Genomic DNA, 72,089 nt, shown 5'->3' with positions numbered 1-72,089 from the left:
TCGAAGTATATTATCTACTCTGTTTAAATTTACTCTTTTACCTAAAAATCATAGTAAGCGAGTTTCAATAATCATGGTCAACATAACTTGACAGTGAAATAAACGTTGGCACGTGTTTAATTCTTGTCTCGCTCAAAGTACCACCTTGGCCAACCGAGACAAAATAAAAACACTAGTAGTACTCGAACATTTCTGTACATTATCGATAGGTGGCGGTGCGACTCTTGAAACTGGCAAATTACTTAAAGCAGTCAACAACTTGTCTGCTTTATTTAATTACGCTTTTAAGGTAAAAAAGTAAATTTAAACGGAGTAGATAATATATTTCGATCTAAACAATATATTTGATACAATGCGATTCTAATATTAGCCATTCTCTTTGAAATGTTTTATGGTTGTACAAAGGATTTTAACTCAGTAAAACCCTTAGGACGGGCAAGGTCTAGCATATTACTTCAGAGTCCATCACTTGTCGATAAATAAGTCCAGTTTATGACGTTTATGGGAATATAATTTCAGATCTTGCCCGTTATTTAATTTCACGACTTTTATGGCCTAGAGTAATATATGACGTGACGTTTTTGTTTAAAGGACCTTGCCAATTTTAACCGAATGGTTTTTGGGTGGATACTGATTATTTATTAGGGCTCGGCGTTCAGATAAGAAATTTTCCGTTCATTTCTTTTATATCCATATCCGAAAATTATCCGAATAATTTGTTGCATATCAAATCGCATAAATAAACAGTTAATCCCATTTTTTTATGATTTATTGAAATTTTGGTGGTTAATTTATTCGTTTCCCATTTATAGCAATGCGCATTATGTAATTGTTTGGTTTTGAAGCGTCATATGTTTCTGTAAGGTATGGGTTATTCGCGTTGGCAAAGCAGTAAGTTATCATGCTACGTTGCTAACACCACCACGAATTCCTTTTTCTATAAATCAATGCATATGAGGGTCTAAAAACAAATCCAATTTCACTTCTTTCATGTGTATCAGATTTTCCCATGAAAAGCCGGGACTTGTATAACCGCGTGTCCGGGGTCTAATCTGAAATCTTCTATACCCAAAACCTCTGAAGTTTTCAAAGACATCTGCCAACTGGAGAGAATCAGCCTTCACATAATATCAAGCAAATCTCCTGTTTACAATTCAAGAAAAGAAATAAGATTGTCAATCAGTGTTCAACGATATCTAGATACACGATATCTAGATATGGATCTAGCTACGTTTTTAGGTACTTTTTTTAGGTACAAGATACAATTGTGGGTAAAAGATACTAACTTTTTTCAGGCGAACACAGATAAATAAAAAACTCTTACACATACCTTTTTTCCGTATCTGTTTGCCAATAAAGTATCTTATGTATCTAAATTATTGCCCTTTGGTATATTTCTTTTTTTGAGGGGCTATATCTGTGACGTTCCTTATCTGTACCTTCCTTGTTTTGGTAGTTATATTTTAATACATCGATAAAAAGATATACCAGGTACAAAGAGTGAAAACGAACGTAATTATGTTTCTAGTTTGAATAAGCATTATCTGGGTTTCTTTCAGGCATCTCTTTGATGGGAATGTCTACCTCCCGGGCATTAAGAGCTTGCCAATGGACATCACACACACGTTTGTCTGGTAAAAACCACCCTGAGCCTAGTTACCTTCCCCCGAGGAAACGTTTCTGAGATAAACACTGAGCATTATTAACGTTTGTAGCGCAAGAGTCAGACTCAGAGGCGGACAGGTGCCTTTTTCGTGAAGTGGGTACTGTAGGCTTGCGGCCCCCCAAAAATAACTTTTCAAGCGGCCCCCAGTCGAACTAAAGGGTAATTTTGGTCAAGGCCACGTGAGATAACGCTCACCGGCCAACCGGCCCAATCCACCCCTGGTCAGACTTGAAAAGAAACACCTACTCTTAAAATGACGGACATCGTCATTTGCCGTGATAAATGTAATTTAATTAGTATTTCGCATAAATGTGTCGATACTATTAATACGGAAAGTATGGTGACCACCGCTGAGTTCAGTGTTTCTCCATCTTTCCGCTTATATAATAAAGGTAGACGACGAAGCGGTCGTCGATATGAAGGTCGGCGCTAGGGCATGGCGACCAAGGCGACCGCCTAGAGCGCCGCACTCAGCGGCCCTTATTGGGGGCCAGCATAAATCCGTCAAGGGGGGTGGCCGAAGTCAGGACCCGGAACCCTCCTGGTCTACGCCACTTGCCCGCACTTAGCGTTATGTTTTGGGATTCCGCACTTAGCTGGAGTTTTTGGTTCCCCCCGTACTGAGCGACATGTTTTGGGATTTAGCAGTTAGCGACACTTATTGGTTCCCCCCGTACTTAGCGACACTTATTGGTGAGCCCCCTCTTTTTCCCTTCAATTGCGTTGAGAGAAGGGGCCCCTTCTCACTACTTAGGGCCCCGCACTCTCTAATTCGGGGCCTGAGGGGGGAAGTTGGCCTTCACTTCACGCCAATTCTCACCCACTGGCTTTCTGAATCTACCTATCGGTCGATTTAACGTTTTGAGTTAGCTTTGTTGATATTCGGTCTATGCCTGCTCTTCTTTGAAATGTTCTGTTAAATTTCGTGTCGCTACTCACAGTACATAGGAATCGTTATGTATATCTAAACTGTACCTATTATCTAGATACAGATATTTTTACCTTTAGATAAAATCACTTTTTACTGGGTACTATATTTTAAGTTAAAAGGTGTTCGAGGAAATATCCGATAAGCCAATATAACTCTCGAATACGTATGAGAAGATAAACAGTATAGCACGTTTGGATAATTATAGCTGAACTAGATAAAAGTATCTTTCCACTAACAGTCAACAGATACGCTAGATACTTTAACCATAGGTACAAATGTCTTTTACCTAGTATATTTTATCTTTTACCTAGATACCAAATCGCTGAACACTGCATTGTCAATCTTTCTATATTCATTTTTATAACATACCGAGGTTCAAAAGATAGGTTAAGGAGGATGATTTAGAAGTTTGAACGACAACATCGGGAGTATTTAGTTGTTCCTTAAATTAAATTCTTTAAAATCAGTTACAAAATAATTTTTACACATTTTCGAAATATTTGCTAAACCCGGGTACATAACGATACTAAAAACATGTTTATTCAATACTAAAACGCGCCTTATGCATGGCTGTAAGAATTGTCCAAACATAAATAACTTTTCGACTCATCAGTTTTCTGAGCAATATTTGCAATTTTACAAGCTCGCTGAAAGTTCCCAACTACATTTTCTTGGTAATAGTTAAAATCGTCTTCAATTAAGGAATGACTAGACTGATTAGGAGCTAAAGATGTAGAGTTAAGAACGTTTTCCACTGAAATGACCCGATGAGTATCGAGAATTCGGTATGCTCTGGGACACGCTCCCAACAGAAAAACTGACGGACGCAGAGTTGGAACGTTTATTGATTGGCCGTGCAACTCGAGAAGGTGACGCTTTCAGAGATTCCTCTTGTCTGATGGCGAAACGCATTACCAAAAGTTATCACGGTCACTCATCAAACGAGACGAAAGGCATGAGACGTAATCCAAAATGCACCAATTGCCGAAAGTTTGGTCACATAGCAGAAGACTGTCGAGGGCAAAAAAGAGCTCCTAGAAAGATGAGCATTGACGAAAGTAATCGCACCAGCATTGGGGGTCGGATTGCAGCAAACGGTCTCGTTGCTTGCTCATCATCTGAAGCAGCATGGTACTTCGACTCGGGTGCTACACAGCATATCATGAACGACGCCACAAAGTTCCTAAATTTCCGCAAGTTCGCTACTCCAGCGACTCTTCAGATTGGAAACAAGACGCAGATGACAGCGGATTGTGAAGGAGACATAAGGATTCAGTTCCGGATAGCAAAGAAACTCTATCAAGAGGTAGTCCACAATGTCTGGCACATCCGTGACTTTGCCTGTAATGTTTTCTCGCTAAAAAGCGCAATGAAGAGAAACAAGAATCTGGAGTTCAAGGTCACAGCAAATTCTTGCGGTCTCTATGAAATTGTCGGAGGCAAAAGGAACCTTTGTGTACCTGGCAAGGTCGAGAGTCTGTATCGTCTGGATATCAAAGTCGAGCAGCCATCATGCTCCGCTCACATCGCAGCAGATCCGAGAAATGACCGGAAAGCAGATCTCCAAGTCTGGCATGAACGCATGGGTCATCAGGATAAACGGCATGTAGCAGCGACGTTACGGAGACTCGGATACGAAGTTTTAAACCAGACGTCTGACAGGCTCTGTGAATGGTGCATCTACGGCAAGATGACTAGGCACAGTTTCGGCACTCGTTTGGAGAAGGCTACGAAACCAGGTGAAAGGATCCATTCAGATCTCTGGGGACCATCACCGACACCGTCCATGAAGGGGAAGAAATACTACCTCCTATTCAAAGAAGAGTATTCCAGCGTTCGAGCCGTATTTTTCTTAACGAAGAAATCTGAAGTCGTCAACTGTTTCAAAGAATTCCTTGCCTTTAGCCGAACCCGAAATCACACAGTACAAGAGCTGGTCACGGACAATGGAACTGAATATGGGAATGGACTTCTCAAGAAGGTCTACATCACCGCAAGTCCATGCCATACACGCCCGAACAGAACGGGGTCGCTGAACGAGAAAATCGTATGATCATGGAGTGTGTAAGGGCCACGTTGCAATCCAGATCGGACTTACCACCGAAACTCTGGGCTGAAGCGGTGAACACGGCCGTCTATATCTTGAACCGAACAGCACCTACATGCATTGCTGGGAAGACGCCGTTCGAATTGTGGACAGGGAAGACAAACCCATCGATTCAGCATCTGCGTGTCTTTGGCACTGAGTGCTTTGCCCACATACTAAAAGAGAAGCGGAAGAAGCTGTCTCCGAAGGCGTATAAAGGTTTACTGGTTGGCCATGAAGACAATGCAGACGGATATCGAGTTTATGTTCCAGAGCAGAACGATGTCTGTCTGTCTGTGGGTGGGTGGGTCTGTCTGTCAGGCCTGGGAACGCGTTCGCATTTTCGGGGCGTACGCAGTTTCTCGAAATTTCTGCGTTCGCACTTTCTCGAAGGGTTGGCAAAACCACCGTGTGATGGTGAGCGTTAACGAATTTATTTGCGATTGGGTTTGGTTTGGATTGTCTTTTTTTCGTCAATGCTAACCGTCGCGACAGTTTTAATTCAGTTTGATTGGATATTTCGTTATTGAAATGTTTATGTGTAGGTTGTGAATGTTGAGTTCGTGTTGTGAATGTTGTGGGTGTGGAGTTTGCTGTGTTTGTGTTATGATTTTTCTGGATGTTGAGTCTGTTGTATTTGTACGGGCGTTTTCTCTAAAACTTCTTCTTAATGACTTTGCCACGGACCGAGTGCTGAGTGTTATGCAACCTCTCAACGTCCAATGGCAGGGTTTCCACCAATTGTACACGGTATTCGTCTTAGTATCAATTTGAGATTTATTGGCGCCGGCCGGGAATCGAACTCGGGTCTGCCTCGTGCAAGAGATTTACTCTAACCACTCAGCCACCAACGCTTGTTAAGTTACGGTGTTTTTCTAAAAAACAGCTTTGGCGAATGTCCTTTACAAAGTTATAACGTTAGGTACTATAATTTATTCTACATCATTTTAAATATTTGTAAATTATATTAATCTTATATTTAATTAAATATTTATAAATTATATTTATAAATTATATTAATCTTATATTTAATTAAATATTTATAAATTATATTTATAAATTATATTAATCTTATATTTAATTAAATATTTATAAATTATATTTATAAATTATATTAATCTTATATTTAATTAAATATTTATAAATTATATTTATAAATTATATTAATCTTATATTTAATTAAATATTTATAAATTATATTTATAAATTATATTAATCTTATATTTAATTAAATATTTATAAATAATATTTATAAATTATATTAATCTTATATTTAATTAAATATTTATAAATTATATTTATAAATTATATTAATCTTATATTTAATTAAATATTTATAAATTATATTAATCTTATATTTAATTAAATATTTATAAATTATATTTATAAATTATATTAATCTTATATTTAATTAAATATTTATAAATTATATTTATAAATTATATTAATCTTATATTTAATTAAATATTTATAAATTATATTTATAAATTATATTAATCTTATATTTAATTAAATATTTATAAATTATATTTATAAATTATATTAATCTTATATTTAATTAAATATTTATAAATTATATTAATCTTATATTTAATTAAATATTTATAAATTATATTAATCTTATATTTAATTAAATATTTATAAATTATATTAATCTTATATTTAATTAAATATTTATAAATTATATTTATAAATTATATTAATCTTATATTTAATTAAATATTTATAAATTATATTTATAAATTATATTAATCTTATATTTAATTAAATATTTATAAATTATATTTATAAATTATATTAATCTTATATTTAATTAAATATTTATAAATTATATTAATCTTATATTTAATTAAATATTTATAAATTATATTAATCTTATATTTAATTAAATATTTATAAATTATATTAATCTTATATTTAATTAAATATTTATAAATTATAATAATCTTATATTTAATTAAATATTTATAAATTATATTAATCTTATATTTAATTAAATATTTATAAATTATATTAATCTTATATTTAATTAAATATTTATAAATTATATTAATCTTATATTTAATTAAATATTTATAAATTATATTAATCTTATATTTAATTAAATATTTATAAATTATATTAATCTTATATTTAATTAAATATTTATAAATTATATTAATCTTATATTTAATTAAATATTTATAAATTATATTAATCTTATATTTAATTAAATACTTATAAATTATATTAATCTTATATTTAATTAAATATTTATAAATTATATTAATCTTATATTTAATTAAATATTTTAGTATTTTAATGTAAAATTTGATGGTGATCAGTAATTGAACTCGAGTTTATTGAACTTTGTTTGTTTATTCTTTGGTACGGTTTTTTGTTTTGTTTTAAATTTTTGTTAAATTCTTAACAAAATTTCGTTGAAACACAAAAAGTTGTTCATTGTTACCTTTTAATAACGCTTAGAAAAAGGATAATTATTCAAAACTCCCGCGGAAACTATATCAAAGTAATAATATAGCGCCACCGTGTGGAGAACTATCAATCAAACCGGGTAAAAAATATAATCTCTTCAATTTTTCGAACTTTAGTCAAATCTCGACGGGTCAAAACAAAACACACAATAAAAGTATATAAAGCCGTTGCTGTCAATATAGAAGAAATTGTCTTTCTTAGTTCTTGGCTGTCAGACGAACTACTACAGGACGGGGTCCTGGTGTCGGTCAAAAGTTATGAGGTAACTTTGCGGTTTTAATTAGTATGTTCGGTTTTCGGTTGGTCAAGAAAAGAGTTAAATTGTGTTTCGCGTTTGGAATGTGAGTGAATGGACTTAAGTGTATGAACAGTGCGTGTTTAAGACTGAAAGTGTTAAAGTAATTTTGAACTAACTCCTGTCAGCTGTAAGATAGAATTGATTGTTATTATTGTTTGAATTGGAATAACCTAATTATACCCTTGAAATTATCAACTCAACCTGTGAGGCTAATTAAGTAGTTGGAAGTAATTAGTAGCGAACAGCTCTCAACTGTTAATTAAGACAGTTTATAGTTAGGTAGTTTGAATTTAGTTAAAATTACTCAGTGTAATTTATGATATTTACTTATGTGTAAATGTTTTTGGTTTATTTTTCAATCACGATGAACTAAGACATATCTAGTCTTAGACACTTGAGTACCAGTTCTGTACAATTACGTAGAAGGGATATATATTGTTGGGTTATTGATGAAAGTTAAATCCAGAACGTTCCATAGACTGTTCTGAATAAAAATAAACATTTATAATTTTGCATAATTCTGGTTGCCATTTTATTTTCTAATCACTCGCCCACAACATTACAGTTCTGGCAATCCCGAATCAAATAAATTTTCAATATAACGGCGACGGGAAATTATTATCGTTAATTTATCGCGCGGCCTTAGGGAATATTCTTTTAACAAATTTTGATAATCTATCGTTTAATTAAAATCGGCCCGATTCCGTTAAAATTATAAACCAAAAAGTGAACGGTCGTTATAATACCCTCTGTAGATATTTATTTCATTAAAATTTGCTTCGTATTATATTCAACTGATAAACTTGTACTGTAAAAAGGGTTTAATTCAATTGTGCATTGTTATAGTACGTCTAAGTCACTGTTGTAAATACTTAACTTATGATATTCTGAATAAATTAAAATTGGTCGTTTCGTCTCAATTATTTTAATTATAATTAACTGGGATAACATTTTTAACAAATAACTGTAAATTGCGGAGATATAGCTTGAAGGGTTATCTCGAGAAATTAATACCACTAGGGACAATTCTTCCGAGGAGAAGTATATTTTGGCTTGGCAACTTGTAATTAATGTATTATGACTCGTAACTAGTTTCGTCAGTTTAGTGTAGTGTAGGCTTTGCTGTTATCATTGGTGTTTAAAAACTCCAATACTCTTCAATATTGCACTGAGGGATGACTATATTTATTTGGTATTCTTGATATTGTTTTGGAAAATGATTCCACAAAAATTTCGGTTTCGTTAAAATTTATTTGCGTAGAAACTTCATTTAGGGCATAACTAGATATTTTACTAGAAACCATTGACGCAGCCGCAACTGGTTTCATAGAAGAGTTTTGTGTTGCTACAAAATTACTTTGAGGTGAAACTTCAGCCTGAAAAGTGGTTTTAACAGTGTCTGATGATGTAACATCGAAACAATCTCCACATAACGGTTTGTAAGGCAAACTTAACAAAATCCTCGTCGTAGAGTTTTCACAAACTCAAGGTCAATAACTTTTTGGCTTATTATTATTTAAAACGTTTTCATTGAATTTACCCCAAGATCGTGTTTGGATGTGCATCAGCTGAATATTTAGTAATAAAAAATTCAATCGCTCCTTTTTATAGTTCTTTAAAAAGTCGTTCCCCTTCATCTAAACCGCGTCTCTTGTCTCCAACGTAGTCCAATTCACTAAAATAATACCATCATGAATAAATTAAAAATTTATTAAAATGCGTATTAACCTTTAATAGCTTCAGATTTATCCATAACGTTGACACAAAAATTTAACCCTCTTCAAATTTAATTCAAAAGTCCCCCCTATGCTAAACCTGTTACTGTTTTCGCCTGCCGTAGTTTTCAGTGGCGAATAAGCGGACCCAAAAATCTAAGAATTCTTATTATATTTGCGATATTGAACAGGCTACCATGGAAACGAAATCACGTGATCGCGAGGCACGAGCTAAGCTAGAGATTGTTAACGTTAGGAACGCGCGAGGAAATGCGCCCGTTTTCAAAATCCCCTTCACTAGTTTCCTTTTCCCATCAGTAAAGTTGATGACGCGTTTTTCGTCACGGAGTTGGAAGTGACATAATTTACGTCATATCGTTTGAACAAGATCAATAAACTTACAATTTTTAAACTAAATTTTATATTGTCAGATTTTCTTTTGGATATTTTCTTATTTATTTTAGGTTTACAGTTTACTTTAATGTAGTCGATCCCGGCTTTCAGGCCTTTGTACGTGTGGGAAAATTAAAAAATGGCTGGACCCTCACTATTGGATATTCTCAACTTACTGTAAATTTGACTTTTCATAGATATTTAATAATTAAAAGTGGCGATGGTGGTTTCGAGTAAGATTGAACAATTTAAATTAGATCATTTTCTCGCCATAACCAGACGACGGTAACGGCTGTAAAACGTTATGTCCGATTTATTGTTTCCATGCAGCATAATTATATTTCAACTAAGTGCAGCGGCCGGCCTCCATTCAGCTAGTTGTTTTAGAAACAATTAAATAGTAAATACAATTAGATAAAAATTGGAACAATAGGCCAGTCACTCCCTTTCCCCCCTTTCCCGACCCCATTAAAGTACTTTTTAAGGAGATTCCAATGGTGCAAAAATTATTCCCGGCAAAGCATTATTAAAAAAGGTATGGTTAATTAAACGAAAAGTGTAACGTAACCCCCCCCCCCCGTGGTTTCGCCCGTAGAACACTGTAGTCCTAGCTAAAAAAGGTCTTTTAATCGATTTTTATACCATCTAAGTATGACGGCGCCGCACGTTTGCTACGCACTCGTGCTGGGGGCGCATGGCGCCACCCCAACCCCATTCTTGCTATCAGGAAAAGATGGGCACTGGTTTTTCCTATCTATCTTTTTACATCTCAAAATCATTAAGATGGCGCCACTATCAATATCCCGATCAATTTTTTTTAAAACCCCACAACATTTAAATATCAATTTGAAATCAAAGATGAGTAACTTTTCTTTATCAATTTTCTTTCCTCTCAAAATTTTCCTTTAGCGCCACTTTCACTATTACGATCATTTTTACCTCTCCGAGGGGACTTTGTACCCTAGGAGGGGTTATACAACCACCGTGTCTGTCTGTCTGTGGGTCTGTCTGTCAGTCCTGCGAACGCGTTCGCATTTTCGGGGCAAATTGTAATCACTGCGTACCCAGTTTCTTAGAATCAGGGAACAGGTTTTCCAAAAGCGCCCTCTTTTTGTCATTGGGTGTAGTATAATTTTTTAATCGGCCGGGATTCGAATCCGAGCCCTCTTGCACGACAGATGACCGTTCTACCGCAGAACCACGGATACAGTTACGCTTCACTTGCCAACTAGTTTCTATCAATATCCCAAAAAGTGTAAATATCAAATGAAAATCAAAAATGAGTACTTTCTATCCAATAGATTTTTACCTTTCAAAAAATTTGAGTAAACGCCACTATCAAATTCCTATCAATTTTTATCTAATGGTTAAGTCTATACATCAAATCAAAATCAAATGAGTACTTTCAACCAGATCAATTTTGTTCCTTTCAAAAATCTTTAAAAGGTACCTCTATTAAATTCCAATCAATTTTTCACTAAAGTTACTTAAGTTTGTATATCAAATCAAAATCAAATAGGCACTTTTTTCTCCGAATACCTTAAATAGAGATGAAAAAGAATGTTAGCAATCAACTTTTTAACCGAGAGCCGAAGATTATATTAAATTCAAATCAATATTTTAACTTAGTTTTTCGAATCTATCAAAAATTAAGTTTCACCTAACCTTCAAAAATCAATCTCGTTTCAATTATTTTCGGTAGATGGCGACCTCTATCACTTTCAAATTTGGGTATGGAGGGCTAAGCATGGTAAAATTGCCCTCTCCTCAAATCCTTCGGAAAATGTGTCGTTTAGTTGTCTATATAGAATAAATAATGTTTGGAAAATATTAGTTTCCTATCTCAACGCTAGGGGGCGCAAACTCAAAAAACCCAGAATTTGGTTTTTTGAGGTTTTCTCCCCAACTAATTGACCGATTGCGCTAAAATAGTATTCATTCGATAGATAAAATTCAACTGCACCACTTTATGGGGAATTGTAATTTTTTAAAAAAAATTTACTTTTTATAAAAAAAACTATTTTAAAAAAATTTATTTATACTAAAATAAATTCGGCACCAACAAATAAAAAAATTATTTTAGGCGAGTCTTTACCATTCTATTGAAATCTGCTTTTGATTTTATTTTAAAAATATGGGGCTAACCCGAAAAAAAATAAAATAAAAATGTATAGCCTTAATGTTTGGAAATTTCTATTAAAGTCAATGAAAAAGTTTTATTTTAACGTTTTTCATCCGTTTTTCTACATAGCGCAATATAAGATCTGAGAATGAACGAATTTCACATCTTTAAAGTTTAAACTCCATCACTACGAATTTTTGTTTGCCAACGTAATAATTTTTCAGAAAATTAATTTGAAAAACTTTAGAAAGTTGTTTTCAATTTACAAAAATTTGTTAATGTATTAACGTAAACAACGTGGTGGTAATTTCGCATTGATTGTTGGTTTTAGCAAAGATAATTTAAACTCGTACCCTAGATTCGAAATCACTGTCTCTCGCGTTGCCGATAGCGTTTACCCACTTCCCGCTGGAACTCAGAAAAAAATAGCTCCATGGTTTGCGCCTTACCCGATTTTACTGAGGTCACGTGCCAGAAAAGTGTAAACGCTTCGTAACAAAACCGACAATGGGAAAGCTCTCAGTGTTCGAATCTAGGGTACGAGTTTAAATTATATTTGGTTTTAGGCTATTTACGCAGTACAGAATCTAATAACTAAGGTAGAAGATAATGTTTCGGTAAAGGCGAGAATACGACGAACTAAATTGAAAGTATTTTATCATTCTTTAGCGTTTGACAATTGATCATGTCATCTGCAGATAAATATAATTCCAAACGTAAAAGGGATGACCGGAAATGTGCCATGTGTCACCATGCTTTTAAACACATTTTAAATAAAAGAAGAAAACGTATTGAAGAACATTCTGAAATATTAAAAGCACGTATTTTAGGTATTGACACATTAAATATAGGCGACGTAATATGTAACCAATGCAAACTTAAATTGTTAAAAGTTCGCGGAAGCCCAAAAAAAGGGAAACACCCGAAGACCTGCCAACTAGTTCTCCCGCTACTAGTACATCTTTCAGTCAGAAAACTGATTCTTCTATAAACGATCCTACGGTCGATTATCAAGATATTGGAAATGACGGCGAACCAAAAGAGTTGCTAGAAATGCCCTTTTCTCGTGTAGCACACAATTATTGTTTTTTTTCTGTGGATTTAAATATAAAGATAATTTGGTACTAGTCTATTTGACAGCTAGGCTGCAAACATTTATAAGGCGGCGGCTATATATTCCTTATGGAAACAGATGTTGCAAAGAGCATTTACTTAAAGGGAGTATAACCTTTTCAGGAATTTGGGGCAATACATAATTCCCTCCCCTCATTTTTCTATTTACGTGTTATACGTAGTGGGATATACAGTGGTTTTTGAGGAATTATGCCACTAAAAATATCCCCGTTTTGGTAGTGCTTAAATTTATCATATCTACTAGAACGCCTTTCGTGAATTTAAAACCACGTACGTCATTATTAAGAAATTATATTTTAATACATATCCAAACTATAATGAAAATAATTAATTTATAGCTCGGATATTGTTGTTTATATGTTAATTAAGGGTGCATTTAAAAAAGAAACACTAAATATGAAACAATAAAGGTTTCAAGTGAGAAAACCTCTTTAGGGCGGGCACGCTTCCTCTAGCAGAAGAATTGGGTGTTTCTACTATCGTTCTAGACTAGCGCCATGAGCGAGAAAAGAGAGAAGCTACGGCGCACCCTACCAAACAAGGAGGGTTCTACTCCCTTTAAGAAGCGTTTTTATAATAACGAAATTGACAATCTAAATGTTTATTCCACTCGTAGTTTTATGGACGTAACGGAAATAGGTTAATTTTTTAAGCTGATGGCAGTTTCTGCTGACAAAACGTTGTTGGATCAAATGGGATACTTCAACATTTCCGGAGAACGCTTTTACGCGGCTATCTTGGGAACAACTAATAGAACTACGTGAAATGCTGGTCTCCATGAGAAATTCTGATCTTAGGACTGTCACCCAAGTGATAATATTTTTTTTAATTCAAATTGAAATGTGGAAGCTCAAATTATCTCGTCGCTTCTATACTAGGGCTTGATTATAAACAACAGGTCTCCGATATAAAAAATCGATTTTAAAATCATTTGAAAATGACGTTCTTTCGCAGCATTTCGGCTGTGACAATAATTCCAGAGTTGATCTAATATTGAACCACACTTCTACAATGACACAAAAGTTACACAACTTCGATAACAAATTGGTGCTTATTTGCGATGGCACATACATTCGTCATCAAAAAAGTTCAAATAATGAATAGCAGGGAAAATCATATTCGGGGCAAAAAAGGTGCCTTTATGTAAGCCGTTCACTGTATGCGCAACTGATGGGTACGTTGTCCTTACCTGGCCAAAAAAATGAAGCTAATATTTTTCAAGATATATTTCAGAACTCAAACTCGATGAAAAATATTATTCGAAAAAGAGATATTTTAATCTAGGATAGAGGGTTTCGCGATGTCGTACCTTATTTAAAAAATGCGGTTACGAGGTTCTGATGCCCCCGTTTAACTACGAAAGAATCCAACGATTCTAGATTCGTTACAAAATTAAGATGGGTCGTAGAGGCAGTGCACGGTATACTGAAACAAAAATATAGTTTGTTAGACCACAAACCTGATTACAAAAAGGTTCCAAAACTGAAATTTATTGCCGTATTGCCTCTTTTATTTATAACAAGTTTTGTAAACGACTGGATTCGGACCTCGAGATGGGTGACGAATTAGTAAGTTTCATGAAATCTCGCCGTGAAACTGATAACACTTTAGCTAATGAAGTAAGAGATAATCGTTGGATAAGAAGCACTGTACTTTTAAAAATATGTCATCAATGGATCTCCAAGATTTCCCAGAACTAAGGAAAAAAGATTTAATAATTATTTTCTCAGGAACCTACCAATTGAAACAAACCATTTCATATCTTGCAGAACTGCTGGACGAAAATAATTAAATAAAAGTATGTTTTCTTTAAGATCGCCACAATTTGATTAAAGTTTTGGTACGTTCTCGCCACAAAAACAGTAAATCATACAAATGCTTTATTAAATATGTACCGAATGCTATTGGATATGCCAGCATATTACGATACTGGTGCGAGTTCCCTAACGGAAACCGTACCGTCGGCTGCTGTTCGCACGTTGCTTCGGTTATTTACTATCTTTCAAATGGCAGATTTGAAAGTAAGATCTTAAAGCCAGCAGAAATATTGTCTGATCTTTATATTAATGATCAAATAGTGGTAAGCATTAACGAAGAGTCAGACGACGATGAATAAAACCTTGAGAATTCAATTATTTGTACAAGTCCCTTTTTTTAATTTATATTATAAAATAATTGTAAAATGTTCAAATGAAAATTATTTTTCAGATAATAAATAATTTAACGTTTCTATGTTTGCTAATTAAAAAGCACCACCATTTACACTTTTCAAACAAGCACTGCGTCAAAATTAGTAGGTTAAAAACTGATTTAAGTGAGGGTTAGCGAGCATTTTTTCCGCTATATTTTCTATCTACTATTTTAAATGGGCTGAAAAATTTCGAAGACATAGAAAAACGGATGAAAAAGTAAAAAAAAAATTTCCAAACATTAAGGCTATACATTTTTATTTTATTTTTTCGGGTTGGCCCCATATTTAAATAAAATCAAAAGCAGATTTCAATAGAATGGTAAAGACTCGCCTAAAATAATTTTTTTATTTGTTGGTGCCGAATTTCTTTTCAGTATAAATACATTTTTTTTAAATTGATTTCTTTATAAAAAGTAGAATTTAAAAAAAAAAATTATATATCCCCATAAAGTGGTGCAGTTGAATTTTATCTATCGAATGAATATTATTTTAGCGCAATCGGTCAATTATTTGGGGAGAAATCCTCAAAAAACCAAATTCTGTGTTTTTTTTTATTTGTGCCCCCTAGCGTTGAGATAGGAAACTAGTATTTTCCAAAAATTATTTATTCTATATAGGCAACTAAACGACACATTTTCCGAAAGATTTGAGGAGAGGGCAATTTTTACATGCTTAGCCCTCCATACCCTTTCACTTAACCTGTAAAAATGAATATCTATTAATAAAATGAATATCATTTCAATTTGTTTTTCCAATAGATGTCAACACGTGTCCTATCCCATTAAAATCAAATTTTACGGTATTCTGAAACCTTTCAAAATCAATTTTTCTTTGTATAGAATTTTTTGAGTTAAAAATCATATCAAAATTGATATAATTTTAAAGAACATTTCTTAAATCGATCAAAAAAGTATCAGATTCAAAAAAGATATGATAGTGCCCATCTTTGATCACGATGGGCCGTCTATAACGCGACCTAGAGGACAGTACCTAGCCAAACGCACCTAGTATCGTCCGGTCCTTGATTATGCCGATTAATGTTTTGGCGTCAATATCTCCTTAAGTAATAATTCCCGAAAATTAATCTAGATTAATTTTAACGGATCTTTGGTAAGATCCTGGATTTCATCCTGATAGAAGACTTTATTATTAAACGTATATTGCGTTAAATAACGCTAATAATCACTCTCCTCGTCGCCAGACTTAACATCTTCCGAACTTGCCGAACTACGCGAAGACCCGGTATCAGACACGGTTAGTGGAAAATTAATACGGTTAATGTTTTTTTCCTATCTGTATAGTGGCCCACCCTCATTTTAATCCTTTAGCAAAAGCTTTGTTTCGGGCACCGTCATTTTAATCCTTAGACCCGACGTCTACTACAGCAGCATATTTCGCGAATATTGTGGTCCTACTGGCTCCATTACCATTCCCAATAAATAAAGAAAGGCTGTTTTTCGACCGGGCAAAAAAGGCGCGCTCTCTTCGCCGCGGCTAGAATTCTACGCCCCGAACTGTTCAGTTCGTACATCTTTAAAATTAGTATATCTTTAAAATTAATTATTTGCGGCTAATAATTTTTGCACCATTAGTTTCCCCTTAATAAGTACGTTGGTAAGCTGGAACTAAAAAAGTGGAAACTATGTGGCGGGGCTACAAATAGCCCAAATTTACTAATCCATATGCAAAATGGCCAGTGGGAATATTTAAATAATGACAAACAGTTTTAGTACTTTTTTTCTAAAAAAAAAACACATCACATCCGAAAACTCTGCAGTAAGAGAAACTACAAACCGAAACGTAAAATCAAACTATGAAAATTAAATAATTCCATTCTATGACTGGCGAAAATTATAACGTGACTAAGCAGTATGGAAGACATGGTGCGTACGGAATTAGACAGGGGTGAGCAGACATTTTGAGCTCGTGACCGACGCGCAAACAACGAAAACTTAATTAGAGCGACCTTTAGCTAGAGAGATAAAAAGAGCGATTCCAAATTATGTATCTCTCGCTCGCACTGGCATCTAAGCTGGCAGTGAAAGCGAGGCGGCAAGATAGTCATTTAACGCGCTGGTTTATAGGCAAGAAAAAGCACCTACCGAGAGAGCCTTATATGAGCTGGCCGTGTAAGGGATACGGAGAAATTAGGCTTTTTAATCAGAAAATCGAGGAATAATGTTTCGTTGTTAATTAGATTTCTTAAAAAACCTTCCTTGGGTTATGTCGAAGCGAAATCCGAAGTTCGGTCGAAATCTGATTAGAATTAAAGCCGTGCATAGAGAACAAACAAATATTTAACACCCATAGATTTAATGTGTCTATTGTGACTAACTCGTCTAGAAGGCAAGGTCAATTGTTTTTTACCAAAATAATTCCGTGTAACCCTTTTATGGTAACTTTCATTAGCCCGGGGCTCGTAATCGATTTTGATCATTTCATGCAAATTGGCGAAATGGTTCACAGACCCTGGGATTCTTGCGTCCTGAATCTCTTTAACTTTTGCATACGTCAAAGCCCGAGCCCGTTACTGTTCCCAAGGTTTACCCCCATTTCGCCCAAAATAGTTCTCCCAATTCCAATTTCTCCCAATCCGATTTCTCCCAATTCCCATTTCTCCCAATCCCATTTCTCCCAATCCTATTTGTCCCAATCCCATTTGTTACAAAATAGTTATCCCAAATCCCATTTGTCCCAAAATAGTTATCCCAAATCCCATTTGTCCCAAAATAGTTATCCCAAATCCCATTTGTCCCAAAATAGTTATCCCAAATCCCATTTGTCCCAAAATAGTTATCCCAAATCCCATTTGTCCCAAAATAGTTATCCCAAATCCCATTTGTCCCAAAATAGTTATCCCAAATCCCATTTGTCCCAAAATAGTTATCCCAAATCCCATTTGTCCCAAAATAGTTATCCCAAATCCCATTTGTCCCAAAATTATCTCTGAACGAACTTTATTATGAACCTACCATAAAAATATATATTGCATGAAATAAGTCCAAGTAATTCTTTATATTACTACAATTAGGATATGCCTACTAACCTAACCTAACCTAACCTAACCTAACGCCAAGTCAATTCACATATTCACAAAACGGTAAACTTACTTTGTTTACCGATGAGATCTAAAACCGCGCAATTACCATATATTTGGAAAATAATGATTGGGAGAAAGGGGAATCCATATTTTTGGGAATATTGATCGTTGGAGAAATGGGAATCAGTTTTATTGGGAAACTTGTTCGTTGGGAAAAATGGGAATACATATTTTTGGGTTAAATGAACTCCGGTTCGGAGAAATGGAATTGGGACAAATGGGACACCATGTTTTTGGGAGAACTGATAACTTTGGGAGAAGGTAAAATTGGAATAAATGGGAACATACCGTTCCCAAACCCCAATAGAATTATGGTCCTGGTTTAATTTTTTTCTGAAGTAATATTAAGGTAAAAGTATTACAATCGTTACGATGGTAAATCGATAAGTAAATAAATAACGATAAAAATTATCAACCGGACATACACTCGAAAACATTGTTTGGCAAACACCAAAACCACGTGATAAAAATTGAGACTTAAAGGGCCTCAGAATCATTTGAAGAATTTGGCCCCAATTTCATCTAGTTCCCTTTTCCGTACCTCGGGGTAGCGGATGCGACCAATCAATTTTTGATATTTTTCAAGCTTTCTTACATAATTTATAAACGAGAACAAGCCACCAACGATCATTGAATTATGAATAAAGTAAAACAATGGTAATAGTTAAATTTATTAAGAAAAAAACGCAGTACTTACACTTATTGGGTTTGTGTGACTTGTGCAATTATAAACTAAAATAAAAAACAATAAAGTTAAGAATTGCATGGAAATTCTTAAAAATACTTCATTTAATAATTAAGAGAAATAATACAATTTGGAAGTACTGCAATTAAATTTTAGATAAACAATCAAATTTAAGGAATGTTATTTAATTTCAAAATAATTACATTGAATTTCAGAGTAATTACATTTAAATTTCAGAACATTAAAATTTAATTTCAGAATATTAAAATTTAATTTCAGAATATTAAAATTTAATTTCAGAATATTAAAATTTAATTTCTGAATATTAAAATTTAATTTCAAAATATTAAAATTTAATTTCAGAATATTAAAATTTAATTTCAGAATATTAAAATTTAATTTCAGAATATTAAATTTTAATGTCAGAATAAATGCATTTAAATTTCCGAATAAATGCATTTAAATTTTATGATAATTATATTTAAATTTTAAAATAATTTTATTTAAATTTAAAAATTATTTAAATTTTAAAATAATTTTATTTAAATTTTAAAATAATTTTATTTAAATTTAAAAATAATTTTATTTAAATTTAAAAATAATTTTATTTAAATTCAAAATAATTATATTTAAATTTAAAAATAATTTTATTTAAATTTCAGAATAATGACATTTCAATAATTTTTGGAAAATACGAAACTTTGACGAATGTGTTGACAATATTTCAAGGAAAATTGTAAAGAAGTGGTAACGTTTCTTCTCCAAATACAGGGTGTTACGGATATGAGTACCGGAACTTTCTATATGCATTCTATGGGTCTCTATGAGTAAAAAATGTCTAATAAACATGGGTCCTAAAGTGCTTCGTTACAGAGATATGGGCTCATAAATAACTACCCCAAACTAAATTTAAAGATACCAATGTCATAAAAATTCTAAAGGAATGGTTTTAAATTTGTCTAATATTGTAGCTAATATGGCACATTGGTCCAGGAACGCTTATTGCACGGAGGGGCTCGAGAAAAATGGGTTAGAAGCTCAAAGATTCAACCAGCAGTAGATTCCCAAAAGACTGGTGTCAGATCGACTGGCGTTTGAGTCTGTAGATAGACGGCTAAGATAAATACAATAAATTTGTATCTTTAAATTTAAATATTAAAATCGTATCAATAAATTAAAATGGCTTGTATTTGTCTTCAAACTCATTTTACTTCTAAAAGGACATTAATGAACTTTTGCCACTTGTTATTATGGTTTTTCGCCTCACAGATAAAAAACAATTGATAGTTTAATGAAAACCATTTGGTTCAAGGAAGAATATTGTTTGCCAAATTTAAGGCTGTGTCTGGGTTTTTGGGGTAGATTTTTGGGTGCCCATATCTCTGAAACCTAGGAGCAACAAACACAACACCCCACACAAGGAGAACGCAACCTGTCAAAAGTCATGGATTTTCTTGTGTACATTTTTCATTGGCTAGACGCTTTAGCGCCTGCTGCCGTCGGAAGGGGAAAATTCGGAAATTGTCTTCCCCCCCGCCCGTAAAACATTCATCGTAAAGGCTCGTGACGCTCGTCCAATGAAATTCGTACACAACCCTTCGTTAGCGTGTTTAAAGGCTAGCTGCGTTCTCCTATTGTTTATTGCTCCTAGCTGAAACGAAGCTCTTAAGGACCCATGATTATTAGACATATCTTACTTATAGAGACCCATAGAATGCATATAGAAAGTTTCGGTACTCTTATCCCTAACACCCTGTATAGCTCACTAGAAGGAAGACATTGCCTCGTCAAATCAGTGAACACTCGATTGAGTCAATAGCTGCTTCGTTAAATCAACTAAATCGTGTATGTTGATGGTGAAAGAAATACTACTATGCTTTCTTAATTAAAAAAAGAACTTCTCATACAAAATGAGTTTAATATAAATCAAAAGATTTAAAAAATAGTTTTAAATTATGCCTATATAAGAATATATGATACTTCAATTTACGTTCTGTAGCAATTCCATTTCAGAGTAATCCAAATTATAGGTAATAATTAAATTAAGTTTAAATATTCGTTTACTTTATCTCTGCACGCAATTGTTGTTATCAATTTGTCAAGAAAAAGAGGTCTAAAATTTTAAAACGATTAATATCCAATTTAATTTAACTAGTTAATCTAATTAAGTTTATCTGAAGTTCGTTCGATTCTTAACTCTCTCGGGAATTTCTTGCAATAAATTAACTTAAAATCAAACTTTTACCAAATTTCAGCGAATTATAAAGGGGCCTGTGCTAACTACATGTATAGGTATTTAATTTACATCATGTAAAAAGCGACGTCAAAAGAGACCCCTCTTTACGAACCGTACTTATGAATGTGACACGTTAACGTTTAAAATGAAATAGGGCAGAAACGAAGCTAAACGCCCTGTCTACGAAATGATGTTACGCCTGTCACAAGAGCTCTTATTCACGGCAAATTAACGCCCTGTCTACGAAATTACGTTAAACAAGCATATGTAATACTCTTATTACCCGCAAAAGGTAAAAAACGCAATTACACAGGAATTTAACTGCCTATCTACGAAACAACCTTATGCAAGTAAGATCACAAGCTTATTACATTATGATGATGTACAAAACCAGAACTCGTAATAACCGGAAATTGACGCCCTGTCTACGAAATAACGTTGCGCAAGTACACGCTACAAGCCTATTACCCGTACGAAAAGGACTCACATTAACCGGAAATTGACGCCCTATCTACGAAAAAGCGTTGCGCAAGTACATGTCATACGCCTATTACCCGCACAGAGAAATTATAAAACGATACCTTGAAAGGCATAAGTCTCTTGCCATCGAGCTTTATCTTATCTTTAAACCCAATGCCAGATAAAAGATATGATCTTATATTTTGAATACCTTACATGTAAATTGATAAGGTACGTTAAATCTTCAACGCCTTTTCAGTGCGCGAGGAAAACTACTTAATGGCAAAAGGATTTTGCATCTGCCCTTGTCATTTCTAGAGTTATACATTTCAGTAATCAGTTCAGTATTTAAATAGAGTATAAAACGAATTCCGTTTTAATCGTTTTAGCTAGCAAATGCTGGTGTAATTTTTATTTCTGTAAGACGAAGGTAGCTTCAAGCTGAAAGGAAATATGACGATTTTACGGCAACTTTTACTGATAATATGGAAAGGAGGTCTAGTTCGAAAACGACACTTCATTATAACAGGTAATTTTTATGTAACAGTATTTTTTTAACAGTATCTACTTTAATTATCTCTTTAATGACAAGTACAATCATTAAGATTTTAAAATGATTTTACTTACAAACCTCTATATTTCGGTATACACTATATATACTTAGTATTAAATAAGAAACCGACGATAAGTAAAATAAAATTTTTGGGATATTTTGCGTATTATCGTGCATTACGAAGTATTCAAGGACATTAGGAAAAAATATATTGTTATGTATTACCAAAGATTTTTGTTTTCAAATATTTAAAAAAAATCGAAAATTACTAGTGTTGTCAGATATTTATATACCGGTGCTCCAAGCGCAATCAAGGCGACCAACTACACGGGTGGTCTATTTGGAGGGAGTGCTTGGATCTCTAGAGCTCTGGAGCCAGTTCGAGTCGGATAAAGACTACTCGAGTACTGCGCCAAGGCCTAGAAATTACTGAAATTGACTCAACCTTATATGAATAAAATAAGCAAATAATCAACGAGTTTAAATCTTTTTCTTCTGAGGTATCGGATCATGAGAGGTGCAGTTTTATGTACTCCTTGTTCTAAATATTATCAAGTCCTCACGTCCCCCTTAAAACTTAATATTGGTTTTCTTGATGGAAGTCAGCTGATAATTTTAAGTTTGTCAATAAAATTATTTTAAAATTGATTATTAAGTAACTAGTTAAAAGAAATTAAATTGGTTCACTTTATTTGAAACGACTTTGCGATGAATTTAGGAGTCTAATCGGACTCTAACAAAAAAGATATTGAAACCATTTTTAAGGACTTAAGACTCTATTTGAAAAACCAAAAACCGAAGTCAAATATTATCGTGCATTACCAGAAATACATGAACCGAAATGATCAGCGTGCTATCCCAGTAACGCTAGAGACGCTTTCCCAGTCGTCCCACCTTCTACCCGCGGTATCCCCCTCCTCCCTACTCGGAATGCTGCCTCCCTAGGTCCGCGGCGCTGATTCGAGTACGCTACCTGGTGATTTCCGTGAGAAGCGTTGAAAAACCACGGACCAAATAAATACTCTAGGAAAATATATTTTTGGTCGGTGTAACAAGTTCCAAACACAGTTAGCTCGGTTATCAATTTCGTTCGAATTTTAGCATCAAAATGTTGATTCAAGGTGCTTTTATCTAGGAGGATTCAAGTGTAGCTGGAAAAGAATTCGGGGGCCACGGGAGAGGCTGCTCAAAGCCTCAAACCCGTGGACATAAAACTACACACAGAGGAAAAACGCTGTTTTTTTAACAGCAAGGTAGTGGCGTCCGTAGATGCCAGTAATGTGCTGTTTTTATAACAGTGAATCGACATTGTTAAAATTACAGAGAAAATGACAGTTTATTTTTAAACAACCTCGCTGTTTTTGCAACAGCATTTTGGTTTATTTTTAACATCAAATGCAGTATAATAAACGGTTACATATACTGTTCCAATGGTGTTTGCTGCGGTTTGCTTAACTGTCGATTACTGTTTTTTTTTAAATAACTCGCTGTTGTTACAACAGCTTTTTGGTACATTTTTAACATAAAATTCAGAATAATAAACGGTTGCATATATTGTTTGAATGGTGTTTGCTACTGTTTGGTTAACTGTCGATTACTGTTTTTTTTTTGTAAACACCACGCTGTTTTTGCAACAACATTTGGGTAGATTTTTAACATCAACAACAGTATAATAAACGGTTACATATACTGTTCCAATGGTGTTTGCTGCGGTTTGCTTAACTGTCGATTACTGGTTTTTTTTAAAAATAACTCGCTGTTGTTACAACAGCTTTTTGGTACATTTTTAACATCAAATTCAGAATAATAAACGGTTGCATATATGGTTCCAATGATGTTTGCTGCTGTTTGGTTAACTGTCGATTACTGTTCTTTTTTAAATACATCGCTGTTGTTACAACTGTTTTTTGGTACATTTGTAACATCAAATGCCGTATAATAAACGGTTGAATATACTGTTCCTATGGTGTTTGCTGATGTATGGTTAACTGTCGGTTACTGTTTTGTTTTCTAAATACCTTGCTGTTTTTATAACAGCTTTATGCTAGATTTTAACATCACCTGCAGTTCAATAAACCGTTGCATATACTGTTTCAATGGTGTATACTATTCTAATGGTGTTAGCTGGTGTTTAGTTAACTGTCAATTACTGTTTTTTTAAATACCGATAGCTAGAGGTCGGGGACGGTTAATCATTATCCATGTTTAAATTGATTTTTTTCGGGAAAAAAATGTAAACAAAGAAATTTACCGATTAATATTTCGGATAATACAGAAATATAAATTACTTGATCAAAACGTTTTACGATTAATTTTGAGATCTTTATCTATTGAATAGAAGTTAGCCATCCCCGACCTCTACCGAGAGCTTCATTATTTACAATGCTAACTTTTTCTTGGATAGAGGTCGGGGACGGTTAATCATTATCCATGATTAAATTGATTTTTTTCGGGAAAAAGATGTAAACAAAGAAATTTTCCGGGTAATATTTCGGAAAATAATTAAAAAACATGTCTTATTCGCAAAAATTTTAGCTTTTTATCGAAAAAACATCATTTTTCCGTTTAATTTTACAAATTTATCAAAAAAATAATCGGATAATTCAGAAATATAAATTACTTGATCAAAACGTTTTACGAATAATTTTGAGAGCTTTATCTATTGAATAAAAGTTAACCATCCCCGACCTCTATTCTTGGAGCTGTTTGCTGTTTTAAGAACAGTAGATTGTTACTATTGTAACTAATTAGGCAATGTTTATTGCACGTTGTCTGCTGTTTTCAAAACAGTTTATTGCCCAATTAACGATAACTACCGTTCTTAAAACTGTTGAATGCAAATTTGTTACTACTGACCATTACAGTAAGCAGCCCCTCTAAAACAGTCTGCAGACTGTTTTAGAGGGGCTGCTTTTAAATAGTTATATTATAAATAAGAAAAAAATCTAGCGTTTTTAAAAATTCAAAAATAAAAACAAAACAGTCGTTTTGAAATTTTATTAGATTTTCTTAAAAAAAATTTGTCATCTTCTAAATTTCTGGAAATTAGAATAAAGTATATTAGTGATTTTATCAGATAATTATGACATGTTTATGATTAACACACTTTTCATTGGTTGAGTCGTAGTTCCCTATTATTGTTATTAGAGAAAGACCTATGGGTTTGTTGGAGGTGGCTTTTTAAATCAGTTGCATTATTCATTCGGTTTTTATTTATTTATTTGAAATAAAAGAATATGGTTACGAAGCTAGTTATAGCTTGTGTGTAGCCTTACAGGAAACATTCTGTGACCATAGGGTACCAGAAAGATATATATACAAAAGGATATTTACATACAAATAGTGAACCCAAAAGTTGTGACACTAAGACGGAGATAACAATGAGCGCGTGACACAGTCAAGGGCACTTGGGGGCAGTGAGTTCCACCTTTCGACAGCACGAAACGCAAGGTGCCAACGGCGGACATTAGTCCTGACACGTGGCTTAAAAATCTTAGCGCGATGGCCCAGTGTCTTGTGGAGAGTAGAGAACTGGAAGAGAGTTGAGGCGGTTAGCGCAGATTCACCAGACCACATGCTCCAGATTTGCACAACGTCGTTAATTGCGTGGCGAAGTAGCTGGGCATCAAGGCCAAGGCACGTATCCCGTTCGTCTGGTGGTAGAGTGGCAAGACCTTTAGTTAATTTGGTGAAGCGATTATGTGCCTTCGTTAGTCGAGTTTGGTCGCCTAGCAGCGGCGGGAGGCATAGTTAATTTGCTCAAGCACCAAGGAGTTGTATAGCGTGCAGATAAGTTTCAGGGAGCGAAAGAAAAACGTTCTACGTGTCAGGCCGGTGATTAAGTTTTTTGACAACACGTGTTGTGTGGTTAAGGAGGGATCTATCCATAGTCTTTAATCGCGAATGGGAGCGTCAGGCTTAAGAAGGGGGGAGCCATCTACGCGATAACGCTCGCGGGGGTTGTTGGTGCCCAGATGGTTGACACCACTTTTCTTGACGTTAAATGACATTCCGTGATTATCCGCCCATGTTGAAACACTGGCCAGGTCTTTCTTTAGCTGGGCTCATTCCAAATCAGTCACTACCTCATATTTTAAAATCATAGTTTAAATATATTAACAACATGCAATTGTGAGAAGTTTATAACACTTCCCAAAATACTGTTTACAATTAAAGCATAACTTTACCTCTGAAGGAATTCCAATGCGCATTTGCACTCTTCCGGGTACTCTATGTGCATCGTATAATACCAAGTCTATCGAAGCAAAACTTTATTTACGTCCGAAAGTAGGTAACGAGAGCGACTATGAACCACGGCGATCGGTTTTAAACGTCTCTTCCAGTTTCCAAAATAGAATTTCTCATCTCTCCGACCTAAGCCGAGAGCCCAACACGGCAGTCTGACAGTGTCCCGTGAACAAAGTTCAATGCTTGCACTCGATGTCAACTTCCCGAAAAATTTATCTCAAAAATGAAACAACAAATAACGCCGTAGGCCTATGACGCACCCTATAAAATATTTCCAAGGTTTAAAAGATAGCTATTCAACGGCAAAAGTAAAAGAATTAAATTAAGTTGTCACTGCATCACTGATGTTCCGGGCGGTACATTTGTACTTTTTTAAAACATTTTTAGATTTTGAATACGTATTTAGTACATTTTGTAAATTTATGATAGAAAAGTAAAATTTTTGACACGTATTAAGTACATTTTTAGGAAACTTTGTACAGTTGCAATTATCAAAAACAAGGATCGTGTAAACTAAATAAAGTTTTTTCATTCAAACCACACCAACACTGTAATACTTGGTTATAAAGCATGAACTCGTCGGTCTCTTGAAGCCTAGTCTAAGCTATCTGTTTAATTAGTGCTGATTTTTCTATCATTCCGCGCAGTAAGGTTCGCTGTTAGGTAAATCTGCATCGCTATTTATTCCTATTAACGTTTCGCGCCACCTAGTAGTGATTTTTGGAACCTGCGGAAATCTATAGGGGTACCTAAAAATTTAAATACATAAATATCGTGCGGTTATTTAATAAATCTTGTGCCGAATATTGAAATATCGCGCCAAGATTTAATAAATATCGCGCTGACATTTTAAATGCTAGGTGTTTTTTTTGAGAAATGTTATAGTAACAGTAATTTTTTACTAACCAATAAAGCTCGTGACTTATTTGAAATAGTTTTTAAATCGCGCTCTTTTATTTTATCGTATGCCTATTTTATTGAGGCAACGTTATATTTAGTTTGAAGTAACGTGCTGTTGCTTTGGCTGCGAGGTACTCTTTCGCTTGAAGTTCAATTTGAGGCAACGTACTGTTTCGTTTGAGGCTCAATTTGAGGCAACGTACTGTTTTGTTTAAGGCAACATACTGTTTTGTTCTAGCAACATACTGTTTCGTTTAAGGCAACGTTTGGTGTATCTTGTAGCAATTTACTGTTCCAAAGGGAGTAGTGTAATGTTTATTTTTATACCATTATATTGTTACTTTCCTAAAAGGTTACTGTTATTATTACAGCAACTATTTTTTCTCTCAAAAAACACTAACGCATTGTGAATTTAACTGCAAGTTGCAATAAAGTATCGCAAACCACAAACTATTGTGTTTTGAGAACCCATAACTTTTAAAATAACAGTATGTAGAAGTACTTTTGAGTGCTACATACTGTGATTGCATAAAACAGCATAATGTTGTATAAAATACTGTTAATGTTGTATATTTTCCAAAACAGCAGCATGCTTTTATTTAAACCGTAGTATTTACTATTGTTTTGACAGTAAGGGATGAGTGTGTACAACGGAGCCATCTAGTGGGGGAAATGTGAACTATGACCACGTGTTTGGTTAAGGAACTGGATAAAAAATTATAATTTTATGGCACCTAGAATCGCTACGACAGTTGTCAAATCAACAATATTTCCCCATAATTAAATTGAAAACTTAACATTCATTGCAATTTCCTTTGAAATTATTTAGTTTTCGGGCAAATTTCTTAGACGTGGCCTAAGCTAAAAAGCGTTAAAGTTCGAAATACTGTCTAGCAGACGAATGTTTTGGTAGCTCCTAGGTTACTTTGAAGCTTTGTAGGTGGTGGCGCGTTATGTATTTGACATACCAGGCGACAGCTGTAGCCGAGCCGCGAGGCATTGGTCGGGGGAATACAAATTTCTTCTCCAGGTACACTTGAATCCTCCTAGCTTTTACCCAGTGCAATATGTTCCCAAAGAATAGGCCTAAGCGGAAGGATAAATCTGTGGGTTGTAATTTAATTAAAAGTGATGGAAATTCAAAGGAATTAACAGCTTCACAAACTATGGTTGTTAAGTCTTTGTCCAAATGTTCAAATGTGGCAACTCGGTGCTATCTTTTGCCTCTAAATTTGAATAAAAAACCAAAACAATTGATAAATTTACAAATACTGTGGACCCACCCAAGCTTGAAATAAAAGTCGCACGCGCTCAAACTGTAATTTACAGCTGGTCACCTCTATTTGAAGAAGTTATTAAAGCATTAGAACTTCACTTTTCTTCTGAATTGTCTTATCAGATAGTTTTATATTACTTAAATATCCAACTAGTTCATCGCGTAAGCTTTCGTTTCCTTCCATTATTTAAATAATTAATTTAGTTTACAACCGCTGGTCTCTTCACTTCACAATCTCGCATATCGTAAGCTTAGGTTTGAAGACTATAAATAAATGATGTTCGATAGGTTGACCTTTGGCTCAACAGAAAACACTTTTTAATTATTTCCCTCACTAGATGGCAGACTACTCTACCAGTCATACACTCGGATTTATTCCTCGGCTGCGGGTGGGTGTTAATATCGGAACCCTTTCCCTTCACCCCTCTGTTGAGTTAAGGGAAAGAGTCTCTTAATAAAAGGCGGTCGCTGATAATTTCGGTTCATGTATTTCTAGCATTACCCAATTGTAATAATATTGTAATAACGCGTATTACCATGTAATATTACATATTACAAATAATACCGTGGTGTTGTTGAATATTTTTCTGTTATTGCATTACTACACCGTCACAAACCAACGTTATTAGAATAGGATCACCGTCCGTTATACGCAATAGGCCCAGTGAGGATACTTAACAAGAAACCTAGTCGGTGTCATCACGGAAGAGCTGCTGTACTGGTTATTATAAATCTTTTATCGAAATATTGACTTATATTAAGACTATATTATTAAAAATTAACCATCCGTTGCATAATGTCTACCTTGATGGGAATATAACCACTAGAATTTATATCGCCTCACCCAAATGGTTCCCATATTGGCTATTCCCTCCTTTGGCTTCCGAACTTTTCGGCGCTGCTTACTACTTTACATCTCTTTTACTTTCATTTCATTCATTTTATTAAATACTTTGTGCTCCAAAATTGTAAATACACTTTATACCATAAGCTTATTAAATTATTTATTCTGGTTCCAGTTTAATATTATGGTATGTTACGATTTCAGAGACCACTTTCTCATTTTTGCGTGTTATATAATTTGATAAGCCGGTTAATTTAAATTACGGCCTGAACTAAATGATTTTAATGTTTTATTATTTTTAGGGCTCGAACTACTGATTCCTTTGATCCTGGTGATCCTGTTCACTTACATTTGTTCAATGGGTGCACCAGCTGACAGAGACCATTCGGAAGACATCGATAAATACAAATATCACGATGCCACATTTTATACTGCTGCAAAAATCAAGCTGATTGACGTGTTCCAAAGCAATGTCACTTTTCTTTATGTCCCCAACTCGGCTACCGCGTTGCAGTTGGTTAAGAAGGCCGCGGATAAAGCTACCACATCCGACCGAATAGGTTAGTTTTAAATACTTTAATAAGCTCACTATGTAGTTTTTCGCTTTGACATAAGTATATCATGTCATTCCATAGTATGACATTACCAGTCCTCACGTGTACAATGTTTCCAGATACATTTTCGTTGCCGTTTTAAATAGCCTTTGACAGCGCTACGCTGGGGAAAATTTCCATTCTCTCATTAGGTCATTCTGCGAATTATAGCTGAAGATATTTCGGGTCCTACTTACTAAAATTCCCAAAGAGAAGGGGCTGTGGGCAGTGGCGGCGCCAGGAATTTTCGCGAGGGTAGGCAAACCAAATAAATGGGCCCCCGACGCGGGACCCCCCTTTTCTCAACGAAATCCTTCAATAAAATAAAGTAGTGATGTACATGACGAACAAAAAAGTTCTAACAACAGTAAAACGAAACCAAATATAACAGAAATGGTTTTATTTACTATTAGATGCCTCAAAAATTTCTAAATACATTATCGACATTTGTTTCATTTTTATTTATAAATAATTTTATCTCTTGGGGCAATTTTGAGACCCTTTATAGATCAATTGATTTTGGGGCCCCTCAAAATTTTAAGGTAGGCACCTACCTGGCCTACCCCCTAGCGCCGCCACTGGCTGTGGGTTGGTGAAGGGCAAAGCGGTGGGCCCCTATAGTAGCGAGCCCTTAAAACGGAAGCTTGAGTCGTACTGTCCCCCCCTTCTCCCTCTGAGTATTTCTCAGTGCCCAAAAAGATATACTCGGATATACTTATACAAAAATTTGAAACATAGAAAGACTTAGAACTACTAAAGCTTATCAAATAGGTGTCGCCTACTTTTAATGTAAGAATATTGATTAAAATTAGAAGTATGTAATACTTTCCGTTAATCTTATTCGCTGGGATAATTAATCAGTTTCCGGTTTATTTTGCCAAATAGCTTTCGAAAGAAAAAATAAAATGCGGAGTTAATAGTAATTACAGTGACCATGAATCTATGCATTTTAGCCATCCATACGATTTAGATATTATTCTAGAGGTCGGGGATGGTTAACTTTTATTCAATAGATAAAGCTCTTAAAATTATTCGTAAAACGTTTTGATCAAGTAATTTATATTTCTGTATTATCCGATTAATTTTTTGATAAATTTGTAAAATTAATCTGAAAAACGACGTTTTGGTCGATAAAAAGCTCAAATTTTACGAATAATACATGTTTTTTAATCATTTTCAAAAAAAAATAAAAGGTAAATTTCTTTGTTTACATTTTCCCCCGAAAAAAATTAATTGAAACATGGATATTGATTAACAGTCCCCGAGCTCTATATGATTCCAACTCTGCTTTAAAAAAAATGCTGGACTCTAAGCTTCATCATCTTACTCGTAGGTTCGTATCATTGAATTGGGAATAGTACCGCTAGAATTACAGTTTTAATCAGCCTTCTGCAAAACATAATTTTTCAAAATGTATTTGTCGGTGGCGCCATCCGCTATTAGCGGCGGGAACTATATCCTATACAATTTTGTTTCCCAATTGTATTGTAATAATGTACTTTGAAATTGATAGATAGCGCCACCGTATAATGATAGAGTTGACGGCTGAGTCAGGGAGTGCGCCGACTTGAAATTTACAGAATTTATTTCGCGATACCACAACTCTCGAGCGCGCCTATGTAATTCTATCGGTACTATTACCAATTCAATGTTTCGTATAGTACGTCATGTACTACATGCTGAATCTAGGCAGTGAATCTAATTTTCGTTAAGTTTAGGCCATTTGTAGTCTAGGCTATTATGTTCCTACCGGTACATCTACTTCACTAATATTTTCGCGAGTCATCATGTTTTAGTTTATCATTTGGATTTTTATGTGCATTTAGATTTTAGAGATAAGTTGCAGTTCGTGGGCTTCGACTCGGATGACGACATGAAGCTTTACTTCATTTCTCAAACTGTGGGCAGATTTTCGAAAATTTTCTACGGGGTTTCCTTCCAAAACATGCTGAATGGGCTGCCTGACTCACTGGACTACACGATTAGTGTTGATGGCTATCTCAACACAAAAGTCAAATACCCCCGAATGTTTAGAGGAGGCCCGCAAACGGACAATTACGAACGTAAATTATTTTTAAATTTTACAAATACCATTAGTTTTAGCATAAGAATCACAAAACTTATTTGTAGAATTGTTATTTCCTTTTTATAATATGTATCAACAATGACGGTATAAATTATAACGTTGTAATAATAACTAACATAATTTTGTAATTAACGTTTAACGATACCAAAACTAAAAACTATAATTCCTTTAATTTTTATTAAAAAAATATTGAATTGGAAGGCAAAATTGACTATTATACACAGCAAACTCGTTTCGGAGGATAGTAAAAGTGTCGCATCTCGTATCTACACGTGTTTGGTTTCGTACAGTTCCAAAACTTCCGATTGCCCAATGAATTATCTACAAATTCTCATTAACGAAGATCGTTTTGTGTCATACTGAGGCGATTATGTTACTTATGGTGTTGCAAATGTAATTTAATATATCGAATTTTCATTTTAGCGTACCAAACTACCCGATTCCTCGCATTACAAGTGGCGATTGATCAAGCTTACATTGAAATGAAATCTAATAAAAAATTACAACCAGTAAGCTATTTTGCTGTATAATTTTCTTCTTTCTCAGTTTACTCTGCTGGTCGAAATTTCTTGATGTTCCTATACCGCTGAAGTTTTTCGCTTTGAAGCATTCACTTTCGTAGGCTCCAGATTTTTTTTCAAAAGATGTTTCGGAAGGAAAGATGATATATGCAGTTACTTACTAATATCTAACCTATAGTTAAAAACATATCTTTATGCGGTAAATTTTGAACCTTGATACAGTGTACACAGATCCGTTATATTTAAAATCTGTGTGGAGCCTGACAGGGCCGTCTTTACGTGATTGGGGGCCCCTGGGCAAAGTGATACGCGGGGCCCCTAATAATTCCAGACAATTTCTTAAAGGCCTAGGTTTTTTTCTGCCTGTCCCCCTTTAAATTAACTTATTGGAGCACAAATACCCCGGTGGTAGGCCAACCGCTGAACATGTTGGCCTAATTTAAAGGGGGGCAGGCAGAAGAAAAACTAGGCTTTTAACCTCCAATGCAAAGTCCATCGTCGCCCTAATCTTCAAATATTGGTTCAAATAAAAAATGCGACGATCTACACCGTCTATATCACGAAAAGACATGTTTTAGATAGTTTAAAAATTTGTAAAATGTAAATAGACAATACTACAATTTAAAAAATGTGAAAAACAATATTTGTAAGATTCATCTTTTTCACCTTACAAAAGTTGAAAATGGGGCCCTCCAGAATCTTGGGGCCCTAGGGCAGTGCCCTATTTGCCCAATGGGAAAGACGGCACTGGAGCCTGACAAGGTACATGTATACCTTTCCGTTTAATAGCCTAGATACCATGAAATACCCTACAATCTAAACAATTTGTTCTAAAACAACAATTTTCTAAATTTAGTTTGTTCATGGCTATATTAAGATCATTTTTGAGTAAAAGGTTTTAATCAAGGAGTTACCTTGGGGTTACCCTTAAATATTTATGTCAGTTGAAGAAGAACGTTTCGTCAACCTTGGTTTAAATAAACAATTTGGATTTTCTTTAAGAAAAATAGGTAGGAAATAGACAATGTGTTGTGATAGTGAAGTTAGTTTATTTGAGAATATTAAACCTTTCAAACAACAAACATATCCTGGGTGCACTCTTGTACGTTTTGTTAAGTTAAATGGAGATTGTTTTTACTTTTAGTTAACGGTTTACCTTCAACGATATCCGTATCCTGAATACATTGATCAAAACTATGGGATGGCCTACATTACTATGGCGCCTTACTTCGTAGTGTACGGCATTATTATCCTGATGGCTATATTTGTGAAACGCATTATAGATGAAAAGACTAACAGGGCGAAAGTAAAGTTTATCTTCATATTTTTACTATTTTATTATAATATAATATAAAATATAATATAATATATAATATATAATGTGTAATGTATAATGTATAATATATATTATATAATATATAATATATAATATAATAATGTAATTTTATCATAACTCCCGTAATAAATGAAATGTTTGTTGAATGTTTCAGGAGATGATGAGAATGATGGGACTCAATGACTTTGTGTACTTTTTCGGAGTATTCTTAAACACTTACTCTGTTCTTTTCGTCGTCTTCAGCATCTCTATATTGCTCTTATCGTTCGGTTTCGGCAAAGGCTTGGCCCCTCTTTACTATTCCAATGGTTTCCTGTTCTGGATCGGGTTGAATCTCTACGCCATAAGCGGTCTCCTTTTTTGTATGGCTATATCCACATTCTTTAACAAAGGTTGGTACATTGTTAACCGCGCCAAGTTAAGATATAATTTTAATATGGTCTATTTAGCATTGTTCTAAATTAGATTTTCAGTGTTGGATTGTAATATACTTCTTATTAAATTTTCATTTTTGCTTAAGGCTTGAAATTAAGTAAGAACAACCGTTTACAGTGCCCGATTATGGCTCACGCCCTGAAACCCGATTTGTGATTCAGAGAAAGAATCGGCTTAACCTTTGGGGTTATAATAATACTGTTGAAATAAGACCTCGGATATATTTAGAACTCTAGGTTTAAATTTACAAAATCAAACTAAATTATTGTACACAACATTCCTTGAATACCACCCCATACTAATTGATAGACGGTGTATCAACATTGAGACTTCAAATTAGTTTATTATAGACGAAATTTTATTATCTGCATGTATGATTTATAAACCAATATCTTGTATCTACATAGATAGACCGGTATTTATATGAATAGAGCAATTTCTATTCAGAGGCGTGCCAATCACGGGTGCAGGGGGGCGACTTTCCACCACGGGTGCGTCGCCTCCGCTACTTTTTCTCAGCGCAGACTTTCCACAGAGTTGTATTTCACTCATTATACTTATACTGATGGACTATTACGGTGTCGGAATTTTAGTCAACCTGACAAGTTGACTAAACATGCGACACCTTTGTGTTTTCTTTTTTACCTACGCCTTTTTTGGACGCAGCATATTTAACAAGATTGTGCTTATAATATTATTTTTACCCGCGCTCTCGTTGAAACGTTGCCACGCCCCGGTTTCTAGTCTCTAGATTGGTAGACCAATATCCAGTTTCAAGATTGATAGACCAATTTATAGTTCTAGAGCGATAGACCCATTTCTAGTTCCTAGAGTGATTTCCAGTTTCTATTCTCTAAATTGATAGCAAATGTCTAGTTTCTAGATTAATAGAGTAAAATATTGTACTGTTGCTATATTAATTAAGCAGTGCATAGTTATTTTACGATGCAGTCGATAGGCGGTTCTTTAGAGTGATAAAATATCACCCTATTCAGCTTTCCGTTGCTACAAAACACGTTTTGACATTTTTAAGCTTAATTTCTATTTTCGGTATAATTGACCGATTTCAAAACGACGTTTTTGCGCGTGGCAGTACCTTTACATTGTGAGGTACAGCCGGCTTATTTAAACGCTTTTATACCCTAATATGGCGGCGTATTTTTACGCGCAAAATGAATTTTAAGATCCACCAATATTCGCCAGCCAGATTTCCCGCACGGTACTGATGAGTCCCAAATAGGACGAAACCGGTCTATCGTTGGAAATTTTGGCCATATTATTTAGTTTAATTTATTTTATTTACTCGATCTTTTTGGTCCGAGTGGTTTAATTTCTTAAAATTTCTTTAGGGTTTAGATTTTTGTATGGACTATTTTACCAATTCGTGTATTTTATCACTGAGCAATGCTTAGATCACCAGAAATTATTTTAGATGTCAATACTAGTATACGTTTTTTTGTTTACTCTAAAGAAGTTAAATTTTGCTACAACCTTTCTTGAAATGTGTTAATATGTATGATAAATCTTAGTTATAAATAACGTATAAAACCTTGAAATGTTTTATTAATAATATATAACCAAGCTTGATTATAGACTATTTTTCATGTTTAGAAGTAGCGAACCTATCAATAAAAGTTAAAAAATTATAGAAGATGAAAATGAAAATTTTAATTGAAATCAAAGCAAAAGCGTTTACGTGAGAATCAGTTATTGTTGCGATAAATTTAAATTTAGAAAATGATCTTTATCAAACGAGATTGCATGTGTAGGGTCATCGATTTATGAACTTACACTTGTCCACTTTACAAGTAATACGCCCATTGTATAATCTTAAAAACTAAAATTTGATAATATTATAGGCCCAGACACTTGGATTAATTAACGTAGATATTTGCGAAAAAATATTTGAAAGACTATTTCCCGCCACAAAGAAAATGTGCGTCTTAATTATGTTTAAGATTAAAAGTTGCACATTTTCGGAAGTTAAATCCTACAGTTACTGCACTATATTAAATTAATACCATTACGGAGTACTTAAAACAACGCAGTGAAATATAAAATCTAATAACTCTTATATCTATATTTATATTCAGGTAGAGTAGGACACACTAAGTAAATATGTGTGGCTAGACAAAACTATACTTACATAGTATGCTAAACATAGAATATGTTATATATATAGAAATCTTACTGTACTACAAAAATATCGAGTAAGATGACACCTTAACCATGCAGTATTAGCTTGTTTTAACCGATGTGGTTTTGGAAAGGTGCTCAATAAAATGGTTACAAGTTAGTTGGTACAAAATACATGTATTTAATAGTTTTAGCGGCCTTCAAATTCCCTTAATTTTTGAGGTCCTGGTTGGCCGGCCAGCTTGCCATTCCCTAAACACGTCCTTCTCAATATCTAGTCTCGAGATTGTTAGTAAACCTGGGAAAACTATAGCTTGTAGAAAAAAATTATCGATTATTGAAGGAGGGTAAACATTGGCGTGAAGCCCTAACAAGTGTCAAAGTATAAGTTGGTCGAATCAAAGATGTAAGGGGTTCAAGGGCCAACTTGAATCAGGCGCAACACTGATTTGAGACGTAAAAACTGTAGGTGACCTTTTATTTGAGCAAACCAAATTTTTAAAAATTTCCACCCCTCTTATCCTGTACTAAATTTTTTTGACGAGTGACAACTGATTGACATATCTGACAACTTAAGTGACATCTCTGACAACTTAAGTGACAGCTCTGATAGCTTGAGTGACCGCCTGGACAATTCCATGTACCTCTTTTTTTGTTGCTCATTGTATATATTCTATTCAAAAACGGTCAGAGCCGTCGGTCAAACTGTCGACTCTGTCACTCAAACTGTCGACTCTGTCACTCAATTTTGTGGTGGTCTAAATTCGCGCAAGAGAAAATGGAATCTCTGTTCTCGGCTTTTAACTTAAAAAAAAAGCCGCCATCAAAAGACGTTTTTTTGTGACATTTCAAATTATTTTGATTTCAAAAAAAGGTAAAAATTTCATTGGTCTGAATTTTCATTCTTACCCATACTATTCTATTATTCGCCAAATATATTTGTATTAATATATTAGCATGTTTAAAGACATAGTGATGTACCAACAAGCTAAAAAAACAATTAAAATATAAAAAAAATTTCGGAACATTTAAACACACATTTCCGACGTATAATTAGTTTTTACAGTTTACACGAAGCAGCCATTACAGATGCCATAAGTTTATAATAAAGTCCCTATAAGTCAGAATCAAAGGCGATTAATTGGATATCAAATGGCCTATATGAAGGGAAACGTAAGGAATATCATACGCCGCCAAGTGACCTGTGCTACTAAGATTTAAAATGGACGTGGGAGATATTTAAGCAAATTAAACTTATATTTAAAAGACAAATTAGTTAAAGAAATTCACATTGGGTTGGTAATGATTTCTTCTTACGAGGAGACTACCCGAGGTGATAATCACCGATTTTGTTGAAAGGTATGCAGACTTTATGGTAACACGAAATTTCACCAAGGGAAAAGAAGTTGAATTAGTTTTGCCATGGCAACCGAAAATGTTTTTGACAACACAGTCTGTATATTGTCCCATTGAAAATAACAATTGATCAATTTTTACATATTTTGATCAAATTGACCAAAATTCATCAAAATATCATAAAATTCATTTCATTTGTCAATTTTGATCTATTTTTTTGGTTTTGAAATTTGAAATGTTTTTAAAATTTTTCACATTCGTTATCTTTATTTGTATACCCCCGTAAAATTTTTCACAGGGGGTACCCTTAGAAGTACTCAGATTCCCATGTTATTTTCAATGAGAAAATATACATACTGTGTTGTCAAAAACATTTTCGGTTACCATGGCAAAACTAATGCCCCTTGCAAAGTTTCCCTTGGTGAAATTTCATGTTATCATAAGGTCTTTATACCCACCTAGTTTCAACCAAATCGGTGATTATCACCTTGGGTAGTCTCCTCGTTAGTATAACTAACTTGAGGTTCATTTATATTTAGAGACATAATAAAAGAAAACTGAGCACAATGACAAAAGTTTACTAACAATCACTGAATCTTCTAAGAACAGGCCGCCTCCTAACGTCCGTTCAAAAAACACTATTTTTATAGCCGTACACTACTAAAGATGGCATTCACATCATAACCGCGAAAGTTTTCAAAATGCATATACGAGGTCAATGCAGTCTACATGTAAGCTTTTTAGGGATTTTGACTTAGAGGGACATATTATAAACTTATGCAGATACTCATAAACAGCTGGATTTTCATCCCTTTTTTAGCCAGCGTAGCAGATGAAAATCCAGCAGTTTATGAAGTTCTCACGTTGACCACTTTGTATTGTTGTTCGACTTTTTCCAAATTTGCAACAATATGCAGACACGTGAAATTTTCAAACGCATCAAATCGACGTATAGATATTTCGTGGCGTCAAAACTCAACCTTTAACTGCATCAACAATAATTAATTTTTAATTTCTTCTAGCCGTTTTAGGTGCCATCGTGACATTCATTATGTGGGCCGTAACTCACATAGTGCCCATGATTCTACTGGATCCTCCAATGGATTCTGAGACTTATTCCGCATTGAAACTTAGCGCCAAGCTCGCCACTTGTTTGCTACCGAATTGCGCATTTCATTGGATGTGCAAAATTTTCGGCAACTTTGAAACGAACCGTAAGTGTATAATGGCTTAAACGTATTTGAAATCAGCACAACCATTAGTTTATAGTTACATTCCCTAAGTATGTCAGTTACTCTAAATATAAAAAACGAGGCAAAGAGCACTAATAAGGTCTAGTGACTTAGCCTGAAGTCCATTAGAAATGTGTGGCCATTCTAGTAATGAATCAGTAAAAAACTGAACAAGGGGATGACGGGTAACTTAGTACTTACGTGAAATATAATAATAAAATCATAGTGGGATAAATACCATAGCAGCCTCTTTCAGTGACTGGCATAAGACGTCTAATTTTTTCAAATGCTCATTTTCCCCAAGAACCGTCAAAGGTGGCTAAGAAATAAGAACTCTTCGAGAGTTGTTTCTATTCTTTAGAATTTGACTAATGGCTCCAGTTTAAAATTTTTAACGGGGAAATAAATATATACTAATTTATTACCAAAACTTTGTTTGACGGTTTTGAGTTATTTAAAGATTGTACTTTTCACACTATTGACGCCATATGGTAAGAGCTCAGGAGTTTAAAAATCCACCGGTAATGGAGTTAATTCCGTGTCAAAAGTGTATCTTTCTATAATTGTAAATCGCATCTTATCAAAGCTATAAATTAGGTCTATTAACAAAAGAACAATACTTTTCTACCGAATCCATTCTCTTTTCAAGTGTAAATATACGCCAAATAATCTATTGATTTGAATTATTACAAAAAATGAAGCAAATGAAGGGTGTTGTAAGTCTCGTCTACACATTTGGATTTAGAAGCCTAATAGTAAAGTTGCAAAAATACGCTTCAAACGAACTTAGGGCAATCTGTTTCATAAGTAAAAAAATACACTCCGAGAATTAAAATTAATTATTGAATCAGAATGTAAAATTTACTTTTGTAAACAGTCAACTAATTTCTGAAGTATAGTTTTTCATTTTAAGTTACAATAACAATAACAATAACAATATAATCAAAGTCATCTAACGAATTTTTATGCCTTTAAAACTAATAAGCATAGCTAAGTGAATCGGGATTAACGTTATTAGATATTATTTTATCGCGCATAGAATCTAAATAGACCTTTCTATAAAGTAAAATTGGTCTTATTGCTTTGATGTTGCCGCTGCGTCCCGGGTGACGTATCGATGACGTGTTACTACGAAAAGCCCTGGACATACATGTAAGACTACATTCGGCGAAACACCCTGTTTTTAGCATGAACTGAACTTCTACGTATTTAATAACGAATGAGCTACATTAAAACCAATTCCGCAAGTGTAGCTTATTATATAGAAAAGCCTATTCAGTTCCGTACACCGATATTGCGTATAATAAAATAATTTGTAAGCAGTGTCAATGCGAGTATCACTGGATATTTTCTACAAAGGGATTAAATTTTTACGATCAGAGGTAATTTGTTTTCGTGAAATATCTAGCAGGAACGATTTGGTATTTAATAATGCGCCTCAGTTAAGGCTCAAACGTGTAAAAATAATTCATCTTCGTGTAATCCATTTATTTTCCTTTCAATTAATTAGAGCTTCCATTTTCGTGGAGTAATATGAACCAAGGCAGTTCACCGGACGACGATTTCACCCTTTCAATGGTATTTGGAATGATGCTGGTTTCAATGGTTATTTATTCTTTCATCATTTGGTACGTGGACAACGTCTGGCCCTGGCAACCAGGTTTACCCAAAAATCCAGCTTTCCTCTTTATGGTAAATTTACATAATTTTCTTATTTTTCGAAAATTTTTACTTTTTTTCTGAACTGTTGGGTTTTTTTGTGGTCAGCCAAGTTACTGGTGCCCAACAAGATCTATGAAGCAGGAATTTGAAATATCATCGTATAATAAAGGAGAATACTTCGAAGATGCACCCGAAGGTCAATCTAAAGGCATAGAGTTGAATTCGCTGTCTAAAGTAAGAAATCGAAAAAATATTGGGTTTCATTCTGAATGAGATTGGCCGGCTTAGACTAGCCACGAACATGCTTTCTTAACCGCCTTATGTAGTTTCGATAGCTTCCGCAAAAGGAGAATGGGGAAACGATCGCTTATTCCGGCGTTCCCTCTCGTTGGAATGGCCCAGTGGGAGACGCGTTTCTCTTCCCTTCATGATGTGAGGCAACAGGGAAACTAGGACCCTTTCTAAAATTTGCCGGAAAAATTATATATCATTTTATATTTTTGCTATTAGCTAAATAATATCCCAAAATATAATCAGCTAGACTAATACCCAAGGCACCACCTTAGGCCCAAGTCACCTAGCGACCTTTAATGCCGTAAACAGGTGGCCGGGTTGATATTTCATATTTATCTCAATGGGTCCGGAAATAACGATCTATTCGGTGAAGATTTTAATAGTGTCTATATTTTATAGAGAGTTTAGGGTGAGATGGGAACCATGGAAGTTTAATAAGGGTAGCCTGCATAAAGAGCGTATATATCATGAATATCAAAGGACAGGTTATGCCACCTTTCGAAAACGTGTAGAGGAAACTTGTCAGAGTGTAGGCGGACCTTTATTGTAAACATATATACTCGTTCACGTCTCACGGAATGGCTTAACCTGTCTAATATTACTTTTGGAATTCAATTTATGCTATCGCTCACAGGTGTCAGATTTAGTGATTTACTTTCATTCTGGGGTTTTTTAATCAAGATTTCATAACACATTCCTTGCTTATTTTACACATTGGTTTTTATGCAAAGTAAAAAATACCAGTGTACCTAGTGAAGACCTACTATTGATCGAAGACTGTTCAAGTTGTTCACCTTAAATTACTAGGCACATATGCACGGCCTTACTTCTGGAAATCCTCAAATGTCTGCCAATGTGAAATTAATCGTACCTATGAACTCTTTCAAGGTTTTTGGCATGGGCTCTTCCCGGAAGGTGGCGGTCGACTCAGTTTCCATGTCAATGTTCAAAGGTCAAATAACGGTGTTATTAGGTCATAACGGCGCTGGGAAAACCACTACAATGAATATTCTGACTGGTATAATTAATTTAAACCTTTTTATCTAAACTTGAGTATCATTAATTATTTGTGATCTGCAGGGCTTTATACACCATCGTCTGGTACGGCCCTCATTGACGGCTACGATATTCTAACGGCGACCAAGCAAGCTCGCAAGAGTCTCGGATTGTGTCCGCAACATAACGTTCTCTACGACAACTTAACTGTTGAAGAGCACCTCAAATTCTTTGCCGGGGTAAAGCACTTTTCAACAAACGCCGCGTATTACCAGGAGTATATATTGTATTTCTGAAGAAAGATCCCTTTTCCCCATACTGCTTGCAACATGTACCTTCACAGATTTATCTGACATCATTTAACTAGTTGGACATTTAAGCTAAGAATCCTTATTGGATGTGATGTGAATAATATTAAAAATTAAGTACGTTAATTATGAAATACCTACATCACATCTACAAAATATATTTTTACATTACAAGCGCGCTGATTCAAAGTACTTTTTAACGTGGTTGAAGGTTTCCATAGACTTGCGTGTTATAAAATGTTTCTTCAAAGATATCAGACCATAGATAGAAAATTAGGGCTTCATAACAGTTCAGAGTAATTCTATAGATCTAGTTAAATTCAAAATTCCATTCTAATTGATAAGCTCTGCTCACAACGAGGACAAATATTTCCTTAATAAGGACGCTGGATTTAACTGTTTCACTGGGAAACAGCAAAAACCAATTGGAGCTTGCTAAGCTACATGTTCCACTTTAAGGACTTGGAGAAAAATGTCTGCCGTAGAAATCTTAATTATATACTTTTTGTATAACGGATAGATTTCCACCATCTTTGTCATTTCTCACTCCTGTATTTAACTAAAAATATAATTTTAGCTCAAAGGAATGACATTCTCTGACATGCCGGCCGAAGTGACGGCAGTTCTTCGATTGCTGAATTTAGAGGATAAAAGGACAACGTTGTCTTCAGCGCTGTCTGGTGGCATGAAAAGGAAACTATCCTTGGGTATCGCGATGGTGGGGGGTTCCAAAGTATTAGTCCTCGATGAACCGACTTCCGGTATGGACCCTCAGGCCAGAAGAGCTGTTTGGGATCTGCTACAGAAGATTCGCACGCAAAGGACGGTGTTACTGACAACTCACTACATGGAAGAGGCGGATGTTTTGGGCGACCGCATTGCTATCATGGCGGGTAAAGTTTTTCAGCTTCGGGTCCAAACGTTTCAATGTACTACATCCAACTCTTTATTTCCAGAGGGAAAAGTGCAGTGTGCTGGGTCACCTTTATTCTTGAAGAGGACCTTTGGTAAGAAAGAAATTGATACACGGAAGTAGTAACTTTTTCTATTGGTGTGGGTTGACGTGTGACTTAACGCAGAAACGATTCGCAATTTTCTTAAATCAAAATCTTAACGCAACCCAAAGTAATTTTTAGTTTTAAAACTCAACCCCAATTGGAAAATTTGTTGCTGGCCAGAGTAGATTGCTCGTCTGCCCACCTGACCAGTGCACCTCTAACATATACCAAACTAAACCCTGTGAAAATCTAAGACTAATCAAGCCATCGATTCGAGAAAGTCCAAGATCCAAAATCGATTGGGACACGCATCTCGAAATTATGACGTCGCGGGACGGTTCGATCCCGGTCATTTCGACCCCGGACATATTGTCTCTTAGGAAATTTGGTCCACGGGAAAAAACTATTTAAAATTTTTGCATTACCTTTTGAAACACCCTGTATATATTTTTTGGGAGACAAAATGTCCGAGGGAAAAAGACGAATGGTCCGGGGACGCATTGTTCTTGAAGACAAAAAGTTAGGTGATGAAATGTCCGGCACCAATCCCATACGTTGTCCTTCATTCGAAAATCTATTTTCGATTCTTTTTAAAAGGCCATCAATTTTAAAATTAATGACTAAATTATAGGATGACGAATATTCTAATATAACTAAAAAAATAGTAATTCACCAATTATTGTACCTGACAGCCTCCACTTTCTCAAAATCTTAATTTAATTTCATGTAAACTTTCTCTGAATCGTGCTGCTCCATCACTAACCTAAAACACGCCAAGAAACCAATTGTTTAAAAAACATTTTTTATAAAATTTACTTGTATGTCTTGTAAAATTTTAGGGGCTGGCTATAATTTGCGATTCGCCAAAGGAGATAACTTTAAAACAGAATCAGTGACAAATATCATAAAATCTCACGTCAATGACGCCTTCCTCAACACTGAAACCACGAGGGAGGCGGGTTACATTCTGCCTTCCAACAACGCCGAACCTTTCGCGGACATGTTTGACGAGATTGAGAGGGAAAAGGGAATGCTCGGGTTTAATTCTTTCGGTCTGTCTATCACTACAATAGAAGACGTGTTCCTCAAGTAATTTCCAATTAATTACAGCTTGTTCTCCCTTCTTTCTTTATTGATATTTTGATGAAATACTTTCAGAGTTGGACAGCTATCGGAGAAATTATCAGACATCGACGCTAAAGAAGATAACGGCCACATATTAAATGCCGCTCGTATGTTTATTTTCAACTTGTGGTAGAAAAAATTCGTAGTTAATTTTCAACTATTTTCATTATATTATAGGAGAAGGTATCATAATTGACAAGCCACTTCGTGGAGTTAACCTATCGCTGTCCCGAGTAAAAGGCCTTTTGCTAAAACGATTCCACGACACTAAAAGATACAAAGCTTTCCTTATCTTTCAATTCCTGCTGCCCATAGCCGTCTGCGTTTTAATGCTTAGTCTCGCGAAACTAGTCGACGACGATTCCACCATGAACTACCCACCTCTGAAGTTGGACATGAACAAACTCTTTGGAAGCACGAAATCCTTTTATTCCGGAAACGTCGATGGCTTCGTTAATAAGTACCAACAAGTGTTGAGAGATAACGAAGCCGAAGCTATGGAAAGTAGCGATCCAATTAAGGAGGTCTTAATCGTAGGAAATAAGAAACTGATCGACTTCAAGCAAAACTACATGGTGGCCGGCGCTATCAATACGAACTCGAGTGGAGGCCTAAACTTGACCGCTCTTTACAACGGAGAACCATATCACGTTGCCGCTCTGTCTATCAACCTAATGAACAGCGCTCTTTTAAGATACCATATGGGAGACGCGCAGAAATTAATCAAAGTCACTAACCATCCGTTTCCACCAAAGGTGTATAGCTCCAGCTACGGAATCGACGGAATGGAACTGGCCATTCGAATGCTCATTGCCTGTTTTTTCCCAATGGCCATCGGCTTCTTATCCGCTAGTTTTTCTCTTTTCCCCGTACACGAGAGACTCACCAAGTCCAAACTTATTCAACGCATGACTGGAATTGGTGGAATAATGTTTTGGACCATGCATTTCATTTGGGATTACATAATTTTCATGGTTGCCGGGATTGCTATTCTCATAACGTTTGTATTGGCTGCAGATCCACTCGTATTTCGCCATGACAGTGGTGCCTTAGGTAATTTTTTTATTTGACGTTATGTAACTAGCTAGTGAACCGAGTTGAGACTTTTAAGGAAATATTGTAACAATATAAATATACAGGGTGTTTTAGAAATGTCTGGCACAAATTTACAGGAGTGTTCTTTGCGTAACAAGGAGTGAAAATGGTCCTTAGAAACGGTACCCTAAATTGAACCGCAACCGGGTCAAAAATCGTCCTCCAAAACGTCGAAAAACGCGCAAATTTTTCCTTTTACTAAGCATTGGTTTCGTATCCAAAGTTCGTTATTAATTGAGAGAAGTATACTACGTGTAGAAAATTATCAATAACAAGGTGTTTCATAGGGAACACGTCAATTGAAAGAGAGGTATTTATTGACTTTATTTTTTTCTTCAAATGCCATAAATACCAATTTTACTGATTTATAAAAAATTTAGAAAATGATCACCTGGGGCCGTTGAGTAATCCATTCACATAGAATGGAAGGCTATCAGCGAAACCTGTTAACACTTTTCGTACGCAACGTCTTGTTTTCGTGCGTGAAATTAAACAGTTCGCCCAAAGGTCATGTACAATATCAGGATAAAAACGTAAGTTTATACTTCAAAAATGTAAAAACAACGACAAGTTGACCCGTTAGGATACTGTTTCATGCGCTTCCATAGGGCCTTCCACTCTATGCGAATTAAATAATTGAGGCTCCTCAATTTATTGAAAATTCGAGCCTCTAACCCGACAAAAAAACTATAAGAACATGTGTTGTAGACTTAACCTGTAGACTATAAACATTTTTAGGGTGACTTTTTAATGAGACCATTAATTACACACGCCAACTACATTGTCAGTGTACTAGCATTTGGGGAAAAAACACGGAGATGAGCTAGATACGTTCCAAAACGAGTCAGAAGGTTTTAAATTTGTACTTACTTATGGCATTTGAAGAATAAAAAAACTAAATTCAATAATTCCATATTTTAATAAGCGTATGTCTTTTAGAAACACCTTGCTATTAAAACGAATTTATACACGTAGCTTACTTCTTTCATTTTAATCACGCACTTTTGGTTCTAGTTTTGTTTTTATGGAAAAAGATAAGAAACCAATGTTTAGTAAAAGGAAACAATTGGGTCCAAGGAATAATATAAACTGCACATTTGCTCGTTTATCAACGTTTTGGAGGACGTTTTTTGACGGCCAATTACTGGGATGCGGTTCAATTTCTTCGGATCTTTTTAACTCCTTGTTATTCAAAGAACACGCCTGAAAATTTGTGCCAGACTTCTCTGAAGCACCCTGTATAGAGGAGTAAATATAATGACTCCAGGCCTGTGTTAAACCTACTTAACTTTGAAAAATTACGCTCTGACATCATGACTAAGAAATGGACAAAAATATGTGAGCCGAAAGAACAAGATATAGGCTTTGTTCGAACTTTAAAAATTTTTAAAGTTAAGGTTTTATTATAACACATCTCACTTTTTTAAAAAGAAGAAGATTGTTTACCAAGTTTCTTTTAAAATGTGTTGTCTTGGGCCAATCATCATTGTACACTACATGTATTACTGCCTAAGGAAGTTATACTTCTAGCTAATTAAGAGTTGTTGACACCGATGAAATGGAACTAACTTTCGTTCGTGTGTAGGCACTTTATTTCTATTACTGGCGTTGTATGGCTGGAGCGCAATACCATTTAACTACATTTTGTCGTTTCGAGCTAAAAAACCATCTTCGGGATTCATGTTTGCCATCAGCATATGTGCACTCGCGGGTAAGTGATTACTTACCTATACTGTTTGAACGAAAGAACGACCATTGTCCAGGCACTTGTAAGTGAAGTACCGAGATTACACCCGGTGATCAGAGTCGAAATTAACAATGCAAAGGAACTAATCGGAAAAAGTCGTTCTTTTGATTTGACAGAGTATTGCTTTTTTACGTTTGCCTGATGTATTTTTTTTTACTCTGTGAAGGGATGATATTGAACATAGTGATTACGATGTACAGATTTACCAGCGAGACGCCTGAGGGTGCGGACAATTTATCCTTCTTATTCAGACTTTTTCCAGATTTTTCAATCACTCTGGGTTTGACCAACGTTTACACAACTGGGCGTAACAATGGCTTTTGTTCTAAAATTGATCCTAATATTCTGAAATTTACCTGTGAATCTTGGTTTGAGACTAATCCCAACAGCTTTGCTGTTAAATGTTGTTCAAGTAAGTATGGCTTTTCCGAAGGGATAGACAATGTTGACAGCCGAGCTTACCCCAAACGAAAACAACTTGATCCACAATTTTAATCAAATCAGAATAAAAGTTATTTTGTTGGGATCAAATTAACACGTTTGGGTAGGGCTCGGCGTTCGGATAAGAAATTTTCCGTTCATTTATTTTATATCCATATCCGAAAATTATCCGAATAAAATCTAATTTTTTTGCATATAAAATCGTATAATAGTCGCGAATACTATTCATAAATAAACAGTTAATCGAATTTTTTATGATTAATTGAAATTTTGGAGCTTAATTGATTCGTTTCCCCGAGCTCTACGTTTGGGATTCCCATTTTAGCATAAAAATAATTTGAAATTAAATTCGATCGACTATTTTCGGAAAGTATTACACTTCTCATTACGCCCTAAAAAAACATTTACTGATATCTTTGCGTTACACATATGTATGCGGACTTCATTTTCATTTGGCCATCCACTAATCTCAACGCCTCGCTAGAAGCTTTTTCTTTTCTCGGGTGTCGTCACTAGGAATAGTTCACAGTAAAATTCAATAGAAAGAAAAAAGAAAGAAAGATACTTAGGGAACGGATTTTGCTTCGAGGTGATTCATAACGTTTTCAGTAGAGCCGGTAAAACTTTTATAGTGCAATAATAAGCTAGGTTAAACAACGTGCAAGGCAACAGGCGGGAGACCCTTTTAACAGCCCTAACGGAGAAATTAAACCGCGTTGGAGATTGTGGCTAGCCCTGACACAGATCACCACTAGCGTCCCTATATACTAGATATTGCTTTAAAACCTTTGCAAGTTTTTATGGAAAGAGGAAACCGAAGTTCTCGGACGAAAAACCCTTTTACAGACAGGGAAAGAGCTTGCAACCTACACGCGTAAGGAGTTGTTTCAAGTTTTCACCGAGTGCTACAAGCTGGGATCGTGCCCGGGTTTCGAGGTGGAAGTGCTTACCACTTTGCCACCCTGCCATTGACCAATACAATAATTCTAGTGCCATTAGAGTCTTACCCTGCAACATTAATATTATTTTGTTGTTTTATATGACTTGTTTTCCACTCAGGTTATTGTGGCAGAAACAGCACAGCTTGCGATAGCCACGTTCCTTATATAAGGTTGGTCGTTATCTGAAACCAGCGCCGTTGCGTTCTCTGACTTTAATGGTGAATTTATTTCCTTCTTTGAATTAGTTGGGTACCTACTGCTACCGGAAGAGATATTCTGTTCATGGCCCTAACCGGTTTCATTTACTTCGCGATACTCATTATTTTGGAGACTAATTTTCTGAGGATATGGTACCTGTTGAAATCCTACATTCTACCAAGATTAAAGAAATCCAGAAACAAAGAAGCAACTGACACGACTTTAACACTTCAATCCACTTTGCGAGATTTTATCGCCGAAGATCCGGATGTGTCGCAGGAAAGAAGTAGAGTTGAGACGATATTCGAAGCTCAAAGAGTAAGAAGTTAGATTCTGGTAATCTCAAACTAGCCACGAATTTAAAAAAGATCCAAAATTAAATTTTGCGGTATGAATATTGTATGTGTTCCAGCTATCCCGAAACGTTTAAAGGCGCATGTAGAAATTATATGATCTATCTATATCAAGAAGCTGCTTCCCCTCGTTTTCTTGCTCCCCTAAGCTCCTGTCTATCCCGGGAGTTATACAAATTATCCGCATGATCTATTTAAATTTAACGACTAGTAACTAAAATTAGCTGACAATAACTTGAAAGTTCCAATGTTTTAAATGGAAAGAAGCCCGTGTGGTATTAGAATCTCTTCGCTATAGATAACTCGGAACGATTTAGAGTTAGAGCTTCTCGCTTCCAAAACTCCAACAATCACACACGCGTAGAGTAGCGGATAATATTATTTGCAAAACAAAATGAAATGTACCGATTTCAGACAACCTCGGAAGCCTTGGTCGTTATGAACCTTTCGAAGACATTCGGAGGTTTGCAAGCAGTTGATCACCTCACATTTGCCCTTCACAAGAATGAATGCTTTGGTCTTCTCGGAGTGAATGGAGCTGGCAAAACTACCACCTTCAGTATGCTAACAGGTGACATGATCATCGACGAAGGAAACGCTTTCATTGACCTTTACAACGTTCAAGATCATTTAAAAAAGGTTTGCCTAACAATACTAACATTATGTGGATGCTATATGAACTAACTGTTTGAAAATGCTCCCGCAGTTCCAAAGTTCTCTGGGTTATTGTCCTCAGTTCGACGCGCTGTTGGACAGAATGACAGGAAGAGAAGCGCTGTTTTTATTCGCTCGATTGAGAGGAATGCCGCCTTTGGATATTGCAAGTTCAGTCTCGAAAATTATCACGATGGTTGACTTGACACCGCACGCGGATAAAACTGCCGAGAAATACAGGTTAGTTCCAGAATATATTAAGATTTTATGTATAGGTAAAAGTATGAGGGGCGTCAATTTAATATATAATATTTTGCCGCAATCATAACCACTGATCTCAGTACTCCTGGAATATATTCTCGAAATCACCGAAACAAGGCTCAAAATATAACGGATAATTAGAGTAGCACCACAGTTACTAAGAAGGATTTTTAAGTTTGGACATAAAAAACACGCTGCTAGACACCTTTCCTCGTGTAATCTTTCGTCCTTTCTCTTGGTAAGGTAAAGACCCACCGGAATGATCGCAAGCTCTTTCTCTATGTCTCTGTTTAAGCGAAGATAGTGAAAGCACAAAATATAATTGTTGTTATATATTAATTCTTGGTGCCAAGTAGCGCAACTCCCTGTAGCACAAAGAGTCGATTTAGGGTCTAAAAGTCCTAAACGTTTTTGAGATAATTCCTCGTAAGTACGTTTTCGGTCGCTTTTAAAGTCGGTATGGGGATCTTACATTTTGGACCACTTGTCGAGTCAATAAGTCTTATCATTGGAACTATTTAGCATTCGAACGCCGACCTTACATTGTAATAGTTGTCGTGACTTGTTAAAGACATGAAACATTTATAGCCCGACCAACGGCCGACTTACGTCCGACATTTTATTGGCCAATTAATCGCGCAAAACTGTGAAACTTTGCGATTTAATAACACAAATTGAAATATTTTTAAAATAACTTCTTTTTTGTACTCTACTTTTTCGAAAAAGATCATATATTCAATCTGAAAATGTATGCTTTTTTAAAAAATATCTTAACTCGACTAGGTAACATTCGTATAAATAAATATGTTAGGGTGATAATTTAGTGCTCGGAATTGTTTATTCATTATTCACAAATTTTCCGATTAATTTAACAAACGTTGGTAAAAGGGATATCATTTTGACTTATTTAATTATGTTTTTTACGCAACCAAGCATTTATTTGGAAAAAAGTGGCATTTATTTAAATAATTGTTTGTGTTATTTAAATAATAGGCTTATTCACTCACGATTATTCAAACTTTTTATCATTTTTATTCAACTATTGGTTATTTAAATAAATATTATTTAAATAACGCCGGGCTTATTTTATTCATGGATAAAAATTAATCGAAATCCGAGCACTAGGTGAGATATTATTAATGAATATTTATTTATTGCTTTTTCTTTAGCCCCAAGAAAATATAGAACTCCGTACCCTAGACTCGATCTCCTGTAGCAAATCTGAGTCGGGCCGACGTCGACGAAAAACGAAATTGATATGGTTGGGCAACCGTCGGCCCACCTCACTTTTTAATGTCGAAATGTCCTACCAGATTTAAAGTCGGCCAACCAAATTTGTCTGATTCCAACCAACCCTCATTGTTACTTGCGCCTACTCCAAAACATGGTCGGCCCGACTTGACATAAAGTTGTATTTTCGACCTTAAAATGACTCTCCTTAGTGTTTAAAATAGGCCTATTTGTAGTTATTTTAAGGTCGAAAATATGACTTTTAGTTCAGTAAGAGTAATCGGACCTGGAGCGGTATCTGAACCTTTGCATATCGTTTGCAGCGTTAAGTCAAGAGCTACTGAACGCTTTTCTGTACTCATGCAACCGGTTCGACGCCATTACTTTTCTTAACGTTGTGACGTCACGCTACAAATGAACCAGCTCCCCCGGAAGTTTGAAATACTTTCAATCGATCGATAAGCGCAACGTCATACCGGAAATTGGGAAAATAGTCCAGTAAGAAACCGCTTGATAGATTTTAAAATGTTGCATTTGCTGCAGGTTTTTGAACGCAGCCCTTAAATCCGGTAGGGCATTTCAACCATAAAAAGTGAGGTGAGCCGACGGTTGCCCAACCATGTCGATTCCGTTTTTCGTCAGACGTAAGCTTCTTTATCTGTATTCTAAGTTTGAGCTCCGTATCTCAAATCCAATAGGAACTACGAAGAAAATTCGCATACGCTCACTAACCCTTGGCGTGGGTTAAAAGAGTTAAACATAGGGTCAAACTTCAGCTTCTTAACTGTATTAAAAGTTTAAGCACCGTAACTCAAATCCAGTCCAAACTACGAAGAAAATTAGTGTAGGATCTATAAGCCTTGTCGCGTGTTAATATGGTTAAGCATAGTGTAAAACGTAACCACCTTTACCTATATTCAAAGTTCAAGCCCCATATTTCAAATCCAATAGGAAGTACGAAGATTATTAATTTTTCTGGCAGCCTTGGCGTTTGTCAAAACGGTTAAGCTTAGCGTCAGACGTAAGCTTCTTTATCTATATTCTAAGTTTGGGTTCAATATCTGAAATCCAATAGAAACTAATTTATTAATAACGCTTTACCCGGGAGATTTTTGGGAACTTTCGTGCTCTGCGTAAATCAAAGCTCAAAATCAGAAAAGGGGGGCTGTTGCGCCCCTGTGTCCCAGACAGAGCTGAAACGTGCACACAGTGCAGAGGTATAGCAGTAATATAGATTAAAAATGTAACGGGATTTACAACCCAGTCGAATCCAAAATTATGAGACTGCGTAATTGTTTTTACATGGGGGGCTGTTGCGCCCCCTGTTTACCTGACAGAGCTGAAACGTGCTCACAATGAAGAGTTATAGCAGTAATATAGATTAAAAATAATACGGAATTTATAAGTCAATCGGATCCAAAATGATAAGACTGCGTAAAAATGATAACCTTTCGTTAATTTAAAATTAAGTCAGGTAAAATATCCGCAATACCCATCCTAATAACTACATCAAGTTTTAAAGTTATGCCTCAAATCGTACGCGAATAGCGTTGGCCATACACGGCTTCGATAAGTAAGTGTCACACTTATTTGTTACTTCTGGCCATTCACGGCTTCTATATGTAAGTTACGCACTGTGCGTAAGTGTCACACTTATTTATTTCTTCTGGCCATACGCGGCTTCGAGAAGTAAGTTACGCACTATGCGTAAGGCAAAAACGAGCGCCAGCGGAAAAGTGGTTTAAGTTGCGCCCAAGGGCCCCTAATTTTTTTAGGGCGCCATAATCTGGCACACCATTAAAAGTAAGATAAATACGTATTTTAAAAAATAAATCAATTTTTTATGTCACTTAGTTCGGTAATAATTAGGGTGCGTAAATCAACGCTCAAAATCAGAAAAGGGGGGATGTAGCGCCCCTCTTTTAAAATACAGAGTTGAAACTTGCACACAATGTAGAGGTTTAGCAGTAATATGTATTAAAAGAGAAACGGAATTTAAAAGTCAATCTTTTCCAAAATTATAAGATATGGAAGGGGTTGCAAATGTGGACGACGACGATGACGACGACGCCGACACTTCACAACATTCTAACGAAAACAAAATATATATATATATATATATATATATATATTTATATATATATATATATATATATATTATATATATATATATCATGTGGAACTAAAAAGTGTAACCCTGTTTGCTTAAGCAAGAGTTTAGGTTTAAATTTGAAAAAAATACTGATTCAAATTGTGTACAGGAAATCAAACATTTAGAGGGAGGCCTTCAGAGGTTCTAATGTTTAAAGTTGTACTAACTACTAGTACCCAATTTGGTGGGAAAGGACTTACTCAATTATTAACAAACACCATATATCAATATTTTAACGATATTTCAAATTGGCATTAGTTTTTAGCTATCTTAAAATTTCAAGGTTTCAGATTGTTTGGCGCCATCTAGTAAGACTTTGGGTAATTAATAATCGACCTCTAATGGTGTTACTCCGTGAAAAGATTTTATCCTTTGTCAAATGTGAGGAAATAGTAGAGTCATAAAATGGATATTGGTGATCAGGTTTTACCTTGGCTCGCGGATTTTAAGTTAGTACAATGTATAACTATAATTTCATGGTTTTCAAGTTAATATTTTTCTGGGTTGTTAAAAGCAACGCGAGAGAGAAGTGATTGCTTTTTAGCAGAAGTTTATTAAAAATGAGATAAGTATCCATCTAGGCCATGAAAATAAACCTTGTATCTTTCCCCATTCAATCCACTTTTCAATGGGTGTGAATCTCCCAAAAATGCATCACGGCTCAAAAGTTGCCGTATGTTTTATTCCTTTTAATACGGTCAACTATCAAAATTACAGCCATAACTATTTTTCCTTCCGTAAATTAAAGAGAAGCTAAGAATAACCCGGTCATCGTTAATTGGCTTCATAAGTCACGACTTAGGTCTGTAGTGGTGCCTTGGGTATTAGCTACGCTGATAAATATCTGTAAACATGTTTCGTGCAAATAATATTAGCAGAATAGGGAGATGAATACTTCTCTCACACGATAGGTATTATGTACAACTTGCATTACCAAAACTTCTGCACAAAGAAAGTGTGTTACTTCTGGAACTTATATTATATAGTTCATAGTATGATAAGATACCATATCGATAAGTTGACGGATAGCTAATTCATATCCTCTATTCAAGGCATTTAAACCAACTTTGTTTTTTATTCGAAAGTGGTGGAAACCGAAGGAAACTGTCTTTGGCCCTCGCCTTGATTGGAGGTCCTCCTGTTGTATTTTTGGACGAACCGACGGCTGGCGTTGATCCTTCAGGTATAGATATAGAGACCTTAAAGATATTGCTACAAATAATGTAATTCACGAATTGTACACCTCAACAGCGAGACGCAAAATATGGAATACCTTTACTAAAGTCCAAAATATTGGCGGGATGTCTTTTATTTTAACCACACACAGGTAAAATGAATCGTTAACTATGTTTGTTTAAAGAATAGTATTATGGAAGTATTTAATACCCTAATTAATATAAAAACAGTTAAAAAATATTTATAAATGCTCCAAAATAGTTATTTCCGTTTGTGTATCAATCTAAATCACCGCAAAATAAGCGTTATTTAATTTTAATATTATTTCCCTCGGCTGTTGGAACGATTAGCTTAACGCGGGGGGGTCGCTATTGCTACAGATGGGATTCAGAGGACGCTAATCGTTGTGCTGCAAAACAGATGAAGAGGGCAGCAAACATTTAACATTCATTACAAATGAAGAAAGGTTTTTATCGCCGTTATAGCCCTAAAATAACCTCATGATACTGTTTAAATCTTGGAGTTTCTCTTTTTAACAAACTTTCAGTATTAAACCCCATTAACTTTTCACGCCAATAACTGCCTTCTTCTCGTTCCCCTTTTGTAACATTTGTGTATGCGTTTCTTTCAGCATGGAAGAATGCGAAGCTCTTTGCGCCAGATTAGCCATCATGGTTAACGGGCAATTTAGATGCATCGGATCAATTCAAGATTTAAAACATAAGTTCGGCCAAGGATACACTCTGATCGTCAAGTTGCAGAAAGATAAAACGTCCTCGGTGGAACACGCTGAATCTGTGAGGCAACATCTTCAAAGTACCTTCTCAAATATGCGCTTAAAAGACGAACATCAAGTGAGTGGCATAATACACTTTTTACGGATAGTTAATATCATAAAGAGGATAAATAATCCAGAAAACTCTTGTCCGCGACTCGTACTGTATTAAGCAGTAAGAAAAGTATTTTAAAGCAATTTGGCGTATATTGTAATTTTAACAATCGTCTGCTAAAGCGCGCTTTTTTGTTATTAGCGTAAGTATCGTTTACTTCTTTTAAACCTGGTGGTAGAAACGTCAAACTATGTGACTTACCATAATTATTGACCTATCAATTGTAGTTATTTTGTATTGTAAAACTTTAGTATATTTTCGAGATAAATGTTTTGAAAGTTGAAATCCCTATTTAGTAAGATAGTTCATTGGTCACCAAATGTTGCCTATTGTCAAAGCCAACGATTCACTATTTAGCAGACAAAAATCGCTGGAATCCAGATATTTTTTTCATATTTCGAGGCGCCATTAGTCGAGTTGCTGATGTCAAGAATTGAATTTCGTGCAATGGAAGGCTACTGTAGCGGTTACATTCCTCTTTCATTTAGTATATCTACTTTCTTTGTAGGGTTTGTTGCATTATCACTTGCCGGACAATTCTGTTCCTTGGAGCGTTTTATTCAGAGAATTGGAAAAGACGAAAAAGTTGTTCCAGCTGGAAGACTACCTCATCAGTGACACAACTTTGGAACAAATCTTTTTGGCATTCGCAAAAACCCAAAGAGTAGTAGCGCCTTGATAGAAACGATAAAACGTCGTATAGATATTGTGTGTAATATTAAATTATTTATTGTTAATAAACAAGTGGCTCATGCATGGGTTCTTCGCATGAATATCATTACCTGGCATCCATATTGTTATGAAAAATAAATAATATTTTTTGAAAAGGTTACTTGTTAGACCAAAATATTCACATCCAGCGGCGGTGCCAGCAATAGGCAGAGCTAGGCTGCTTCTCTCTTGCGTTTAAGAAGGGGACTTGAAACATTTAAGGTAAAGCGCCCGCAAGCGTTCGAATACCGAACCTCCAAATTAAAAATTCAGGACCCAGTCAAATTTCCATGGTTTGTTTAGATTAAAGTATTTTCTTTTCCTGGTGTCTGCTTTATAACAATGCAATCTGCAACACTTTAATAGTTAGCTCTTTTTGTTATTGAGTGTACTCGCAAAACGCTGTGTGGTCAAAAGGACAGATACATGTAGATTAAAACTTAAGGCAAAAATGATTCGCTTACACCCAGTTCTTTCCAAATTAGTCACTTCCCAATTTTACTTTAACTACACAGCACTGTAAACTATTGGTAAAGGTTTGGTGCATTAGTTGTTATACTTTTTCTTCCAGTAGCGGTGATTTCGGTAGGAACACGAAAAAACTTCTTATTGTTCAAATTGGATTGGCTAACGCAACAAAATAAGACGTTTTCTAATTTTTCGTCGAATCAAAAATCTTGACTGAAATGATCAGGGCTTCCGTAGATCTACTTAGAAAATGAAGATTTCAGACAAATGAAAAAGCCTACATGTAAAGAACGAGACTCTGTCAAGCAGTTGTAGAACTATAAAATAAAGAACATTTAGGGACGATACAAAGAAGGTTTATTACATCTATTGATAATTTCAAAACATTCTAGCTCTACCAGTCATAAAATAAGTCATAAAAATTACATATAGAAAAGGTGATCGTATTTAAATCTTAAACAACGATACTTAAAATGTTTTACAGGGAATAAAATTAACCTCCTGTGTAAAATTTCGGTTCCTAAAACGGTTTCCAGGTGAACCATTTAGGGTATGAATAATAATCAGCTAGGCCTATTTTCTAAATAAACTGAACCAAAACAAATAAAAGCCAAAATTTATTTCAAGTGAAAAACTTAAAATATATAAAAATATAATGAAGTAACTTTTTTATTTACACAAGATAATTATGTATTATACATGTATATTCCCTTTAACATAGCCGTGCATGGTCGGAAATTTTTTTCGGAACTGGCTTTTTAAGGACGCCTAAAGAGACTACTAGTCTTATGGACTAAAATCTATAACGTATATCGAATTGTCGATGACATTGTATACGTAGACAATGTAGCAATAACACGGGGTCGTAACTGCTGCCTCTTTTAATTGGCCCTAAATGGCTTACAGCGTGCAATAACTGGTGGCTTTACCGGGGAGTCGGTGTCCGGCTCTTGTAACCCATAAGGGCGGTGGTGCACTGGGAGATGTTAGGTCTGGTCCTATCTCTACCTCCGACTTCGATAAGGTTTGGGCTGGAAACTGAGCTTCAGCTCAGGCTAACGGAGAGGGTCTGTGCCAACTTGCCGCCTCGTCGGATTAGGTAGCCATCTGAGGGGCGGCGGACCTCCGTATGAAGGCACGGTGGTCCTGTTTCCTGGCCTTTTGGAGCACACTGGGATTTCCGGTGCCAGCTGTGCCGGGTTATGCGGTCTTCTGTGTGCCCGCCGTTCCCCTTTAGGTGCTCTTTCCAATGGGCTTGGCTCTCTACCTTTCTAGGTAGGGTGTCGGCTGGAGTTACTACAGCATCCACTCTTAATCCCACTGCTGTGTGCGAAGTGGGAAATGGTCCACCCATTGCTGCACCTTCTGCTGGGTTGAGTGGCTTACGTCAAAGGTGGGACCATAAGTAGTAGGGTACTACTACCCATTCTGGATTTTTCACCTCTCCGGGCTAGGTGGACGCTGGCGTAGGGTGGTATGGTCTCTGTTAAACATAAGGTACACCTGGCTATAAATTCTGACACACACTGCCTCTTTTAATTTAAACTTGTTAATCAAACATTTTTAGAAAACAAAGCACTTAACAATCAATAGCTACGTGTATTCTTGACCACAGAAAACTTTCAATTTGGATCTAATTCTTCCTGTTTAATGAACAAAGAATCAGATTGTAATAATATAAATCAGAATTTCACTCCTAGGAAAGAAGCATTAATTCTAGTGCCAATATCTTAAAGTTATCTTTGAAAGATATGTTTAAAATGTGATCAAATTAAGAATTCCACTTAGAGAACAGTTTTGATATTTTCAAGTTAAGTGTAAATTTAACTCAAAGTGCATTAATAACATATTAAACTCTATGATATTTTAAAAAGTAATCTATTTTGCAATATTTTAATATTTAACTTTAAAGATATAATAATTATATGTTTAAAATGTGTTCAAATATAGTTTTGATGTCAAAATTGGAAAACAGTTAGATTCAACAAGTTGCAAAAAGGCCGGACAGATGCGTTTCATTTAGCATAGGATATCGGCCAGCCTTTTTGAATATAGTATTTTAGCAATTAACTAGTTGGATCCTTGGCTAGACTCGTCTTAAGTTCAGTTATTTTGTGGTCTGGCAGTGTTGTCATTGCGTGCACCACTACATGGGGACCTTCTAGCTCAGACGTTTCTATTCGGGATTCCAACATTGGTGCCTAAGATAGTGTCCGCTATATAGAGATTAGAACCTGGGACGTACACAATGTTGAGTTAATACCGCAACAACCTCAGTACCATTCTTTGGATTCTCGGTGACAACAGATGCATTGGTTTTTGAATAATAGCGACTAGCGGTCGATGATCTGTTCCCACCGTGAATTTCGATCCGGTTATGCAGTAGTGAAAAAGTTCGCATGCATAAACAATGCCGAGCAGTTCTCTTTCGATGGGTGCGTAATTTTGTTGAGTCGGGGTAAACGATGTAGATGCATATTCAATAGGTTTTTGATTTTGCAACAATACTGCTCCCACACCCTGCCGACTGCTTTCCACTGATACCGTACATGGCAATGCCGGATTAAACTAGGCTAAAACTGGAGCTGTTTTTATGAGGTTCTTGATCTTTTGATATATTTCCTCATGCTGTGAGTCCCATAGAAATACGGAGTCCTTTTTTAATTGAGCTTGAAGAGGTGCTGCCAGAGTTGATAGTTGCGGGATGAATTTGTTACCAAATTTGTCATCCCCTAGAATCTCTGGAACGCCGCTCTTCCTTTTGGGGAAAGCATCGTCGAAATTGCCTCGACCTTAGAGGGGTCAATTTCTAATTTTTCTGCACTAATTAAATAGCCCAAGTATTTAATTCGTCTCTGCGCTAGCTTCATTTTCTTGGAACTAAATGTTAAGCCATTCTGCCGTGCTCGTTCCAAGATTGAAATTAACTCTTTACAGTGTCGAATGATGCCTTTACCTCGTATCAGAAAATCGTCTGTCGAGATTGTGTTGGAGGAAATATAGAATGCATCAGCCTTTGAAATAACGATGAGGAGGTACAAACGCCTAGGGCCAAACTCAAGAAAAGGAATCTGCCCCATGGTGTTGCAAAGGTGCATAGCTTAGAACTGCGCTCATCCAGTGCCACCTGCCAAAATGCGCTCTGGGCATCTAAGACGGTAAATCATACACTCCATGTAAGTTGGCAAAAATGTCTTGTGCCGTTGGAGTAGGATACGGTTCTACTTTGATGGCCTTGTTAAGTTCTCTCGGGTCTAATACAATGCGCAATTATCCGTCTGGCTTAGTAGTAATCAACATTGGGTGAACCCAATCAGTGGGCTCAAATATGGGAGTAATTATCCCTTGATTTTGTATTATGTCGAGTTTCAATTTAATTCCAATTTCAATTTTATTTTCAAATCTCAGAAGACTTATTACATAGTTGCTAGAGGGCTAAGTCAACTTGGCGACTTGTAAGCCCTCGCGCCGAAAATAGACCAGAAATTAAACATTTAAATTAAATTAAATTAATAAAATAATATATAAATATAAGAACAAAACTAATAACTTAAAAAAACAATTATATGTTAAAATTTACAATAAATTAAAGTTGTATATGATCAAGGATATTCATTAGAATACCTCTTTTAGTGATTTTTTTGAATAATGATTCAGTGAAAATATTTTCGGACTCATGTTATTGAAATTTTATAGAATAGAGAGTTAAGTTTCTTACTAGTTTTACAAATAGGTTCTTTTAGGTGTTTTTTAAAACGTGTGTTAACTTTACTGCTATTTTTCTCAAAAAGACTGTGGTTCGACTAAAGGTCTTTGTATATAAACATAAGTGAGGCGAACAATATTTGTTGAGTTACATTTAGGATTTTAGTTTTTAGAAAAAAATCCTTAGTGTGCGCTAAATACTGCAGATTATAAATTGATCGGATTATTCTTTTTTGGAAAACTACGAGTCAGTCTAATTTTTTTTGAGAGGTATTACCCCATATACAAATACCATAAGAAAGAGTAGAGTGGAATAATGCGTGATATAGTTCGAGTAATACCTTCTGGGGAAGCATGTTTTTGAGATATAAAAAAGGCCGCAAACCCTAGACAATTTTTTTGTTATAACATTTCCATGATCGTCCCATGAGAGGTTACAGTCAAACCATAGACCTAGGTATTTATATTTGTTGACTTTTTTAAGGTAGTGTTGGTCAATTCGAATGAGATTGTCAGGGGCATTAATTTGCTTTCCCCGGTTGCTAAATATTATGTATTCAATTTTATCAAAATTCAGGTTGAGTTCATTATTTTTTAACCAGGTGTGTATATAAGACAAACATCGATTAGTCGCGTCAGCGATTAAGCCAATACATTTTCCACCGATCAATAATAAGGTGTCATCAGCGTATAAAACAATGAACCCTTAGTAGCCATATTTATTAGATCATTGATATAAGTATTAAACAGAATAGGAGAGATTATAGACCCCTGGGGGACTCCTGACCTTAGGGCAATAGGGGATGAGAGTTTCTTATCCACTTTAGTATAACAATGTCTTTTAAGCTTGGCTCACACGATGCGATTTTATCGTACGCGATTCAGAACGCGGTCGCACCAGAATTTTGTTCACACAACGCGTCGATAACCAAGAAGAAAGCAATGACCATAAATGAAACAAGTCGTAGCCTCTAAATAGAGAATCCATCGCATCATTCAACTATTTTCTTATACCAGAAACATGCTCCCAAATGAAATATAAATTCCCATTTTGACCATTTATTTTGGACATTTAATGTTTATACTAGCATAAACCCGTCGAAGGAAGAGGGAAATGCCCCGGTCCGTATGCTAAAATAGAATTTCGTCGCGTGGAAGAAACTTAGAAATTTTCCAAACGAATGTCTCCCGTTTACTCCCACTTTTAATAGTACCAAAACTGCCCGTCGCGCGCGATAAAATAGGTTCCAACCTATTTTCGGTCGTCGTCGCATGCGACTTCATAAAACCCCTTCATACGACGCGATCTTTGAAATTTTGTCGCGCAAGACCGGTCGCGTACGACAAAATCGCATCGTGTGAATCAGGCTTTAGAGAGGTAGCTTTGGAGCCATAAGCCCGCGTTACCTCTAATGCCCAATCTATACAGGGTGTCTCAATTTGCTCGATCAGGCCATTTTTCTCAAAATGTATTTATGCTAGGGTTCTGAATTTTTCAGGGTTTATTTGTTATGTATGGAAGGCTTTGGTTACTAAATTTCAGAAAAATCAAACCATTTTGTGCCGTTTTGGAAAATTTACTTTTTCACCGGTAGGTGTCACGGCAAAATGTTTCAATAGAAAAGTTGTAGGGCATAGTCGAAAGTTTAAAAATAATTTTGGTTTGGTTGAAAAAGACTGAGTTTGGAGGTCGGGGAAAAAACAAGTTGTACTAGCAGGCAATAGCCTTTAACGTAAACAATCGTACATAATCACAACACACATGTACATTTATTTTAGGGAACTTATGCTTTCAGCTATGTAGTTAATAATTAGATCTGCAAAAAGTAATCGTTAAAGAAAATTATTACGTTCAACACCTAATTAGACAAAGTAGACAAAGACCGCGTCTTCCATTTCGACGTGGTTACGAGTAAGATCATCAAACAAAGATTTGTAGACCAAAAATTACGCTTATTTTTCTTTTGTTGTTTTTAACGTGAAATATTAATTGTCCAAGTAGTATTTAAAGCGTTTACATTTCAAAGTTAAAACATTATCTCAGCTTGGCCGATTGTTGTCCAGTATGCCTCTTTACACTCGAGATCAGCGCGCTCATATGCTAGAATTATTTTACGGAGAAGGTCGTCGTAATGCTACTCTAGTAAGTCAGTTATTTAGACGAAGATTTCCCAATTGCAGACCAAGTCATACGACGGTTCTTAGAGTGGTCCGCGACTTCGACAACTGGGGTAATATCAATCCGAGGTTTCGTGGTCGTGGTCTCCAGGACGTCGACATGGAAAACACCATACTTGCCTACTTCGTCGCCTATCCTCGAGCGAGCGTCAGGACTGCCAGCTTTGACTTAGGGTTGGATCGAAACTACGTTTGGAGAACACTTAAAAGACACCATTTTCATCCTTATCGAGCGACACTTCACCAAGGACTGCATGACGGTGATAGAAAGCACCGACTCGACTTCTGCAATTGGTTTTGCCTCATGGCTGACGCCCACCAGGATTTTCACGATCAACTACTGATGTCCGATGAATGTTCATTCGGAAGAGATGGGACTTTCAACCGTCAAAACCAACATATGTGGGACTACGAGAATCCGCACTGGGGATTTCCTCACCGCCACCAAGTGTAGTCTCGGTTAAATGTGTGGGCTGGTCTGTTAGGTGACAGAATTATTGGCCCGTTCTTCCTGCCAAATCGTCTGAACGGTCAAAACTACTTGGAGTTCCTTCAAAATGAAATATCCAACGTGTTGGACGACATTCCTCTGGCCGAGTACAGACGCATCTGGTTCCAGCAAGATGGGGCGCCACCTCACCAATATCGTGACGTGGTTGCATATTTAAACGACGAGTTTCCTGGAAGATGGATCGGAAGAACTGGTCCTGTTCGTTGGCCTGCAAGATCCCCTGATCTAACACCACTCGACTTTTTTCTTTGGGGATTCGTAAAGGACTACGTATACCAAACACCTGTGACGAGCGTTGAAGATTTACGTCAAAGAATCATCGAAGCATGTTGCCGGGTGACTTCAGAAATGGTTCGGGGAGCATTTCACTATATGCAACATCGTGCATATTTGTGCATTGCATCAGAAGGTGGTATTTTTGAAAACATTTTGTAGAAGTCATTAAAAAACATTTGTCACTTGGGCTAATTATTATTTGTTTATTTTTCGAAATCTTATAACTGAAATGCATGTTACCTACAATTCGTTAAAGGCTATTGCCTGCTAGTACACCTTGTTTTCCCCCCGACCTCCAAACTCAGTGAAAAATACGTCTTTTTCAACCGACCCAAAATTATTTTTATACTTTCGACTATGCCCTACAACTTTTCTATTGAAACATTTTGCGTGACACCTACCGGTGAAAAAATAAATTTTCCAAAACTTAGTAACCAAAGCCTTCCATACCTAACAAATAAACCCAGAAAATTTCAGAACCCTAGCATAAATACATTTTGAGAAAAATGGCCTGATCGAGCAAATTGAGACACCCTGTATATTTTATTGACCAGTCGAGTGTGGGGGACACTGTCAAAAGCCTTGCGAAGGTCCAGAAAAACGCCTATACACAGATTACCAGAATCAAGATTATTAAAAATTTTGTGATAAGACTCCGCTATCGCATTGACAGTGCCCCTCCCCGGTCGAAATCCAAACTGATAATCGGAGATAAGACCGTATTTACTTGAAAATGATTCTAGGCGATTGAGAATAGATTTATCAAAAATCTTTGCAATAAATGAAAGTAGTGAGATAGGACGAGTTGGACGGATAATCGATCACGCCTTTTTTATAAACAGGAATAATTATAGTTCTTTTTAATTTGTCGGGGTATTTACCTAGAGAGAAGTACAGATTGATAAGATAAACCAGAGAAATTGAAAGATAATCAATGGGGATTTTCAGAGGACGGGGGTGGAGATCATCCATGCCTGGGGCAGAGCCCGAAGGCTGAGATTTAGCTATATCTTTAACTTCAACAAATGTTACGGGATAAAGCATCATCGTCTTAGGGATGGGCAAGGGGTAGCCCAGTCCTGAATCTACGGGGTTGGGCTGATTTTCAGAGGTGAAAAATTTATTTAGGATGTTAGGTTCCAATCGAATATTCCGATTGGTATTAGTAGTTCTTCCTAGCAAATTATTAACAATTTTCCATTTTTCTTTGGAGGATTTTGCACGTACCACTTTTTGGTAATAATACGAATTACGGGTGTTTCTAACTAGGTTATTGCAGAAGTTACGGTATTTTACGTAGTTACCATTGTTAAATGGGGTGTGATGTCGCTTACATAGTTTTTGCAATTTGTTTTTTTTTCTGATTATGGTCATTAGGTCAGGAGTCAACGAGGAGTCCGGCTTGGTAGAAAACGTTTTTAACGGAAAGGCTTTATTATATTCTTGGCTGATACAAGATTCAAAAATTTCATACGCTTCATTAATGTCTTTACAGTCAAGTACAGGGGACCAATTAACTCTTTTCAGGCCGAACTCAAATGCTTTGATGTTTTTAAGACTAAGATTTCGTAGTGTCGGTTGATTAATTTTTTTAAGGCGGATGTCACATTTAATGTGAATGAGATAATGATCAATAACGAAACTTTCAATATGTTCGTTAAATAAACAGAGGTTTTGGACAGGAGTAATCGGAATATTTTTATCGCAATAGCACCCGACACCTCCTCCGATACGATCACCGATACCAAAATACGTGCAATTTGAAAGATGATGGTAAATACTATTACGGTACCAGGTTTCAGTCAATCCAATTATATTATAATTAATATAATTTCCATTGAAATAAAATAAGCAACTAAAAGGACTAGAGATACTGAGAGAGTGGTAAAAATTTATTCTTTTACTTCTACGGTTTAAGTAGATTCGTTAAAAAATAGTTTTTAGATTCGAAGGTTACAATAAAGTTAGTGGCAAATTTTGCTTTATATTTACCATGCAATTTAATGAACTGCCTAAGAAAGTATCTGGCATTATCCTGTTTCGGGGTGAAATCTTGGGAGATGTAAACTTTTCTACCTTTGAAATTATAAGCATTTTTAAGTAAGTCATTTTTGGCCGTTATGTCAGGAAGTTTAAATACAATTTTCCCATAGGATTGCGAGTCTGATACGATAGTTCCCCGTCGATAGACTTGATATGGATGAACTTTTCCCACCCACCCAAGTATTTCACCAAGAAAATCCTCTAAGTGACGGGCTAAAATATTGCGGTCTTCGCCAGGTTTTTCAGGGATACCAGATATCGTTAGATTATTACGGCGCGAATCCGAAGCTAAATGATTTACCTCAAGCCGTAGATCGGAAATTATTCTATCCCTGTCTGCCATTTTCACGTCAATTTTATCAGAGAGTTTTTCAAGGTGAAATTCAGACAATTCTTGATCCAAAATTAGTTTTTCTAGTTTTTGTAGTCTCTTATCATGGTCATCCACTGTTGTGGTAAGTAGGTCTAATTTAGCATTAGTTTTACTATTCGCTATATTTACACCGGCAATGTCAGATTTAACTTCAACTTTCATATTTTTGAGTTCGTTTAGAATATGTTGTAAGCTTATTTTAGTAGACATTTAGATAAGGAATAAATATCACAGAGCACCAGATCTTGTAAAAAATAATTGCGGAAGGAAGCGATAATTACCTGGAAGATAAAAAGTTTTAGTCCAACGTAGTCAAAATCTGGTGCTCTAGTGTTGTTGACAGAGGTCGGGTTATATTTATAAGGTTGAGAGATCGAAAATAAGACACAGCGGGTCAACGTTCGCAGATAAGAAGATAACGAGCACCAATGAGTAGAGAGTAACTAAATATGAACGCTTTTTTCCAAGATGGCCGCCAAGATGGCCACCAAAACAACCCCCCACCCCCCCCCAAAATATTTTCAAAAAAATTTTTGTCCTTGGAAAAATCGAAAATATTTTTGTTTTCAATTTCACCTTGAAGATGCTCTTTGACCTCGACGCCTGACACCTGTCCACAACCACTAAGCCTCGGTCTATCAAATCAACAAGTTTGGTCACGATCGAACAAGGTCGAACCGAGATATCGGCGGTAATATGTGACCCCACCAAATACTTATGTTAAATTACTTTTGATATCGTTTTTTAGTTTTTTTCGTTTTTTAGCGGTTTAAAATGCTAATTAGTTATTTGCGAGATGGGGAAACGAATTCGCGACCTTCGCTTTATACCCTTGGCGGTTTTGGCCCCACCCAAAATACTTTAAACAGCTAATAAACGTGTCTAAACTTGCAATAATAACTATTTCTATAAATAATAATTGTTTTTACATTTAAAAGTCAAAGGATATGTGTAAGCGTAAGACGTCTCAAAAATCGAGCTCTTTAAAGGTTAAAAAAATGAAGTTATTTATGGGGAAACCAGAAATTAAATGCAAATCGCCTACCGAGAATCCTTGTTATTATAATGAGCCATGTCGCAAACACGCTTTTAATTTCTTTGATAATTTAAACTTTAGTGTTAAATGCTGGATTTGTCAAGAACAATGTCTTGACAAGACAATTTTTAAACAACACTTAATGGATCACTTATCGAGTAGTTATAAAAATCAAATTCGTATTGATGTTTGCGATTGTCTTCATTCAAAGAAACCAGAATATACAACCAAAGAAGAAATATTAGACGATCAAATTATTGATTATTTGAACGAGTTTAACGTAAAACATCAAGAATGGTTAAAAGAGTTTGTTAATGGTACTGGAACTCCAAAGAAAATTCAACGTAAAAAAAAGACAACTGGTATTAAGTCCGAAGAAACTTTAAATTCAACAATAAAATCAAATGTTGTATTTCCACCAGACTTTGTCATGCCATCTGATGAGCAGATGGAAGCAATTATTTTTTTTCAAGAATATTGTAAAAATAATCAAATTTTAACTCATAATCAAGTTGAAACACCCATTGAGGTTTTGGAAAATCTTGAACAAACTTGTCAAATGATTGAAAATATGTAAATAAAGATGATTTTCTAATATATTGTGATTATTTTTCCTACGTAAAATAGATAATTTTAACTCTTTCATGTTAAGGTTTAGCGTGGTAGATCGGTAGCGTTGCAGGACGTTATTCAAACAGTCTCAAGTTCAAATCACAATCCTTTCGATCTATCACGCTAAATCTTTTATTAGTATAAAACGAGATGTCGCCCAACTGAAACTGTCATTATAAAGATGTCAAGTTTCGTAGTATTTCTACCTTCGAAGGCATCACCCGATATTTACCCGGAAAATACACCTTCTAGCTTTAAAGTTCAATTAGCAAAACCTTTAAATTTTAATAATGAAAAATGGTCTTGCGCATTAGCAGAAATAATTCTTCCTGAAACTTATTCGAATATAACAAATGAGTATTCGCATTTCCAAGTAGGGCACGTGTCAGATGTTATTTCACCCGAAGAAAATCAATGGGATTATATTAAAATTGAAATTCCACCAAAACGTTACGAGGGTGATCTAGATCGAAATAAGAATAATATTCCAACATCTCTTCAAAATAATATACTCAACGAGTTTGCTAAAACTATTGAGGCCAATCAATCACTTAAAGGAAAAATACATATGAATACGGTAAAAGTTGACGAAAACGAAGACAGTTCAAAATTAAAAATACAGTTACAAAAAGATGTGCAAGTAAGAATACCTCAAGCATCGCCCCTAGCATCTGTTCTGGAATTTCGAGAAAATGATTTTGTCGACAGTGATTATCTTTCTAATTATCCTCTCTCGAATCACGCTAAAACTATTTCTTTAACTTACGCAACAAATTTTATCGAAGTACGAATTAAAAAAGCGTTAGTTGTGAATAAATATCAACAAAAATATTTACCACGACAAATTCCCGTGGAAGAAATACAATCACAACCCAGGAGGAAAAAACAGAAAATTCACAAGAAACCGAAACTAAAACCAGAAGTGAAACAAGAGGAAAAACCAAAACTTGAACCAAAAACAAATTTAGAAGAAAAGCCAAATTTTAAACTAGAAGAAAATATAAACAACATTTTACCAACAGAACCTTTAATTCCAAATATTAACGGAGACGTCAACCAACCAGAAGTTTTAAATCCTTCCGAAGAAAATAATCTACCAAGTTCTCTCCCAATACCCATTAAGCCACCATCTCAGCCTGTTATTAAACAAATACAATGGAATAATTACGCGATTGTTTTTGAAGCGGGCAGATATGAGGGAGAAAGACAATATAATAATGAAATTCAACCGTTCACATTACACTTAATTATACGTGATTTATTAGAACGATGTAAACCAAGACAGTTTGACGGATTAAAAACAGCGATATCTTCCGATGATGAAGATAATTTATATTTTAATTTAGAAATACCGGTAGGAATGGAAATTAAATTTCAAAATCCATTAGCAGATCTTTTTAAAATTCCACCAGACACTTATTTTACGGGTATTCAAAAATTTGGCCCGCTAAACAATTTAAATAATATTACTTTTAATTCGCGTACTAATTTTATCGACATACGTATTGAGACTACAAAAATACCGCAATTTGAGCAGGAAGATTGGGCTTTCTATTCCGTATCAATTATCCAACCTTTTTTATTTGAAGGTCAGAGAGATGATTTTGGAAATATTATCCCATTATCTTTGCATAGGCAATTAAAAAACGAGATTCAACAGGCGACTAACTTCCCCCCTTTAAATCGGTACGAAATTAGTTACGCAATAGAAGAAATAAATCGAGGTCATTACTTGAGAATTTCATTTCCTAGAGATCTACAAATTGCCTTCACTAGGAGATTAGCAAATATTTTTAATATAAACGCGCCAGAATTTCAAAATGGTGTAATTAGCAGTAAAAATCCTTTAAAAGTGTATGAGGAAAAATTTATGTCAGATGAAGAATCGGTTATAGATTTTAGGTACAATAAAAATATTCCAATCGAACACCCTAACTGGGAAAATGACAGTTATACGTTTGAACGAAACTATTACGAGGCTGATAAAGATTTAGGCGGGAATTTTATACCGTTATCTCTTCATTTCAAAATTTTGAATGAACTTCAAAAATATTTTGATTCGCATATCTCACTTAAGGCGGGTTTTTTTATTTTCAAAGAAAATGGAAATTATTATTTTCAAATTGAATTAATGAGTGGGTTGGAAATTAAAATATTCGGTCCTCTAGCAGACCTCTTACAAATTGAGTACAAAGTAGATTATATATCCTCAGTTTATAAAAGCAAAGCATTAGACCCTCTTCAAATTAGATTAGAATTAGATAATACGGCTAATTTTATAATTTTTCGAAATGATTTAAACAGAGTTGAGAATAGTCGACGACAAAAACGTGATATTGATTTCCACAATTACGAACATGGTAAAAATAATAAACTAAATATTGTAGACAAATTCCATTGTCGAATTCCAACTGGTGTGTACCACACTATTGATGATATTTTATTAGCAATGAAACAATCATTGCCACATCAGAGTTGGGCTAAATTCGAGTTTAATTTTAATTCAGATTCGACAGTTTCAGTTAAAGGTTTGGGTGGAAACAGTTTTTTAACCTTTCCAATAGATAACCCCAAACTCGGGCGAATGTTAGGATTTTCAAACAATCAAATTGAAAGGCCTCTTTTTAACGAAATAGGCATGTACCCCGCAGATCTCAACCACGGAATATCCGGAATTTATGTCTATACAAATATTATACAACCTGTAATAACAGGACACACTAATACCCCCCTGCTGAGAATTATCAAATTAAACGAAAATAAAAATCGAGCACAGGTTGAAAGATTTCATTTTTTAGACCATTTTCCAGTTCTCTACGATCAAATACAGACTATAGAAATTTCTTTAAGGTCGGATTACGGTGAACTCCTGCCATATAAAACAGGCAAGACTATTATTAAATTAATATTTAAAAGAGTGGATGCTTAGTCTAAAGTACACTTAAAACAAGCTCATCATGGAAAGATATTATCATCATTATGTTCAAACAGGACGCGGATATAACATCTTTCGAGGAAGTCAATATCAGACTGGGCGTGGATTTGGGTCAATTTTTAAAAGTTTAGCAAGATTCGTAACACCTCTTTTTCGACCCGTAGCTAAATCACTCGGTATTCAAGGGTTGGTTATGGGGAAAAGGATAATGGACGATGTTGCTGCAGGTCAAAATTTTAAGGAGTCGTTAAAAAAAAATAGTAAAATTGCTGGAACAAATCTTTTAAATAGTCTCGGTGATACCATATTAAATACACAGAAAGGCTCTGGAGCTCGAAGAGTAAAGAAGCGCAAATCAAAATTACGCAATAAGCAAAGAAAACGCAAGAGAACAAAAACCGATTTTCTTGACTAAAGCATTATGCCTCAATTTGAATCTATGTGTTCGGAGTTGGAGCTTTTTAACGAACCCCTGATTAATGGTAATATTGAGGGGAATAAATTTGTAGACTATTTCCCTATAGCTCCCTTATCTAATGCTACACAGATTGATTTTTCTATCCCCGGGGGAGATTATTATATTGACATGTCAAACTTGATGCTTAAAATTCGAATTCGGGTTAAAAAAGAACAAAACGGTGTTTTAATAGATATACCTGCAGCCGAAAAAAAAGTATCATTATGCAATCTTCCATTGCATTCTATTTTTAGCCAAATAGACGTGTTTATGAATGAGACTTTAGTACAATCTAGCAACAACTGCTACCCATATTTAGCATATTTAGCAACAGTTTTAAATTTTGATAAAGGCGCCAAACAATCTTACAAAACCGCCGAGGGCTATTACGAAGACGGGTTTTGCGACCCAACGCTAGCGTTTAACGATGCTAATAAAGATATGAAAAATAATGGAATTTTAAAAAGAAGTAAAGATATTGCGGGATCGAAACTTTGTGAATATATGGGAAGACTTCATGTAGATTCTTGTAAAATAGACAAATTTCTTTTAAACAAAGTGAATTTAAGAATTCGACTCTTGAAAAATTCCGATGAATTTATACTTATATCGCAAGAAGATGTTAATATCAAATATAGATTGATTATCGAAGAAGCGGTTCTTACTGCTAAACATATTCTCGTAAATCCAGATCTCCAGCTGGCACATAATGCGATATTGCACAAACAGAGGGCTTTGTACGATCTAACACAAACTGTTGTTAAAACTCTGACAATTTCAGCAGGCGCGAGCGATTTCGTGAAGTCAAATATTTTTTTAGGTAAAATTCCAAATCGTGTAATAATCGGAATGGTAAACAATTCAGCTTACAATGGATCTAGTCGAGAAAATCCCTTTCAATTTAACCATAATAATCTCTCGTTCTTACAACTTTCATTAGACGACCAGAATATACCAGAAACTGCTCTAACTCCAGATTTTAATAAAAACCTTTACACTAGGTCGTATTATTCACTATTCTCGGCAATGGATTTAATTGGAAATAACTCTGGTAATTGTATTGATTACGAAAATTATAAAAACGGTAATACATTATTCGCGTTTGATTTAACTTACGATTCCTCGGCAAACTCTAACAACCTCTCAATTCAACGAAATGGTAGTTTACGTATGGTAATGAAGTTTTCTTCCCCCTTAACTAATATTCAAAACATAATTATTATTGGAGAATACGAAAACCGATTTGTCATTAACCA

General features: G+C 35.3%; 1 protein-coding gene across 1 annotated transcript; it reads left to right on the top strand.

The window, feature by feature from the left end:
• Positions 1–21,875: 21,875 nt before the first annotated feature.
• Positions 21,876–56,356, top strand: LOC149946374 (phospholipid-transporting ATPase ABCA3-like). Its single transcript, XM_090171317.1, has 26 exons — positions 21,876–22,020; positions 29,615–29,872; positions 31,732–31,968; positions 32,415–32,500; positions 33,657–33,818; positions 34,003–34,240; positions 38,798–38,989; positions 40,518–40,699; positions 40,775–40,903; positions 41,852–41,981; positions 42,044–42,198; positions 42,845–43,160; positions 43,224–43,274; positions 44,105–44,354; positions 44,424–44,497; positions 44,568–45,443; positions 47,071–47,196; positions 47,399–47,644; positions 48,733–48,784; positions 48,860–49,130; positions 49,580–49,804; positions 49,872–50,059; positions 54,548–54,645; positions 54,714–54,789; positions 55,270–55,492; positions 56,037–56,356. The coding sequence occupies exons 1-26, from the start codon at positions 21,945–21,947 to the stop codon at positions 56,205–56,207; spliced, it is 5,088 nt and encodes a 1,695-aa protein (XP_090027443.1). The 5' UTR covers positions 21,876–21,944; the 3' UTR covers positions 56,208–56,356.
• The last annotated feature ends 15,733 nt before the right edge of the window (positions 56,357–72,089 follow it).

The sequence above is a fragment of the Leiobunum rupestre genome, chromosome 4, assembly GCF_980474605.1.
Source record: "Leiobunum rupestre chromosome 4, qqLeiRupe1.1.hap1, whole genome shotgun sequence".
In the NCBI taxonomy this organism is placed as follows: Eukaryota; Metazoa; Arthropoda; class Arachnida; order Opiliones; family Sclerosomatidae; genus Leiobunum; species Leiobunum rupestre.
Note: the sequence above shows the minus strand (reverse complement) of the source record. Positions and strands in the feature narration are given on the sequence as shown.

Coding starts and splice junctions, on each gene's coding strand:
- LOC149946374 (XM_090171317.1), top strand. CDS start 21,945: ATGACGATTTTACGGCAACTTTTACTGATAATATGGAAAGGAGGTCTA. Junction 22,021..29,614: donor ACGACACTTCATTATAACAG/GTAATTTTTATG, acceptor TATTATTTTTAG/GGCTCGAACTACTGATTCCT. Junction 44,355..44,423: donor ATAGAAGACGTGTTCCTCAA/GTAATTTCCAAT, acceptor AAATACTTTCAG/AGTTGGACAGCTATCGGAGA.